We start from the raw sequence: 72089 nt of genomic DNA on the forward strand, positions 1-72089 counted from the left end.
GCTACTGTAACTTGTAAATCATGGATTATCTCGTCATTACTCTCAGCTTGTCACATTTCAAAGGACTGGAGGCATGTGCCGTCACCTCATCTGTAAACACAGACCGGTGACCTCCGGCTGACCCAGGGCAATCAAAATTGAGGCACACTTGTCACTTGACTGCATTCACACCTAAAAATGAAGGATGTCAAATGTTTTCACTCATTCAGCTTCTCTTGATCCAGATAAGATGTGGGTGTCTGCTTGGAGTTCTTAGAATAATTCAAATTAATATTTTTTTTTTTTTGTTCATATTGTTTCCACCTCTTTGAATGTTGTTTATTTTTGCATTTAGGGCCTAAAATGTTGCATAAATGCAGCTGATGAAACCGGTCGGTATGATCAACATTTTGATTAAACCAAACTATGCTGAACTAATCTCTTTCTCATTATAAAATGAAAACAATTTAAAATTCATGTATAAACTACTATCTAAACGCATTAATATAATACAGACACAGCCTCACTTTTAAAGGTTTATATATCTGCATTTGGTGTGAACCATAATAACGTAAAGACACAAATCACTGGAGACAAAATTTGTGATGTAGGCATTGATTTATAACTCTCCTTACATTGGTCTCAAAGTGGGAGGACATTTGAGGGCAAATTAAGAGCTGCCAGGGCTCATCATGAAGCTGAGAAAAGCAGCACTTCTTACAATCACTTGTGCTATTCCTCACGTCTCACCTTGGGCAATCTACGCAAGTCTTTGTTAGGTAATAGCTAAAGATTCTTCCCCCCTGCCAATACACAAAATGAGTGACCATAGGAACACCCCCCCCCCCCCCCCCCCCCCCCCCCCTCACACACACACCCTAACAAGATGTCACCCACCACTGCCCCTCCTTGTGCAGTTATCTTAAAAGACAAGGGAGAGTCGTTAGTGTGGGTCTCACATAGCCTAATTGTTTAAGTCCCAGCAGGGGTTTAGCTGCAGGGTGGGGAAGATGGGGCCTGCAGAAACAGGGAGACTATCTGGAAAGCAAGTACTTTACCTTATTCCTTGTTCAGAAAGCCACTGTACCTGATGTCATTCTAGTACTTCTATATTAGAATACACATTGCACATTTGCATTTACAAGATTCTTTTCTTGATTATAATTTTCTGTCTAATGTGTGTGTGCTTGTCAGACCCATGTCCAATGACTGACAGCGAGTTCTTGCCTGTGCACAGCAGGGTTGACAAGGCCAATCATGGTCCACAGCTGTTCCTGTGGAGACCAATTGCTTGTAAGACGTTAAGAAATTGTTCCAACTTTCAGATGCCTCCATCCTCCAATTAAACTGTTTTCAGCTGATGCAACTGCAGGTATGGACTGTTTTTACGAGCAGAGAAGACTGTTTTTACCAACTCTGTAATCCTCCATCTTATCTATCTCTACATCCATTGTTCTCAGTGAAGGAATCCTCACCCGACCCTTTTTGGTTTGGTTTTTTTTTTTGGCTCCATAATTCTTAAACCAAAAGAGGATGATGATTTAAAACATTGATTATCCACATATTTCAATAAATGTACAATACATGTTGAAAGATCTCTATGAAACATGTAAATGGACAAGTATTGTAAAGTGAAGAGTTTATGCTTATTTTCTGCAGCAGGAATAAGAAACTCCTAAACAAACAAGGAAAAGGAAAAAAAAAACATTAATTTAAAAATATCCAAGTTTTAACCAGTTTTTGTTTGTTTGTTTTAGTAGTTAAGTTGATACGATTTTACTAAACAACGATATTCCATCTGAAGCAAGGAATCACTGTGAGCTGCATGTTGTGGTTTCGGGCATGGAGCAGAGGATGACCCCTGCTGGTGGAGCATGATGACCTACAATGCAGCCTTCTTCCACTGACTGAATAGAGCAAACCTGCAATTTTGTTCATTTACAGTCATAGAGAAGTATAAGGTATTCACATCAGTTTGTTAATTATTAAGTAGTTATAAAGCAGTAATAATGTCATTCCCTGACAGGCTTTGGTTATATTCTCGTACTACTGTGATCTCTTCTCAGTTTCCTACACTGCGAGCTATATATTTGGACTGAAAAATTATTTTTGTTCGGTATTACCCATTACAAGGGCTGGACGATATGACCAAAATCTCATATCCCGATGTAGCTCATTTTATATCCCCATAACAATATACATAACGATATGAAATTGTATAATTTTTGTGTCAGTCATCAGTTATGTGTCAGATGTGCTTGGGAACGCCAGCAGTGATCTCCTTCCATCTGCGGGAGCTATGGCTGCATGGCGTTTCACGAGGAAAGGCCTGTTGAAGCGTTTGCGTCTGGAGTTTATTATGAGCGCTTTCGCCACCACTTGACGCTGCTTTTGCTCGTTGACTCTATTCTTTATTCTCTATTCTTTCTCCTGATTCTTGCGCAGGCGCTAAAATGAGTTACTGATAGTTTTGTCAGAATCCATTGTTGGGACGGTGAGTTAGTCTGTTGTCGGTTCCACGTCGATCTTTTTATATCCAAACCACATGCATGCGACAGAAATCTCCCCTCTTTTATGAACAAGCTCATCAGTTTTGGTTGGCTAGTCATCTTTTAGTGAATTATCCTGCTCTCTAACATGTCTGCTACCGTCTTTCCCCATGTTTGTTTTTATATTGGAGCGTGCATGCCGTAAAGCGCATCTTGGCATAAAATACTGCAGTAAAACACCTCATTGTGGGGTAAACAATAAAGCCTCATATGATACGGTAGACATTTTTTATCATCCAAACGATATCGTCATATCGCCCAGCCCTACCCATTACAAATCAAAGCAAGCTCACAAACAGCTTAGTATCTCGGTGCATGTTCTGCTTATTCAGACTCCTGAATGAATCCAACGTGTCGGTCACAGACATACAAACTTGAAGTAACCATCTGACCTAGCAACTCCATAAGCTTTACATTATTCTTCCTCAGCCATTTCTTGATCTGAGTTTAATTTAAAGGCAAATTCCATCATGTTGTCTGTCGTACTTTTTGATGTGGTGTAGAATTCATCAAGCTTTCCAGTCGTTGGCCAATTTAAGCAATCTGACCACTGGGCATTATAGTAGGCATTATGTTATTCCTCTGGAAGAATATTTTCTGTCTGACTGAATCCCAGGAAATGAAATTATTCCAGAAAGCTTGGGTCTGGATTGATAAATTAATATTTCAAAAAATGAGGTGAGGTTGTGTATAGTACACACACATTAAGACAAAGTGGAAGTGAAAAATTAAGATAGAATTTTACATAAAAATGAACAGCTTAAATTCCTCGTGATCTAAACTTTCTTTTACTACAACTATTGTCTTTCTTTCATTTTCTTTTTTAGTTTATTTTTAAGTGGGCCTTGAGTCTTATTAGAATCATTGATTATGGCAGTAGCTTCTTTCATTCATGGCAAAAACTGAAATTTATAAAAGAACAATTAGAAATGGAAACTGCACAGTCCTTTATGCTTCTCATCTGGACTTTGTCTGGTAAAGTTTTGCTTCAATATTCTTCTTGCAGCATATATTTTTCCTGGCACTCCACCTGTGCAGGTCAGATTTGTGCGTTTGCCTTCTAAATGCAGATGCATCCACATTGACACAGTTCTCAGACATTTCTTTTTGCATCTGCACTGGAAGTGGCACATAGCTGTTCTTCTACTAGACATATGATTTGTGTCTGTTTAAAGGCAAAAAAAAAAGAGATGCAGAACTCCATGTGCAGACAGCTGGCACTTAGCATTTGTTACTGTGGTTGTCATGTCACACAACAGCGGCCTTGAATGGTTTCTAAACAATATTATGATTCACCATCCTCCTACAGGTGGCCCTTGGATTCACCCCACATGTCTGCCAACTGTCCCAGTACACTGTGCTGTGGCAGTCAGAATACATCAATCTGCTTGTTTGTCCAGGCAACAGTCAGTAATGCTAAAATAAAAACGACTGGCTTGAGAAGTTCTATACACTCATCACTAGAGAAACTAGTTGAGGAAGAATTCTTCTTCTTCAAATGTAATTACTGTCACAGCGAAACAATAAATTAAGATTAAACCATGATGTCGCCAAAATGCAGTCATGATGTATTCACACAGACTGTTATCTTTAAATGAACACACCGCTTTATGTTTAAGTTCAGCATTTTGTAATATTTAATATTTTATAAATAGAGCACAGGTTTCATTTTCTCTGTAATAAACCATTGTTACACAATACATCATCATCCTTGTATGATTTTAAAGGGTTTTTTAAAAGAGATTTTTAACTCTATAATTCCTTTAAGTCATTGCAGTTGCACAGAATGAGTCACTATTATTCTCATTTTAATTTAAAAATGTGTTAAAATGATTATGGTCCATTATTTGCAAAGATCTGTACAAAACAAGTGTCTTTTTCTGTCTGCGCAATATAATGTGAACCTCAAGAAATCACCCCAGTATGCCATATAATGACCTTAATTCAATCTCATTTGAATTTTGCCCAAATCACAACTATGACTGCTAACACTCACCTTTTTCTCCTCATGTTGCAGCATCTCGTCTCTCTGAACAGCCTAGCAGCTCTGATTTTGTCACCCGGCAAAATAAATCACTGATGCATGCTAAGGAAACAAGTTTATTGGGTTAGTTATAATAATTGTGATTATTATTAGCATAGATAATTCAATATAGGTGGAAAATTATGTCTTTGTACCTTAAACTTTTATGTTGACTCTAAAATACTTCCTGAAGTCCACTTTTCTTTTCTTTGCCCCTGAAGTTCTGACTTGAGACACAATCACCATTACCCCACCCTCCACAACAGAGCTAGCTAGAAGCGTTAGCGCTGAACACATTGAGCGACAGGGGGAAAGCCAATCATATGAGCAAGAAACAAAAGGGAGCAAAATAGAAGAGCCAATCAGAACAATTTAAATTATTTAAAAGGTGGGACTTACAGTGTGTTGCATAGAGAGAGAAGGGATCTTCAAACTGTTTATACTACAGAAAATGATGGAAAACTCAGGTTTGCTGGATACTGGTAGGCACATGTTCCTACCCAGATCTACACCCATTTTGTTGTTAGTTACTTTCTCTACTTTGTGGGTGAAAGTGGGCTAAAAATGTAACCATTTTTACTGTACAATAAGCAGCTGATGAAAATGTGCTGAAAGATATTGTTGAGGGACTCATCCTGCACAAAACCACAAACATAAGGAGAAGCAAACACATGTAAGTCTCAGAGAGATTGTTTATTTGAGATGAGTGAAGGACAGAAATTTATATTTTACAAAATGACTTTCATGGTTTATTCAACGCTGTTTTCCAAGCCTCTTTATGCTAAATAATCCACTCTTTTTTTTAAAAAAATTAATGTAATTTATTTCTTTTTTATGCTCTCTGCACTCTGCAGTAACACTTTTGATGTTTTTATGTGAAGCACTTTGAGTTGTTTTTTACAGTAAATGTGCTATAAAAATGAACTTGCCTTGTATTTCCTTACTTTTTAGTCACTCTGGAATAATGTGACACCACAGCTGGCCAGAAGCAGGAACTACCTACCTCTGGTTTATCTAAGCACTGGCAGCTGAGATGACCTTTATAGCACAGACATGAAATCAGCTATTTGCAACCTTGTGTCCTGGTTTGGCTTGATGAGCCCCCACTGCAACCACCTTTCTACTTCATTGCCTGTTCTATCAAACCCTTTCTACCTCAAAGTAGTGCCACACTAAAAAGCCTAAACCTGACAGGGCATAAAAACTATCACAACTGAATGCGATTCTACATCTTTGCTCAAGAACATGTTTAGCACTTTAGACAAAGTCCTTTTCTACTCAGGGTGATCCAATACAGCATAAAGGTAATTAAGGTGATGTTTTATCTGTGCAAGGATGTTGCATAGATTGTAGCATAAGAGCTTTGCTTGCACACGTCTCTTCTGCAGCACATCACTGATTGTGGGAAGTCCTTGTTTGTGACCTTGTTCTTCCTCTCTGCCCAACAGGAGAGGTTGACAATCAATGTCAGCTGGGTGTGGGCTGCAGAGGATGACAGCATATGGATAAGCCCGATTTACATTCAGACTCCAGCTCTCCCTGGTGTACTTGTATCTTTTCCCTCACAAACATACAAACAAGAATCAAACTCTGCAGACCTGCAGATCAAATTTAAATGTTCTGTAAAATTGTACATTTTCAAAATGATCATTATACCTAAATTTAGTTTTAAGCTTATTTCAGTATACTTCACGAGTATAATTAATCATAATTACATGAATGATGCTGATAAAGAGTGATCATTTTTGTAACTTAATAAATTTTTCATTTTTAAAATCTTTAGTTTTGGAGCCATTACTTCATAATTCTGAATGTGCTGAAATTATTTCAGAATGATAGAGAACTTTCTTTTGGTGGAACCTCCATCCTGAAAACCAAGAGGATTTAAAAGAAGTGGCTTCTGATAGGTTGAAATAAGGGCATAGAAGCGAAAGTGATCACGCTCACTCTTGTGGTCCCAATTCAGGTGTCCACATTCATTGGTTGACTTATGAACACGCACAACCAATCTGAAAGTTACTGAAGCCTGTTTGCAAAGGAAATACTTTAGAAAGACATGCTACGTTTTCAAGAATGGCATCACCTTCTATCCAGTCATACATGTTCCAGTCAGTCAGATGTGGAACACGAAGATGAACAGTACAACCAGCCACAACAGAGATTACCCTTGGCAAATGCAAAATACTGTGGCTTGTACTGAATATGCTTATTAGCAACTGTAGAATCATTAACTTTACTCCTGCACATTCTCCCACAAATCCCTGCAAGACAAAACAATAACACTGGAGACAAGAACAAATACACCCTGCAAACAAAGGACACCATTACAATACTTCAAAATAGTATTGGTTGCCCAGGGAATAAAAGATAGTGTAAGCTTTTGTAATGGTACCAAGGTACTATTGGCTCATTAGCACCCCATGTACCCTAATGGTCACTCTTTCTGTTTGGCCAGTAGTTCAGGGCATTACCCAGCCCTTTCCAGCTGGATGGCAGTTAGCAACTGCTCTCTTAACAGGACCCAATTCTAGCCATTTATGATTTCTTTATTTTTGCAGGACAAACATGGCAAGACATGGCTGAGGTGACAAAGAAAGTAACAGAATCCAGTGGAGTGTGATTTCAGTGTGAAAACTGCATTGTGTGAATGTGACCAACAACAGACCAAATAATCAATAAGGTTGGGAAAATGAAGAAAGAGTACAGTGAAAAGACTTGGGCAAGGTTGAAGCTGGACACAGCAGTACATGTCCCTTTTTTGAGCACTTGGACAGCATGATGGATCATCAACGAGCAAACCAAGGAAAAGGCACGGAATTGAGCCACCACAACTGATAAAAAAATTAACCAATTAGGACTTTCCACCCCAAGGTCTAACACAAAAGAGGTTTAGTAGTTGACCACATACTGGACAAATTTTGCAGATAATCAGCTGGATCCAGCATTTTACTTCGAGAGAGTAAAGTCTGTGGTCAGATGTAGTTCCATTTAAACTGGTGTGAAAGTGGGCTTAATTCACATAGATTCATAGAACTGTAGAATGAAGCTAGAGGCTGAACCAGAACTGGAATGGTGTCTATCTGAAAGCACTAAAGACCCATGTAAGTTCAGTGCAGAAGAAAAGTATGCAGTTTTGTCCATCAGATGCGTTACCTGTGTAATTGGTTCACTTTTAAGGGTCATAATTGTCTGTTATTTGACACAGAAAATAGATCAATACCACCAGAAATCACAGTTGAGTTGTATCACTGGCATGCAACCATCGAAAGATTCAAACTGAAGAAAAAAAGTAGACCAAAGACAACTCAGAAACTGCCAAATAAAAAGCACCTGAAGAAGATGCAGAACAAATTGAGAACAGCTGAATTCTTGGTGATTTTATGCTTTTACTACTTCTGGTGTTTTCAGATTGTTGGACACGTGAACAGCCGTGTCGTGTGTGAATCGTTAAGAACACGATTCACACACGGCCTCCACTCCCATCCAGATGTGACTTAGCATGCTGCAGTAGGTAGATAGATAGATAGATAGATAGATAGATAGATAGATAGATAGATAGATAGATAGATAGATAGATAGATAGATAGATAGATAGATAGATAGATAGAGAGCCATATTCTTATTACAGCCTCTTAAATCCTGCACAGTAGAACATGTACTAGTCATCTGAAATTGACCAAAATACTGTAATAATAAACAACAATGTTATTAAAATCTTTACATTATTTTCTTATTCTCGTTCAATTGAAATATTTTTTTCTAAGAAGCAATGATGAAATAATATATGGCACATCACTCATAAAATATTTTGTTGAACAATCCTTTGATGTTTCCACTGAAGTCAGGTGTTTTCTGTTCCTCTCAGTCAGACTTCTGCACTTGTTGGCAGGTATTTTGTCCCACTGTTCATCAGAAAAGTGCTGTAATTTGTCCAGGACCGATTTGTTTAGTTTTTCTTCTTCAACTCAATTAAATTAGAAAACAGAATCTAAAATATAATTTTGCAAATTTTTAGTTATTGATTGTTTTTTTGTTGTTGTTGTTGTTTTGGAAGTGAAAATTTAAGATAGAATTTTACATAAAAATGAACAGCTTAAATTCCTCGTGATCTAAACTTTCTTTTACTACAACTATTGTCTTTCTTTCATTTTCTTTTTTAGTTTATTTTTAAGTGGGCCTTGAGTCTTATTAGAATCATTGATTATGGCAGTAGCTTCTTTCATTCATGGCAAAAACTGAAATTTATAAAAGAACAATTAGAAATGGAAACTGCACAGTCCTTTATGCTTCTCATCTGGACTTTGTCTGGTAAAGTTTTGCTTCAATATTCTTCTTGCAGCATATATTTTTCCTGGCACTCCACCTGTGCAGGTCAGATTTGTGCGTTTGCCTTCTAAATGCAGATGCATCCACATTGACACAGTTCTCGGACATTTCTTTTTGCATCTGCACTGGAAGTGGCACATAGCTGTTCTTCTACTAGACATATGATTTGTGTCTGTTTAAAGGCAAAAAAAAAAGAGATGCAGAACTCCATGTGCAGACAGCTGGCACTTAGCATTTGTTACTGTGGTTGTCATGTCACACAACAGCGGCCTTGAATGGTTTCTAAACAATATTATGATTCACCATCCTCCTACAGGTGGCCCTTGGATTCACCCCACATGTCTGCCAACTGTCCCAGTACACTGTGCTGTGGCAGTCAGAATACATCAATCTGCTCAACTCATTTCCATTGAGAACTTCACCGTAATAATATTTTTATTCTCAGAGACATCGCCTAAATGATTCCTTTTGCTAATGTGATGAGCCAAGCCATACCTAAGGCAACAGCACTGGTCTCATTAGTGTTTCCAGTCGTAAGCATGGAGAATAAGGAAAAGTAGCAAACAGGGTCATTAAATGCATCATCAAAGAGGTGTGTCTCTGCACTCGCAAAAAAACCTCCTTGGTTATGGGAGAAGGGAGGAAAATTATATGCAGGGAAAAGTCAGTTAGTGTTTGAGCTTGTTTCTGTTTTTGTATTTAGTTACTGATCCAGCGGGAATTGTCCAAATTCCAGGTGGCAATTTTTATATGCCTGAAACTTATAAGACTATTGTCATAGGTTGGATATTTTCCAGTGAATACATCAAACATCAAATATATTATTTCCAGTTATGTTTATTCTTTATTTTATATAGCTATCCATATCATCTTCCTCCAAATCTATAAAACGTTTTCTTTTTTCATTTTTCCATCTCAAAATCAAAGTAACTCTAATCAGACTCATTTACAACGGTGATACATTTGATGAACAATGTATTTCTTAAGCACTTTTATTCATTATATTGTTAACCATCTTTTGACTGTATTTGGCTTTTTCTTTTTTCTTTTTAAATCCCAAAATGTGCTTCTTTGCAAAGGTATGCAACTAGAATTCATCCTTAACAAAAAACCAACCATAAATGATAAATATAAATATTTAATCAACACTGTACTAAAAATTGTTGTTAAATTCCACCTTGGATTTTGAATGTCAGTGGAAATGTGAGCCACGTCTGTCTGTCACTGTGATATACATTATTACATACATTACATTTCCACTAGAGGGCAATGTGTCCAATGCATTCGGTCTGATGTCACAGGTTTCATAAGTGCCACAACCACACAAAGAGAAATGACAAAGAGTCAGGTCCAACATCCCATGTGCAGACTGGAAGAGTGAGGCACCACAAAATCTGATCATTACCTTGTCACAAAGCCTGCGTGTTTCCCTCCCACCTCTTCCCTGAGTACGAATGAAAAACAAGGAATGTTATCGTTGCCATCTTTGCATCAGATTTGTTTAGCGTCCACTTTACAATGTGAGAATAGGTTTCATCTAGTATTAGATGAATGATCATTAATCACCAAAATTAAGAGAAAAAAAAAAAGAGAAAAAACTTAAGTGGCAAATTAACATCCTTCCTGTGATGAAATCTATTCTTAAAAGGCAAACAAAGTATTCAAATGTATAAATGTTTATACTAACAATGAATTATGAAAATGTCACTAATCATTCATGTGTTGTCTTTTTTTCTCCATCTAACAAAGAGGAAACTGCCTGCCTCCTCATTCAGTACGTTCATTCTTCTCTCTCTCTCTCTGCGTCCCCTGCATCCCCCCCCCTCCTTCTATCTGCTTCCCCCTCCTGTGGGATCATGGGAATTGTGCAAGTAGCGTGGCGTTCCACGCTCTGCCCGCGGCGCTCCAGGAGGAGGCGTGCAGTAATGACCTGCTCCTCAGCTCGCTCGCCACCATCGCCCTCACAATTAATTCCCGCCTCGCGTTCCACGGCGGTGGCGGGGGGGTGGGTGAGAGTGTGGGCTCCCTCATTAGAGCTCCTTGTAATGTGTCTGGCAGCCGTTCCCATCCTGCCACTTCTGCCCTTCCACTGCTGTTGCCGTGTTTGTATTATGGATGCCTCCCTCTATGCTTTTCTGCCTCACAGAATGACTGACACAGAGTGGGAAAACGCACCTGCTCTGTGCTTCTATCCGCCGGGGATCGAGGAAACACATGAATGCACCTCACATGCGTAACATGGAGGGATATATTTTGAGCAGGTTATTTCAAGACCATCCGGCTGCAATCAGAACCCCTTTACCGCAATGTCCAATGCACCATCACATTGAAGCTATAAACAGGTGGTGACATTTTGAATGGCTTGAAGAACTTTTGAACTTCTCAACCAAGTGTAGCAAAGTGTGACCTTGCTTACAAGTCTAAATCTGACCAGGGGATTCCAGTTTCATCAATTGGGGCTATTTTTTTCATTTGCAGTTGCTGTATTTGTTGTTTTATTCACAGGATGTGCATCGATGACAGTCACATATTTCTGTCTGAAGACACACAGACACCCATTGCAAGCCAAAAACAAAAGAGCCCAACAAAGAAGTTCCAGTTTAACTATTTATCATCAAATGATCATATCAAATGTGAAAAGCCTTCTCATACCAATGAATAATGAAGAATTTTGGTTTGAAAAAAAAGAGGAAAAACCAGTCGGAGTCAGACTTAAAAGGTGAGGCATTAATGATTTCAGCAGAAAAGTGCTTTCAAGCAGACAGTGGCTTGCACAAAAGTTCCTGCTCTTTCCTGAATGTCAACTGAGAAATAAAAGAAAATCAATTTTGAAGAAATAATGTGATCAACAAAATCTTTCAACTGAAAGTTGGCAAAAAAAAAAAAAAAACTATTACTAACTCAAGTCTAGATGCTGACCATATTTTCATTGTAACTCCCAATGGGGACACACACGTCATATAATGCCAGCCGAAGCCGCATGCCGCTTAGCCTGTCGGTACCTATCAGCTGCTTCCAGAGTCCCGCAGGCTAATAAGGCCCGATAGGACTCCTTCAACTTGACGGTATCCCTCACTGCTGGTGTCCACCAACGAGTTCTGGCATTACCGCCACGACAGGCACCAACGACCTTATAGCCACAGCTCCAGTGGGCCGCCTCAACAATAGAGGCATGGAACACAACCAATTCGGACTGAATGTCCCCCTGCCTCACTCGGGATATGGTTGAAGCTCTGCTGAAGGTGGGAGTTGAAGCTCGCTCTGACAGTGAAGTATGAGCGTCAGGTGTACAAATGGACACTCTTACATTTGAACATGGTGTTCGTTATGGACAATTTATGATGAGCACAGAAGTCCAACAACAAAACACCATTTGGGTTCAGAATGGGGGGGGGCATGCCTCCCAATCACTTCCCTCCAGATCTCACTGTCATTGTCCACCGGGATAAACCCCAACTTACAGGCAACAAGCCGGGGGCTAATAAGAATGCCCACACCTGCTTGGTGCTTCTCACCATGAGTAACTCTAGAGTGGAAGAAGGTCCAGCCCCTCTCGAGCCCAAGCCATGCATCGAGGTGAGTCCAACTATATCTAGCCAGAACCGCTCAACCTTGCGCACATGGTCAGGCTCCTTCCCCACCAGAGAGGTGACATTCCACATCCCTATGGCCAGTTTTTGCTGCCAAGGATCGGGCCCTGCCTCTTGCTGCTGCCCAGCTCACATTGCACCTGACTCATACAGCTCCTCCCGCAGATGGTGAGCCCACGGAAGGTGGGGCCCATGTAACCCTTTCTGGTTGAGCCTGACCGGGACCCACAGGCAAAGGTCACCAGACGCTTACTCTTGAGTGTCACCCCCAGGCCTGGCTCCAGAGGGGGGCCCCGGTGACCTGCATCTGGGCAAGGGAGCATTTCCACCTATGGTCGTTGTCATCATAGGGGCCTTTGAGCTGCACTTAGTCTGGTTCCTCCCCAAGACACCTGTTTACCATGGGTGACCCTACCAGGGGCATATAGCCCCCGACAATATAGCTGCTAGGATCTTCAGGACACACAAACCCCTCCACCACAATAAGGTGGCAGCTCATGGAGAAGCCCAAGAAAAGTTGCTCAGGTGGTTCTCCTTGGTGGCAAGTCCCCGGGGGTGGATGAGATCTGCCCAGAATTCCTTAAGGCTCTGGATGCTGTGGGGCTGCTCTGGCTGACACGCCTCTGCAGCATCGAGTGGACATCGGAGACAGTGCCTCAGGACTGTGAGACTGGGGTGGTGGTCCCATTTTTTAAGATGGGGGACCAGGTGGGTGTTCCAATTACAAGGGAATCACACTCCCCAGCTTCCCTGGTAAGGTCTATTCAGGGGTCCTGGAGAGGAGGGTCCATTGGAAGTCAAATCTCGGATTGAGGAGGAGCAGTGTGGTTTTCGTTCTGGTCACTGAACAATGGACAAGCTCTATACCCTCTTTGGGGTCATGGAGGGGGCATGGGAGTTTGCCCAACTAGTCTACATGTGCTTTGTGAACCTGGAAAAGGCATTTGATCATGTCCCCTGGGGACTCCTGTGGGGGGTACTCCGGGAATATGGGGTACTGGACTCCCTTGTATGAGCTGCCTGGTCCCTGTATGACAAGTGTCAGAGCTTGGTTCGCATTGCCGGCGTCGGATTCGTTTCCAGTGAGAGTTGGACTCCGCCAAGGCTGCCCTTTATTCCCTATTCTGTTCATAACTTATATGGACAGAATTTCTAGGCAATTCCAATTGTGCAAAGATCCTTTATGGCAAAATTCAGATTCAGCAGGAAATTAACATTTGACAGACAATCTATAAATCTCCGTTATGTGTTTAACCGTGCTTGTTTACATTTAAAACATGTTGTTAAAATGTTGTGTTTGATTGTTGGAAGTTTGCACCATGAGTGCAGCTGGATGGAGCAAAACCACCATGTCATCTCATATAAAAGGTGGAAACAATATGAAAGTATGTCGCAATGATACCTGCAACAGAATTACTACTGTTTCCAAATTCCACTCATTAAAATGAGAAGAGCTCAGAGAGGAAAGACTTCCGTCAAGCCATAGTAATTCTTTTTGCCAATAATTGTGGGCATTGTTTTTTTAGTTAGAAGCTCTAATGGCAAAATTGTCCCTTTACACCCATAATAACTAATCTTTTAAAAAATTCTTGGATCCTGGATTCAAATCACCCCCAAATTCTAATTACTTGTTCTTTTTCCATTTCTGGGATTTTCTGAAAATTTCTTCAAAATCCATCCATAACTTTTTGACTTGTGTTGCTAACAAACAGACAAATAAACCAAAGCTGCCAAATGACATCTGCCTCAGCGTTCTTAATATGAAGCTACTTAAAACATAAATATATTATACATTAATTATTTTAGGTTGAGTCAGTGTTACATCTTTCTTCTGAAAATGATCAAATAAAGAAAAATGAAAACAACTGACTGTATAAAGGCACGTTAATGCTCTGTCATGGTTTTCTTTCACAATTCAAAATATTAAGGTTAAGTAGGCATTTTTAAAGACAAAATCTAATATGAGTTAAAAAGTAAAGAAAAGCTTTTAAAGAATGCCGATAAGAAGGAATTGAATGATCAGGTGTTTTTTTTGTATTTGCTTTTTCCAAAACATTTATGCCTGTACAAGCTGACAATGTCGTGACTTGACAACAAGTAATATCTAGTGAAATATAAAACTCTGCACCCATACCAAGCTAAGTTATATACCAAGCGAGTTATACTGTGGAGTGCTTTTCAATATAAACAAAATAATGTAAGTTAACTAGAAAAACAAGTACCTAGTGTTCTAACAGTTTTATGAGAGATTTCTATTTACTTCTATTTACTAACAGAGATCCAATACCTTAATTTGCCTTTAATAATTATCAAGATGAGCACACTGGTGCAAGACAAAACAAGGCAAATACACTACAGATGGTTCAGCCACATCTTATGTAAACCTGCCCTGAGCATTGTGGCCTATGTTGGTAACACACAAATAAAAAGAATAGAGGGGACACCAAAAATAGCTGGTACTATGACCCAAAGGAAGGTGTGAAGAAGACCGCTAACACCTGAGGACAAGAAGACAGACGGCGCAAAGAGCAGAATGCCTGAAAGCTGTGATCTACAGCCTATGTCCTGCATGAGGCATAGAGATTAATTCACAAGAAATCTTTCATAAGCTTCACACCAGCTTAATTTATACCATGATACCTGACAGGAAGTCTCTAACATAAGGCTCTCAAACAATAAATCTTATTTCATGAATGCATGCAGTAGTTAGGAATCTATCGCATGCACACTTTTCTGAAAACACGGAAAGACAATGATTTCTTCAACTTAACTCATAGATGCTTTAATAAGCCTTGTTCCATGCTCCTGCATCACAGAGCACGCTCACTGTCATGGTTTTTTAAGGCTGTTTTGCTTTGTTACATTGATTTTTTGTGCTGCTATTGTGTTGCTTTTTCTGATTCAGCATCTGTCGCCGTGGACAGGTCAGGTATTGCCTCAGCGGGTGAGTCAGGGTGCTGATAAATACAGGCCACCAACACTGTTGTGAAGGAAGTTTAAGAAATTGAAAAAGAGAATAATCGAATATTGATCAAATAACATTGATTTCCAGCATTGACAAGTGGGTTAAACAGTGTCAGAAATGCATAAGAGTGTGAGAGAGGCTGGCTGCTGCCTTTCACAGAGGTGTTTGGACCTATTACTTCCATATCCAACACACACACTCCAAGAACAGACTGTTCACATGTTGCATGCTCTGTTTCAGTTGAAGTTATCAGCTTTATTTACATCATTTTTTTAATGTTTTACTTTGTTGGTGAACAAACATTTGTGTTCAAACTCAGCAAAAAAAACACAAGGCTTAGAGGTCACACAGCGTTCTTTTTAAAAGAAAAATGACTGTAATCTTTCTGCTTACTGAAAACTGTTTCCAGTGAGAGCTGGCGTGGCTTACAAAGGACATCTCACACATTTGCATGTTAAATACATTTAATTGATGCACAATTAACATTTCATTGAGAATTAGACTTTCCAACAGATCCATTAGTTGTTCTTTCTTAGTTATTTATGAGTTTGAGGGCTTCCTATACACAAAAACAGGATAGTCTGTCAGGCAAGCTGGGTGCATTGATGTACATCTGTCTCTTGTATATTCAGTGTACGCATCCCATGAACATTTTTAAACTCACTAGGTTTCTTTTTTTGTGTGATTCCACTTGCTGAATTGGCATCGTATCGTTTGGTTTGAGAGCTAACCAGTGGCTGCTTGTTAACGGGGAACACTGAGACACTACCCCCATCAGAACTGCTACCTTAATGTTCAACATAAATTCATTAGATAATTGAAAATTATTATGAAATTAAAATCAGTTACTCATACTTTGTGTCTGATAGGTAGTTTTTATTGTAAATTGGTTGGATTTTATTAATTATTTCATGGGCACCCAACACATAGAAAATATGTTTCTCAGCTTCTGGCTATGGGACCTGTGGCTGCTCACTCCTTAGTTTAGTCAAGATTCTACCCAGGATGTAGCTGTGAGCACCCTGTAGTTTTATATTTATCACAGGAGATGGATTCTTGACACCGGTCATTTCAAGTCACACCCCTTTCGTCTAAATGCGAAGGCACAAATGTTATGACACTAACCAATGATGAGCGATAATCTAAGGCAAGATGAAGAAGAGGAAATAATGGCTCCTTTAGTGAAAATTAAAGACAATTCTCATCTTAACACAAAAAATTCCTGAAAATCTAAACAAAATCCTTCAATAACTTTTGGAGCTATGCTGTTAACAGACATACAACCAAATGCCATCGAATACATTAACTCTGTCTTGGAACAGGTAGATATTATACACTACCAGTCAAACGTCTGGACACATTTTCCAACTGGATTGTATTGAAAAGTGTGTCCAAACCTTTGACTGGTACTGTATATTTTAGTCTAAGTCTTATTCTTATTGTGGTCTGTTTGCTGATCGTATTTGTGAGTTGCCTCATTGGAGTTGAGTGGCTTGCGATGAGGTGCCAGTCAGAGATGGGGGCAGACAGAATCACCTGGATTAGCAGAGGGAGGAGGGAAAGAGAGTTCTAGTCATAGTGACAGAGAAGGGAGGACAGCAAACAACAGAGGAGAGGATGCAGGTCCTGGACATCACCTAATGGGCAGCGGAAAGAGAGGTACAACAAGACAACAGAGAGATATGGGACAGAGTGCAGGTCTAAGTCGAGGTTCTGCTGTCAAGAAAAGAAGACGGCATTGTGGAGGATGTAGAGGTTCACCTGTCAGAGATGCTGGAGGGGAAAGAAGAATCCCGGACCTCCAAAATGCAAGAAGGGTTCACAATGAGATTTAGAAACATTTGATCATTTCATGCTTAACATCTGATGATCAATAACAGCAAACACAAAACACAAAGTACAAGCTGCTGTTTATTTAAATGAAAAAATTATTTAAATTATTTCTCCACCTGTGCTTTCTGTACAACGTATGCTTCAATTTGCACTTCTGCACTTTGTTCCTTTTTCAGATTGGATAGATAGATAGATAGATAGATAGATAGATAGATAGATAGATAGATAGATAGATAGATAGATAGATAGATAGATAGATAGATAGATAGATAGATAGATAGATAGATAGATAGATAGATAGCCATATTCTTATTACAGCCTCTTAAATCCTGCACAGTAGAACATGTACCGTCATCCTCAAATGTATTCATACCATCCCATTAAAGAAGAAAAAGAAACAGCTGAAATTGACCAAAATACAGTAATAATACACAAAAATTTTATTAAAATCTTTACATTATTTTCTTCTCGTTCAATTGAAATATTTTTTCTAAGAAGCAATGATGAAATAATATATGGCACATCACTCATAAAATATTTTGTTGAACAATCCTTTGATGTTTCCACTGAAGTCAGGTGTTTTCTGTTCCTCTCAGTCAGACTTCTGCACTTGTTGGCAGGTATTTTGTCCCACTGTTCATCAGAAAAGTGCTGTAATTTGTCCAGGACCGATTTGTTTAGTTTTTCTTCTTCAACTCAATTAAATTAGAAAACAGAATCTAAAATATAATTTTGCAAATTTTTAGTTATTGATTGTTTATTTTTGTTTGTTTAGTTTCAAGTTATTTGTGTGACTGTTGGAAATTCAGTCTTTTCTTTAATGAAACAGTATGAATACATTAGAGGACGACTGTAGTTATACACTTTTAAAAGGAAGTTCCAGCTATATTGATGTTCATCATACTTCTCTTGCAGGGTCTTCATCTGGGTCCAACTTCAGAATATAAATGTTTCTATCAGAAATAGAACCATCTGTCATGTAACTGAATGATGACTGGCCCAGACAATGGAACTTCATAGTTATTTTAACGTTACTGGTCTAGTTTACTGGTCTAGTGTACTGTGATGGGTTAATGTAGAAGGACAACACTAAAAATGAACAAGCAAAATCTTGTAAATCTTAGTTAAATTTCTGCTAGTTGAAGTGACATTTTCAATGTAAACCTTTAAATTTCAAACAAAAAACACATATTGACAGAAAGTGGAGGAATTACAGCATAGTTTTAATTCATGTACAAGTTGGCTGACCATGGCGTCACAAGTGTTATCATCTGCTGTAGGCTATGCCATCAGAATAACAATCCCACAAAGGTAGGTAGTCTTTTGTGGAGCTCAGTGCTCTCTATAACCCTCAGTCAGACCAAATCCACTGATGGAGCGATGGACCATTCAAAGAAGAGACATCTGCTGTTGCGCAATATGCTTGGGAATACTGAATATAACAAACTACAAACACTAGTGATTATAAATTTGGGAACATTTTCCATTGGATTTAATGGGAGATTGTCCCACATCTTATGGCCAGGGATGTATTGTTGCATATCCAATATAAAAGCAGAAACATCTTACCAACTTTCAGCCATGCTACCCACATGAAGGATTGTCTATCTACAGGTTACTTCTGTGGGAGCATCTGCGTGTAGATGCTGTCATCTGCAGCACACAGTGTGCCAGGAATTGGATCTCTTTTAGCAAAGCAACTAACAAGATAATTAAGGGTGCTCTCCACACTCCAATTAGCAGGCAATAGCAAAAGGAGGGGTGGAGGTGGTGGGGGTAAAGAGAATCACTCAACACATCCAAGGCAACCATAGTGGGTGACACACGTCAAATCACAGCAAAAGGCTAATGCAGGCAAGGTGAGGGCGTCATAGATTACAGGCATCAGGAGGAAATGAGACTGTTTTTTTTTTTTTAAAGAAATGCTGCCAAGGCTGCTTCTAAAAGGTGGTACATCGCTGCCAAACCCATAATCTCATAGTGTTTATTTTCCCAAGCTCTCCCCTCTGTTTCCCTACGATCTCTTTCTGTCTGTTTCTTCCTCTTCATGCTTTAAAGGCCTTAGAGGAATGTTGTTTACCACAACGGTGTGTGTGAACTGATCAAAAACACCCTGAGCAAACTCTTGGTAGACTGCTTCCTATTTCTGGTCATTTTAAAAAAAAAAAAAAACTCCCCTGACATCCTGCAAGTTTTTGAAGGAATCCACAAAATGACAGATATACATAATACCTTTGACTTAACAAACTGAAACCCTAGTCAAATCTATCAGTTGGATTTCTATTGGCATGTAGAAAACATCAGACTCTGTGTCATAATGAGTTCTCTATCTTCACTGTCTTGTCTAATGGATGTGAGAAGACTTCAAATGGAGACAGATGAAGCCATGGATTCACAGCATCAGTCGTTAGAGATCCGCGTCTTGTGACTTCACTCCTCTGTGATTTTGTTCTTATCGACCAAATCCAAACTAGATTTTAAAAAAGCAGTTTATGGTTATTAATTACTCCTCTGAGTTTGGTTGAAAGCCCCCTGGAGACAAGGAAGAAGTAGCTGCACGGGGAGCGACACTGGAGCACACAGATAGGAACAAAGACCTGCCACAAAGGTTCCTGCCTCCTACTGTGAGAGACCCACACACTGCAGTGGCTTTGCAGACAGAGGTTAGGACCACCTTGGCAGATTTCCCCTGGGGGCTATTATCACCCAGAAGATAAAATGGTTTTCAGACGGCGGAGCTGCCACATGCAGACGCATGGGGTCTGATTACTGGTACACTGATTAAAATAAAGATCAAAGGTGTTCTTTTGTTGTTTTGTTTTGGATTTTTTCATATATATGGCTGTCAATCAGGTCTCATGCCTAAAAATAAATGTTCTGAGTGATCCTTAATTTGGTGAAATGCCTCAGTAAAACAATTCATAGCCAAATTTTTACCAAAGAACATATTCTGCTGTGCTTTTTTTTTTTTTTGTCAAACTTGTATTTAAAATGTGACAGTCTGACACACGCCTTATGTCAGCGCAACACACTTGCATTAAGGCTGATGCACCCTAGATTCAGCCTAAATGCAAATGTAGTTAATAAAGTTTTTGCTATATTTTGAAACCACTTGTTGAGACACAAGGATGTTTGTCTTGTTTAGGATGGGACAGAAAATCAAATCTACTGCCAAAAAGTGTAATTATATGAGCCATTTGTGTAGAAAAACATTAGCTGACGGTGGTTTTTAGGGGTGGGGGGTGGAGGGGTGTTTTAGATCCATCGCAATGTGGATGTGGATTTTTCAGAATGGATGCATAAATGTAAAAAAAATGATTTTGTTCAACTGTTAATTTATAACATGATGAGGACAGGCTTAAAATTGCAGAAGTGCATCTCCTGAATGTGCAACTAAACTCTGATGCAGATCAAAGAAACAAACTCCAGTTTTTCTACAAAGAAGCTTCCAGTGATCCAAATACAGGAAGTTGACTACGATGCAGGGCAGCGTGGGTAAACACAACCTAAATGTATGTGCGAGTTGGACAATAAGTGGCTTTGACTGGCAGAAAACAATTGCTGTTAAATGTGGAATGAAAACACAGTAAAGGTTCTGACAGAAATGATCAACCCAGAGGTACAGCGTCTCCTTTAGTCGCTCTTATGTGGTGGAAACAGAACCTGTCCTAAATTAACCAACAAATGAGTGAATTTTCCTCTTCACGCAAATATGAAAAAGCTGTGTTACAAATTTCTATCGGAAAGCAACAAAGACGCACACTTCTGCTGATGTACCAGCCAGTTTTTCCTTTCTATAAGCAACTGCTTCTGATGGTTGGTGTCCCTTTTCCACGTTCACTTCCAGTTTTCATCAACCAGCAGTCATTGTTCCTTCAGTCCTGCTTTACATCACTTCCACCTCAGCGTTGCACTGCAACCCCGATTTCCCTTCACTCGTGCTGATAGTTTTTTTTTATCCTCAACCTTTCATAGCTATTTGCATCGTGCCAGTAAACTTACCGTATTACTCATTAAGCCTTTCTGTTACCGTTTCCTGATTTAAAAAAAAAAAATATATATATATATATCACACTCCGTCAGGTGTTTTAAGCACAATAAGTCAGCATATTGTCATGCACATGACTGGCAGCCACTGAAGGAGTGATGATCTCATACATATTTTTGGGTTCAGCGTCAGTCTGTTCAACTTTTATTGGCATGAACAAGTTGTGTGTGATCGGCTTCATAAATTCAAGTGATTGTGAAATGTACATTTGTCAGAAGAACATTTAAAGTAAAGGTCTCTGTAGCTTTTTTGTATATGCAATTTTTTTTTTAACAGGACAGAGAGCGAATATTAAAAAGATTGTTAAACCTGAAGGAAAATTTGATCCATTATTCAAAACAAAGTTAAAATTAAAAGCTAGTTACAACTATTTTTACATCATTTTGCATGGAAGTTATTTTGATTTCTCTATCATATCTGTTGTCAAACTCTAAATAGAGTCATCAAAGTGAAGCCTTTAGCAGCCTTCAGGCCTTTGTCACACAACTTACCTGGAAGGGTTGTATAGCTCAGAAATCTCTTTGTAAATCTGTCAGTTTGTTGTCTCACATATAAGCTTGTCTTATAGTAAACACAGTTTATTCCTTTGTGTTACCACTATAAGGGAAATCTCACATAGAACTTATAGTACGTGCTCAGCTCATTCAGTTAATTTACAGAATAGTGATTTTGATGGGTATTTGTTTTCACAAAAAAAATGTGCTTGTTTTATTGTGTTTATTTATTGTATTTATTACCATTATTTAACCAGGAAATAGAAACTCTCAAAGCTTTAAAATTTCTGTATTTCAGAAATATTAAGCAGCAGCTTTGGTCAGCAGCAGCCCATAACAGTGCATGTACACTCAACACATTTTATTAAATACATGTAAATGTCAATAAAAAAGGCAAATATAAAATATCATATAATAAAATATCAAGAGCCCAAAACAAACAAAATCTCAAAAAAATAAAACATTTGATGAAGATTTATCATGAGCCAGGAGGGAGCCGAATGGTTATTTGTAGCGATTATAAAAAGATGGGTCTGCTTCTTTATATAGAATTTAATCAAATTCATGTAATGAAAACATCTTCTTATTCAGATGATTATAGTACATAAACATAGAAAAACAGATCAATGCTGTGCATTGATGAGTGTTACTAAAGTTAATTAATGATGCCTTTAAGTCACTTGTGGTGTGGTCACAGCATTACCAATCTGAAACAGATCAGGAATATGACTTAAATGAATCATATACTGCTTGTAATCAGTTCCAGTTTAAGTTTCTAATAACTACTTTTTAAAATCCTGGCAGAAAAAAAGCTTCATTAAAATTGGTCTAGCATTTCTGGTGAAGGAGCCGTCAGCTGTGTGACATTCAAGTGAATAGGAGAATTTTGGAAATCTCAAGATTGTGTGTTACTTTGTGGGCAACAGCTCTGGTGATGACAAAAAAGCAACAGACAGTTGACTGGTAGAGATCTATTTTGTGATTGGTTAGGTTGTGATTGCATTTTTCTGGATTTCTGGAACTTTTTGCTAAGTTTTTGTTGTTGACGTGGAAGAGAAACTGCTACGTTGGAGTACATCAGCTGCACCAGCTCTACCGTACGCAGACATGTATAAATCCAGCTTTACCTGTCTGCAACTTGACACAGAAAACAGAGCAATACCATTGGATATAGCAGACGCAGTGTTGAGTTGTACACAACATACAGCCAGCAAAAGGAACAAACCACAGAATAAGATGAATAGAAAGAAAATGAAAAAGAAAATAAAAAGCATAGAAGTGGAAAGGCAAGATTATTTGTATAGCACCTTTCATGAACAAGACAATTCAAAGTGCTTTACATTAAAACGTCAAAAGCATTACAGATGGTGTAAAAACAGACAAAAAAGCATAAAAGAAAACACAAATTGAAAAATCACAATAAAATCATAAATATTAAAATAATTAAAAGCAGAAGACAGAAAAATTTAGGAGGACAGCAACTAACTTGGTGGTTTTATTCTACTACTTCTGATGTTTTCGGGCAGTTGTAATAATGATGTATTACAGCTACCAACCAGTGTCAAATTATGGAAGTGAACTCTGAACTCAGTATGAGGACAGCAACAAATGGCAACATGTAACACGGACATTTATGTTCATACCTCAATACATTCCCCAAAACCTCAAGCAGGTGCAAGGAACAGAGAGTCAAGATTCCTCCACAAAGACATGAGACTGATAACATCACACTGAAAACACTACTAAAAGCTGGTTCTTCACTCTATTTTTCAGATTTGGCTTAGTCTCAACAGATAATGGCAGATGTTACAGTATGTTTTGTTCGTCTCATGTTGTGTTCGCTTCCATTTAAGACATTTTTAAAATATTCCTTCATTTACTTACTTATTTTATTTTTTAAACAAGTGCATTTTATGGGTCGGTCCTGATTTAGATATCTCTGTCACATCTTTTTTTTTTTTTTTTTTTCTTTTTTTTTAAACATTTTGATAACTTCTTTACTGTCTTTTGATTTTCATACTTTGATGCTAAACTTAAATCGTATGTGGAAAAACTATAGATGTTAAGCGTTATATGAACAGTTTTTTTCAGAATTACAAAACTAAAGCGTCAGGTTAAAACTCATGTAAATAATTAATAGTCAGTCCAGAAAAAAAAAAAAAAAAAAAAAAAAAAAAAACCCAGACAGTTCTCTTTGCTTTAATTCTCCAAACTGCACACTGTGGGTCTGGATAAATGCTGAGTGGGGGGGAAATCGAGGATGCTGATTGGAGTCATGATTTAACCCAAAGCTAATAAGCATCAACATAAGGCAACGTGCGGTGTCTCACAGGGGAACTCGAGGAATAAATGCGCCTCGCGAGTCCCTGTTGTCAGCTGGAGCTGAAGGCATGGGTGGCCAGCAGGCGGGATTTATAACGTGATAAATCCCGGAGGTCTTAGTAATTATGGCTGTCGCTGGACGGAGATGGGAGGGGGGAACCCGGCGGAGGCATTTTATCTTAATCACAGCTCAGCTCCATTCAAATTAATTTGACAAGTTTTCCCAATCCTTATTAAAATGCGCGTCTGGTAAATGACAGACCCCCCCCCCCCCCCCCCCCTCTCTCTCTAAATGTCTCATCCTGGAACAAATATGTTAAAAAATATTTCATCAACGACTCTGAGAGAGGCAAATGTAAGGGTGCAAGACGCAGATATTTCCTGTACATATTTTTCTCCCAGGGCGCCCTGAGCCATCCATCCCCTCCCACCTCTCGAGTGTTTCTATAGTAATTTCCAGCCAATGATCAGTAGGTGTCCACATCCCTGCTTCCTCACCTCAGCACCAATCAGCCACACACAGCGACAGGAGACGCGGACTGAGCAGAGACCAGGCAGAGAAGACACACAATACAGCCCCCCGGATCAAGAGGAGAGGAAACACCTAACCACCTCCACCATTTCCCTCATCTGTTTTCAGTTTCTTCCCCCCTCCTTTATTTTTTTTTCTTTTATCTCTACGACACATTTTGGCTTATAAATGCACTTTCCAATCTTTTTTCTCGCGTGGCAGGAAACTCGATAACATGATCCTTTTGTTTTTAGCGCTCTGAGCACACACACACACACACACACACACACACACACACAAACACACACAAACACACACACACACACACAAACACGGTCGCCCTGCTCTCCCCAGGCAGCTCGTCTGTGCGTCTTCGCGCATCTTTGAATTTTATCCCCCTCCGTATCGCTGCGCCGTAATGTGCCGTTTCATGGTCGCAGGCTGGTAGCATCTTGGGAGCTCTTCTCAACAGGAACCTGGTAGGTGATGCTCTCTCTCCTGCTCTCTATGTGTGTGCCCTCTCGTTCTGTGTGCGTGTGCGCTTGTGTCCATCCATAATTTGGCGTCCAGTTGCGTTTTTACCCCGTTTTTTTCTTCTTCTGTCCTGATTTGTGCTGCTGCCAGATTAATTTTAATGGGGTTTATGTGCACTGTTGCACCGCTCCTCGGATTATCTATGCATGACCTTTGATCTGAATATCTACCACAGAACAGACTAAGTGTAATTAATGGCATCGTTGTGCAGCAGCCGCACAATGGTTCCTAATTGGACGTGGATTCTTTTTTTTTTTCTTTTTACTTTCCTTTCTTTCAGTTTCCTTCTTCACACTCTCAACCTTTACAGCCTCTTTTCCCTCCTCTTTTCCCACCTCTGTCTGTCTCCCTCCAGCTTCAAGTATTGAACATTTCTGTCTCTCTAAACTTTGTTTACAGGCTGAAAAATCAATGTCCGTGACTTGATTGCCTTTGGGCTGCGTATTTCGCTCCAGGGGTGAATTGATTAAGTAATAATGATCCTGAGGAGGGCTGATCATTAAGCCAAGGAGGTTTTGTTTACTGGTGGCTGCTGGTTGTTTTGGTTGTCACATCGACATTGAACCTCCAAAACTGGAAGGGGGTGGAGGGGCTCCTGGTTTCACATTGTTCCAAAGAAGTCCTTTTGCAATATGTTCTTGCCTTTAACTTTGGGTAAATACTGTAGATAAGTGCAGTAATTGTGAAGGTCTGAAGAACACAGCCTGTAGTCAGAGAAACTTGAAAGTTTGAATGTAAAGGGGATTCACTGAGGATTTTAATAATTCCACCCAGGGGGAAGCTTTCCAGTTCAACGTATGCACGTATTTATAGTTGGCTTTTTTCGAACACGGATGTGATTTGAAATGCTTTAGTGTTGCAGCAGTGGGTCGGCTATGGCAATTAAGAGAGAAAGCCCAGAAAAAGGTAATGGAAGCAGGGAGAGATGTGTCTAATGGGCTTTTATCTGTGGAAACCAAATCCAGACACACTGGTGGAGAGACAGAGAGAGGAAATGGAGCCCCCTCCACCTCCCCTCCAACACATGCACACACATGGACGCACGCACACAAGTCCTATCCCAAGGCAGCTGACACTGTGGTTGGTCTGGTCCATGATCTGGTTGTAAATTCACCGGTGGCCATCACTGAGTGCTGTCACTGTAATAGGGGCCATGAATGAATACCAGGTGCTCTTAAGAGGCAGAACAGTGTTGTTTACATGGAAGGACCACCGCTGCCTATTGCTTTGGTAGATAAAATCAATAAATTGGAACCATCTAACTTCTTAAAGCACCTATATTCAGGAATAAGAAAAAAAAAAGTTGTGTTTGGGGCCTCTGGATTTATTTGCTGATTAGATTGACAAGCTTCTTTTTGATAATGCATGGGAATACCTTAAATTCATGCGAATTGATCTATTTTATAAGCATGCTAAGTCATTTTCCATTGTGACAAAACCAAGTTAGTCTGTCACAATTAGGATCTTGCCACAGGATATAATGACCAGTTATGATTGTTACTGGTAGCTTATAAAATGATAAATTGGTGGTAGTGAAATGACAATGCCTAAACAATCTTCACATGTTCAGCAGTTACCTTCACAGGAAAGTTAAGGTTGATCTGAGTGAAGACATTGGACATGTTTATATATATATTTATAACTGTCTTTGTTTTCTTTTCTTGTTTTTTTCTGCTTGTAGCACTGGAGAAGATAAACCAGGATGGTAACACATTGTTCATAACCTTCGCTTTGACAAAGGCCACTGCAACCTCACACTCTTCTCCTTAACACTGACGACCATTCCGCAGCCATGTCTAACATAAACAATGCGCTTTGCATTGAAAATGGACAGAACGCAGACGTGTCTCTCTTACAAAAGGATAACCTTCAGGATGGTGGATTAAGCCAGCTTTTGGATTATAATGCAGAAATGGAAAGGTACAGGTCTTTTGCAAACTTTTACAAAACCAATGGGGCATTTCCACAGACTGCTAAAATTGCCCGTATCACAACGCCCATTTTTCCCAGTGCCAGAATTGGTATGTCCCCTTGGAACTGTGATAACGCCATGCTCTGGGGAAGGAAATCAGCGGCAATAAACCCTAATAGGACCAGCATGCATAGAAATGACTCCCAGAGGCCGGGGAAGCCTGGCGTGCCGCCAGAGACGCTGCAAATGGCAAATAATAATTTCCTCTCTACCTTATCCCCCGAACACTGCAGACCTTTAGCAGGAGAATGCATGAACAAGCTGAAATGCGGCGCTGCTGAAGCAGAGATAATGAATCTCCCAGAACGCGTTGGAACTTTTTCCGCTATTCCGGCTTTAGGGGGCATCTCATTACCTCCCGGGGTCATCGTCATGACAGCCCTTCACTCCCCCGCAGCCTCAGCAGCCGTTACAGACAGTGCGTTTCAAATTGCCAATCTGGCAGACTGCCCACAGAATAATTCCTCAGCATCCAGTGGAAACCCAGCAAAGAAGAAAAGGAAAAGGTGTGGGGTGTGTGCACCCTGCAGGCGGCTAATCAACTGTGGTGTGTGCAGCAGTTGTCGGAACCGCAAAACAGGCCACCAGATCTGCAAATTTAGGAAATGTGAAGAGCTGAAGAAGAAGCCAGGCTCGTCGCTGGAGGTGAGAAACAGAGCTTTGCTTCTCCTTCTTTTGTTATTATCCCCTTGCACTCCAAAGCATTAACCTTTTCATCCAGTCACGTTCTAAGCCCTTGAAAATTGTTTCCATGCCCACCCATGCCTGAACATCCCCCCGGTTTCTCAAATCTGCCTACCCGCCTAGCCTAATTGGCAGTAATTAGGGGTGTTTGTGCGGAGAGCAAGCTGAGCTTGGCTCAGACACCCCTAATTGCTGCCAGTCAGGCTGGGGCTGGAAGGCATCCGAACAACCCCGAGCTTGGCTCCGCTCCAAGCGGGGCTGGGAAATGGTTTTCAGCAGAGAGCCATCTCTCTCTGCACCCGGTCATTTTAACCAATTATGGAAACCGTCTCTGGATGGGGAGAATCAATATCCCACAAAGCCTCAGCCTCCGACCACCAAGAGACGGTGAGAGTTATGGCAGAGCTGCTGTCGGCGTTTTTTTTTTTTTAAACACCCCCAAGTTTTGTGTGTGTAAGCCAGTTCAGCACACAAACTGATCTCTTCCCACAGACTGTGTAACAAGTGATAATGCTTATTGGGGAAATAAAGTCATTTCGCATTATATTTCTGTTGTTATGGATCAGTTTGGAGCATGAGGCATACAGGAGGGATAAGAAGGAAAAAAAAAAAAGTTTGCATCTCATAGGAAAAAACAAACATTGAGCCGTGGCTTTGCCTTAAAATTGTCAAGAGGCTTCTTGAAGACACAATCAGAGGGAGGGAATTCTTTATAAGGTTCATTTTAATTGACTTATTTACCAGTTTACATGTTATTATCAAGGGCAAAGGCTAAATCTAAATGTTCATGTAGAAATATGGCTCTCTCTTCCATTAGATTTTGTACTTTCTCCCTGGTTAACATGAGGCTGGAAGGATGTGTTTCCAGCAAATGCAACCTGAGGCCCAGATAATTTGCTCATTAATTAAAAGATTACACAGAGAGGAAAACTGGGTTAATTATAAAGTATTACCTAATCTACTTCTGGATAAACTCCGTGTGTGGATTTATTTGTTAACTATAAATTAAATATGTCCGCTTGCTTGATTCATATTTGCATCTGTGCTCAGATTGAGTTTTCCTAAATGTTCTCTTGTGAAGACAAATTTTTATAAGGGATTTTTTTGTTTGCAGCTTTATGGACTGCCTACTGCTCCAACCTCTATTCAGACATCAGGTTGCAAAGTGAAGATTCAAGCTAAACCTAAAAGCCAATTTCCTTTAGTTTTGTGTGATGTAGTATGACGTAACGTTACTATTATTTAGTTACGTCATTCTCATAATTTACATCCTTAAGCTACTACATACTTCAACTGGTGTGGGGTGGTGGGGTTGGGTTTGTTGGGCTGTATATATCTGTGCTAGCTGAACAGCATGCCAGTCATTTTTAAGGTTTTTAATTTCCATTTATTAAGTTTTAATGATGTTTTTTTTTAAATCTTTTTTTGAATGGTAAACTATAAAAAGCTATTCTACTTTAAATCTGAAACACAATTCAGAAACAACATTTGAGCCATTATTACTCACCTGAGCACTTAAAGTTAGCAAATCATTCGAAACAGAGGTTTTGTAAACAAACCCACACAGCTTTGCTTAAATCCAAGTAAAGAAATCGAAATTTCTTTCAGAATGTATTAATTTGTTTTGATGAATTGCTTTTTTTATATTGTCTGTGTTCATTCCAATATCGTCCTATTAGAACCAACGGTGGAAATAAAGGGATTCGGTTATGACACTGAGCCATTCCACACCTATTTGAGGGACAAACAATCAAAGATCAAGCATTTGTGCAAGAACAAGCATGATTTTATTTTTAAAAATGAAGATACAATCACAACACATTGTTGGTGTCACTTTTTTAAAAGGAATATTACTAACAGAAATGACTAACTAAAGTAAAAATGAAATTTACTTTATCACCATACAATCAAAATACACAGAGTGCGAACATTTCATTTACAACCTGCTGTAGCTGACAGTGAGTATTGGAACTAATCACATGTCACTTGTGAACGTTGTGGAAAAACACTGCTGTTGGTTTCACAGCTTGATATAAGGCATTTTGGAGGCTTTATTAGTTGTGAACCGAAAGCGAACACTGCAGATGTGTCCATTTCATGTCCCAACAGGTGTCTCAAACAGGTGTCCAGGAAGCTGGACGGACATTTATAATCTGTAGATTGGATGTTTTCCAAAAGTGAGCCTTTTACAAAGAAGGGTAGAATTAGCAAGGGTGTGCAGCCCCCCGAAACAAATCCACACTTGTTTTTAAAAGCTCTTTTACTGACTTCAGCAGTTCGTAGTATGGAGTTCTTCTGCCGTAATAGTTATTTTTGACTCTGCATCTGTAATTATAGTTGCACCATGTGCTGCAAAAAAGCATTCAAGTTTAAATGTTTGTTAGAGGTGCGAAGTTTCTGTGTAGACTTTGGGAGACTATTCATGTGTTCATTAGTCTGGAGTTAATGTGCATATGTCTCTGTCACTGGGACGATGGTGCTAGCTGTGCCTTAATTGTCATGTATGAGGGATCAGGTGCTGCAGGAAATGTGGAAGTAATAGTTACTGAACCATCATCGTGTTTAGACGTAAAAATGATGGCATATGTGCAGATTCACATGTGAACAGTCTTGCATACTGTCTGCTACCTTTCCCACTCCCACACACAGAGACGTAGACAAACACACCGTCATAAACAGCTGCACACAAGAGCCGAGCGTACCTTTCGTCTTGGAGGAAATGATAAGCTTCTGGCAGCCAGTGAGATTTGGCTGTCAGTGTTTTCCACATGGGAATCACCCTGAACTAATTATATCTTAAGCAGCGGTGGAAAATGCAAATCAGAATTTTACTCACACCCCTGAAATCGGAGAGCCAATTTAATCTAATACCCCCTTTAATTTAGTGCGTTAATGCAAGGCCCTCGAGAATTGCCCCGTGTCACTGCTGTGCTGTTGTGCAGCAGCTTCAGCTCTGTCGCCGAGCTGCTCTCAGGCTCCAGGATGGATTAGTCTGGCAGAGGAATCTCATCTAACCTAACATTTCCTGAGCAGTTACCTCTGCATAGCTTGAGCTTGAATGGCTCAAAGGTCCTCCATTAACATTCAAATGCAGCACCCGCACGAGGACAAGGTGTGTGTTTTCTTCTTTGTTTACTTCATGTGCTTACGACAAATGAAGCTGAATTTAGGCAAAAAGACTCAAAGAAAGGGATTATGGATAAAGAAAACTTTAGAAATAAAGTCAGTTAAAAAAATACAGGTAATTTTTGTGTACAGTTTGTGTTTTTTATATATGGAAAGGAAAGAAAGTTACCGACATACCGAACAGACTTTTTCTAATATTTTCTACAGTGTTTTTGGACTGATTATCAGTCATGATTATTATATAACTAGAGAAAATATTTTAGGTATGTCTTGTTCTTGTGTTTTGGTTTTTATTTTGGTTTATTATTTACTTTTTTTTCCTTTCTGAGGAATAATTTCAGTATCAAACAAGTGACTGATTCTTAGTTTTGCCGCAGATGTTTTTTCAGCTGAATTTAGGTCTTTAGGATATCCAGTATAGCATTTTTATTATTTACTTTTTGCTTTTGCTTTTTGCTGTGCTCAAGCTGTGGACAGTTTGAAGGAGAAACCATAAACATCTGAGCACCACTGTCATTGCAGGTACCAGTGAAAATCATTCATAGTATGGATTTTAAACATGATTAAAACAAAATAATCATGCAAAGATTCTTATATAAGGAATATATACGTGTGCCAAAGTGGTAAAAACCTTATTAGCAAATAGTATTTAACTTCATACACTGGTCAGAGCAGGGAGGGAAGTTGAGAGTATCATTTGTAATTGCGCTGCTGTACATTTCCTAAAAAATTAATGCAACAAAAACAAAGGTGGAATTTAGTTTTTTTATTTATTTTTTTCTAGAACATGCTTGTGAATGACTCAGCAGTGGAAATCTTTGCATCAGGAATCTAATGCTAACAGACAGATGTCGAAAACAACATCCTCCTCTATCACGCTGCTGAATAAGAACATGGCATCTCCATGATTTCAAGTGCTTGTTCACTGAGTTAGTGAGTATATTGATGGGAACTTGAACATCGTTTCTTATATTGCACTCAGAATGCTGCAAAGACAAAGTAAATTATTTGAAAAAAAAAAAAAAGAAAAACATCAAATGAAGCTTCGGTTTGCGCGTCATATGAAGATTGCACAGAAAGCAGGAAAAGGGCAAAGGAAGATCCAGCTGAACAGATTCCTCTTTCAATTAACAAATGTCAAAGGCCAGCTTCAAGTCATGAGTAGAAAATCACCATCCTAATGTAGGGGTGGCGTGTTCTTTCTCTGTCGCTTTCTACTCTTTGTTCAGTGTTAATATGACTACATGAAATGGTTGTGATTAAAAGGTGGCGTGGCTGTCTAGAAACCTTTGCTATCGTGATAAAAAAAAAACAAAAAACAAAAAAAACAAGGCCCCAAGTGGTAGAGACGCAGGACCTTGAGGAAAATAGCCTGGATTCAGTCCCTCTAATGAGAGTGGGGGAGCCAAATAAGCAACGGCAGCCAGGTCTAATTTGTTTTAGGTGTGCTCAGAATAGATAAGGACAAATCTGTGGCCTTCACCCCCTCCCCCAAACCTTTGCCTCCCTGGAGATAACACTGAGTGCTCCCAGTCAATCTGCAGGCTAAGGAGAGGGGGTAAAGAATAAATACAGAAAATAGAGAAGAAAAGCCTGAGGGACATGTGGCCTTTAGATCTGCAGATCTCTAACTTTCTGGATTTATTCAAGCTTAAAAATTGCAGATTAATTTGCTCGCAGAGGTCTGGGGGAGCGTAGAAAAAAAAAAAAAAAAAAGAAGGAAAAATTAAGGCATACACTGCCGCACATCTCAACCTAAAGGGCAACGGTAAGCTCCTGTCAAGACAATGGGATTTTGCCATCTGAACCACAATGCAGACCGCTTAATTATACACATCCTCCCTGCAAGCTGCCCTCAGATACTTAAGAGCCGAGGCCCCCTTAGTCAGTGTCATGCCCTTTTTCCCCTAGACTGGTCGTGCCATGTAGATTTTCTGTCAGCTTCCATTTGCGCTGAATAGCTGTCCTCCTTAGGCTGCTGCTGTGCTCAGGAAGGCACAGCTGCACGCCACTGTTAAAGAATTCATCGTCTTTGCCACCGCCGCCAATTAAGGCCAAAGCGTAATTGGAGGCGTCTGGACGATGCCCTTACATTATGTGGTCTGTCGCCTCCTCTGCCCCTGTTTGATTTAACATCCGTGGTTCAGTGGTAAGAGAGAACTCATTGTCAGTGTCTTCATTGTAGCACAAAGAGAGCCAGGGATGGGGCGTAGAAAGCAGCCCAGTGGAAGGTGGACAGCGTAAAAGAGCAGGTGCGGCAGGACGTTAATGTGTGGCACTTTAAATTTTAAAGAGATGAGAATAAATTATTGATGCTGACTCTGGCTGAGAACTTAAAAGGTATCTCGTCATTACCGAGATCCTGGATGAAAAAGCGTGAGAGTAAAGTCCTTGGTATTTGTGACAAGGTGTTGTTCAAGTCTGATGGTGATTTCCAGTTATTTTCCTTCTGTGATTTTTAAAAATCTTTTTCAATGATTGAGGTAACTTAAAACAAGTCGATGTTCTTGAGATGTTCCTCTCCTCTTCATACCTTCTTTTTTGGAAGTTTTGGACTTTCCTTTTGGATGGTCAGATTATCGGTACCACGACTAAAAAGGGTCCCTCTACCTGTTTTAGCAGAATTTGGACTGGGCACAAACACATCTGTTTAAAGTATTTATGTAGTATGCAAAAATGTTGACTAGTCTCTTGCCTTAATCTTTGCATAAATGTAAAGAGTTGCATCATTGTCAGTATGTTAGTAAAAATGTCGATTCACGCATCTGTTGTGTGAGAGATTAGTTATTAGAGGAGCTAATGGAGCGGGAAGCATACAGATAATATATATATATATATATATATATATATATATATATATATATATATATATATATATATATATATATAGATAGATAGATAGATAGATAGATAGATAGATAGATAGATAGATAGATAGATAGATAGATAGATAGATACTCATTTTAAGTGTGCTTACTACAAAGAGTGGTTTCTTATTGGAGGCCTCTGGATAATGCCTGCATGTGGATGGTCTGTCTGAGAAGTTTCTAAGAAGGGAAAATCAGAAGTGTCCAACTAAAAAAAACCAAACAAATATACAACAAGGCATGATAAGATGTAGATTCAAAGGGAATGGGGAAATGATGAACTGGCAGGAAAAAAAGGAAAGTAAATAGAAGATGCAGGATACAAGAGTGGATAATGAACTGATTAAACGCAGGTGTGGAGGAATTAGACAACTGAACACAGGTGTGAGCCAGAAGCAGACAGTAATCCTCGCAAAACTGCACAAAGCTGGAAGAATTCCATGTCAACCAGGAAGTAAACTGAGATGCAATGCATTTAAATAAGCCCAGAAACCAGAGAATAAAGTCCAGATAAGAGAAAGAAACAAACACACAACCATGCTGGGTGACATTAGCTGAAAACTTTCAGGAAATCCGCATTACGCACAAATATGTGCTTGTTAGAACTACTGGTTTTAATGACAGCTGTGGGATTTTCATAGGACAAAGCATGATGTGTAGATACTTTCTGTCATTTGAAGACATGTTTCTACAGAAGATGCATCTAGCTGAAGATAAGCTGCACCGATGTTCTGCCTGTTTCTACTTTTATTTATCAGATCTTCTACCATCCAAAAGTGGAACATTGTTTTGAATATCATTTTTCATTTAACACACCTGTCAGTCAAACATCTCTGCAAAATGAAAGAGGACAGTGGGGACAGCAACAAAATACACAAATGCTCTGAACATGCGACTTTGATTTCAGTACATCCACAGCTGTGGCAACAACTTTCGCTTTGTTTTTGCTCTGCAGCCAAATCTCAAAGAAAAGAAAGAATTGGTGTAACGGCTACTGTTGTCCATATGTCTGATAAATGGTAGTGGCACAATCCCTGGTTGGAAATTGTAAGGTGGCAACTCATTTGTCACTTTTTTTTCTCTAAGTAAGTGTTTGCACCCAGCTGAAAACCAGTGAGATGTAAAAGTACATAGGAACTTGCAGGGAACACCTGAGTGTCAGATGTTTAGAACAAAACTTTAACAGCACGTTTCCAGTGAACAAGGTAAAGAAAGGATTCTTGCAGCACAACTTTTCACACTTTATTGTAAAATGTAATATTCTGCTGACTATACTAATCAGTAAAACTGAAAAAAGTTGTGTGAACATCCCATTCTGTGATGATAGAGTCCTTCTACGTCTATCAATAATGTAACGTATCATTTGGTTATAACAGTGAAACCAAACAGGAAGAAATTAAATGACAACTACAAGGCAGCTAACATGAAAATTAAGGTAGGATCGGAGATGTTTTCCAGGAGCATTTTATTATATTGTTAAAAATCCCATTCACACCTTGATTGCAGCCTATTAATTAAATGCTCCGACACAAAAGTGAAAAAAGTCACCTGTGGAATGGACAGGGCTGAAAAAACACCGACCTGTTCCAAATGATTCAATGTCAAACTCAACTACCCCCCATACACACACACACACACACACACTTGCCCAACCCCTCTCTGAATGCCTCTCTTTATAGTCAAATGGCTCTCTCAGAGGCTTGTCGCACTTGTAAATGCAAAGAAGTGAGAACGAGAGCTCAGCTAGCTACCTTAGCATGCTGCATTGAAATACAGTGAACTATTGGGAACAAGCGTCACACGTTTCTGTGCTTGGAGCCATGGCTTCAGGGTGAAGTCTGAAGAAAGGGGTTTGGACTTTTAAATTGGGTATTTTCAAAATGTAGCTTGCTCAAACCTTTTTTTCTAGGATCTCCACACCTTTATCATGGAAAAGAATGGCATATAACTTTATCTCATTTATATCTATTATTTCATTCATCCTTCCCTGTTCTATACCTGTTTAGTCAAAGCCAGGGTTGCTGAGGGTCCTGAGTCCCAACTGCTATCAGGTTTATAACACAATACACCCTGAACAGGTTGTCAGTCCCACATGTGCACCATGAGTCTGATATATATTAAATGAAAAGCAAACTGTGCTGACCTTTACTGCACTAAAACTAAAAGAATTCTTTTGTAACATGCTCGCTCAATGCTGTTTAGGGGAAAATTTCATGGTGTTGAAGACAAAGTCATCGCAACTCACTTTCAGTTGGATAGATAGATAATGTCTATGGGTTTAAATCCAGAAAATGACGGGTGGCTTTTGTGCCATTCAGCCAAGGAATGGTGATGTGAAAGTGAATTTGTGACTGACAATTTGTGAGAGAAATCGGTCAATGTGGTTTAAGCATCTCAGTTTCTGCAAGTCAAATCCTCACTTGCTGCCACCCCCTCTATTGTGGCTCTGCTCACGGATACATGAATATTTCATGGCGAGCATCTGACACCATGCCCAAAAAGATATTTTAATTTTTTTTTTTTTTTTCTGTCAGAGACCGTTGGGTTAGAGAGTGTCACAGAGGTGTGAAGTCAGCCTGTGGTCTCGAGGCAGTGGATGGGATTCATAATGCATCAGCTGATGACATCAGGTGGATTTTTTTCACAGCTCCTTTGTCCCCTTCAACCGATAAACCATTGAGCTTTTCAGTTTGTTGTCATTCCTTGAAAGATCCGTCTGAGGCATCCTGTTCTGGAAAAGAATAATTTTAACCTGTTCAGAGCAAAAGCTGTGTTTTGAGAGAAAAATCCTAGTTTCTTCATTTGATCATTGTAGAGCTGGAATTACTTAGCAAGGGAGAAGTCTGCTGGGATGAATTCTGTTTTAAATGCTACCCTTAACAGGTACCGTTTCACATTAGAGGTGGGTGATACTGCGAGATTTAGTATTGATAAAAAAGCAAATAAAAAAAGGGCAGGTATCGCCAATACAAATAACCGTATCCATACTTTTAAAGAGGCAAGGCATGTTTATTTGTATAGCACAGTTCAAAGACAGGGTAATTCAAAGTACTTTGCAGAGATACTAAAACATTAGAAAATTATGTTGTATCCCTTTCGGCTTGTCCCTCTGAAGGCGTCGCCATAGCAAATCATCGATTGGGTGAATTGGGACATATTTTATGCCGGATGCCCTTCCTGAAGCAAAACATTAGAAACTAAGAAAGATCATTTAAAATGAAAAATGAGTGAAAAAGGAAACAAAAATAAAACTGAATATGAATATCAAAATGCAAAGGGATTAATCTGTAATATTAATGCATTAATTTTTTAACACATGAACAACAAAGTTTTGACATATACCTTAAAAGCCCAAATTTGGCCTTATTTCAGCAAGAAAAGCTTATTTAGGGTATTTAGGTGTGTTGTCACAGCTGTAAATATACCATAATCCACCAAAAACAACTGTGTCTTCCCTAATTATGAAGTTTCCGACAGTTTTCTATATATATTCAATAGTATTTGTTGAGATCAATACCAACATTGGTGTCACTGTTTGGACACCAATGTTGGTGATTAATGATTAATATTGCATCAGTACCTTGCTGGCTAATAATTTAGCCAATAAAGCAGTTTTAATTGGGATATTCGTACATTTCTGTTTCCAGAAAACAGCTTCACATTTAAAGTGCAGTAGATATAAATCCTCTTTGAAATCTAAACCATCTTACCTGCATGTTTAATGGTCAGTTGAACTGAGATCAGAAGCAAAGTTTGAAAAAGAGAAGAAAACTGATATAAATGGCCTGAAACAAACACAACATGCTGTAGGCTTCATGCTGGGTTAAACCCCTTTTTAAATCTTAAACATTCTTTAAATGTCAGTTTTCTAGATTTAAGCTTGAAACACAAATAATTTTTGTTACATAAAAACTCCAAACTGCAACACTCACTTTGTTTGACAGCTACACACAGCAGGGATGGTATTTAATTTGATATATGGTCAGAGAATTCAAAAAGGTTGTATCATTAAATAAATAAATAACAGCATTGTCTCAACTTTCCTCCTCCACAGTTTTACCGATACAATAATTAACAGTAGCACCAACTCAGTTTTTTCTTAGTGTCTGAGCCATGTGAATGAAAGAAAATGCAAACATTTAACAATGCAGCTTTTGTATTTTTTCAATATTATTTAGAATTTCCTCAATTTTCACCCAATTTGTGCTTTGCATAACACAATGCAGCCATTAAAATAACTGAATGTTATTAGTAAAGGTTTTTTTTTTTTTTTTTTTTTTTTTTGTTAGCTTTTTATGGACAAAAAGACATTTAACAAAAAAAAAACCCTGCAGCCTAAGTCTCTAGTTTGTCCTTCCCAGATATAGTTAAAGGTTATGACATGTTCTCCAGGAGCATTTTTTTTACTATATTGCTTAAAATTCCCTTCACACCTCAATAGCAGCTAATTAATTAAATGCTCTAAAAAAATAACACCTGAGAATGAGACAGGACTTAAAAAACATCACATGATTTTTTAACCACCCCGTTCTAAATGTTGGTATAGTGATATCAAACTCATCAGCTATTTGTCCCTCCCCACCCCCCACATGCACTCTTAGGCTTGGAGCAGGAGTTGAAAAGCTATGAAGCAAGAGCAATAAATTGGCTAGCTTGGCTCATCCTTCTCTAAATGTAAAGCTGCAAATTTGTAATGATCTTCATAAAAAAGGAGGATAAAGTTATTTGGGTGGATCATTTTCACAGTTGTGACAAAGCATTCACATGGCAAAAATCAGCTTCTCTCACTGAGATATTGATTTGAAATGTACAAAATTTTTTTAACAATGATCTGGACCCCTGAAATTATTTCGGGACCCCTGTGGGGATCAGGAACACCCCAGTTTGGGAAAGGCTGTTTTAATCTGACACCCAGTATACGATTGTGCTGATCAGTAGGGCTGTGACTATATGCTTCTGTCCCAATTCAATTCGATTCTGATTTTTTGGGTGCCAATTGGATATAAATTGCGATTCTCACAATATCTTCTTTGATATTGCTAACATTTGTAGATTAAAAACAAAAAAAAAGTATCAAACTTTTTTTTAACGTCATTTTCCTTGATTTCAGTTAGAAAAAAAACACACAATAAGCCAGACCATCATTCTGCTGCTATAATGCCCAAGAAGACAAATGAAAAGATCAATAAAAACAATATAAATGACAAAAATTTTAATAATGGATTATATTTATTTGTTTGAAGAAAAAAAAAAAAAAGATTTTTTTTTAAACAAAAAATCAATTTTAAAATTGTGAAGCAAAAAAATCCCAATTTTTGATTTTTGATTTTCGATTTTCGATTTTTCGATTCGATTTTCCCACCCCTACTGATCAGAGCTCCCTCCACCCAGTAGCTTTGCTCCAAATGAGTGGAAGTGTGTGTGTGGTTGAAGCAGCAACAAGCAACAAGAAGCAGCGATCAGAGCAACCTAAGGAAAAGGTGGCAGGTAACTTATTTAGTCTCTGATGTTATCAGACACTTACTGGGTGTAAATAAAATATTATAGACATATGAACTATGAACAGTAGCAGGTTACAGTTTTGGCTACCCGATTAGACTTAAAACATTCAGGGCTGAAATCATGCGTATGGTGAAAAATGGATAAGCCTCCTTGTGTGGCTGATAGATTATCTGCACATTCAAATCTTGATCAGGACAGCAGACTGAAGGAAAAATACTTTATTTGTTGACCCACATAAACTCTCCCACGAGCCACTCATGCGTCAGGACCCTGTCTTTAGGAATTTGTGCTTTGGAGGCATGGTAATGGGGGTGTGGTGTGAAGAAAGAGATTTGGACTTTTGAATTGTGGATTTTCATACAGTTTGAACTGTTTATCCTGGATCTTCTACGGCATATCAACTTGTTTTATTAATGTTCTAGAGCTTCTTGTACAACTCAGAGGTTACAAAAGACCGTCTCCTGACATTAAGAAAAGCTATTCTCACTGTGGTAACTATATTTACTACTATATGTACAACTGAAACCTCACTAAGACTAAGGAGTTCTTCAAATCACTGATGGTTTAAGCTTCTTCCATACACCAGCAGTCTGTTTCACACAATTAAAGTAGGAGCCTGTGGAGTGCTTTGATACGTACAGTATATTGCAGCTGTAGCTTCCATTCTCAAAGGGAAATATCCCCCACATGGTTGCTCCCTCCGTCACCGTCACAGGTGTGTCTGAAGGAAGCAACAAGGAACATTAGGTAACATTAGTCTGAATGACTGAATGCCTTTAACAGACTGATGAAGTCATTAATGTTATGTCTGCGAAGGGCTGTAGTGTTTTTTTTTTTTAATGTTTTTTACACACACTCTAATTCACATCAGTGTCATGGGTTTTGTGGTCAGCTGATGGTGTTGGGCTGCTCCTGAGTTCGGCCTGCTGGCCTCGTCCAACTGGCATAGTCAGCATCAGCACGTTTTATTTAAAGATGCAGACATTGGGACAGGTTCACAATCACAGCATATTTATTTTTTACTATGTTACAAACTTTTGTCAGACTTATTGTGTTTTATATTTCGCCTACAGATCATTTATAATTAGGGATAAAAGAGTGCATTTCATTGGTTTTGAATGTAAATAAGACATGGTGGCATGTTGGCACCATAACCGTGTAACAACAGACAATTAAAAACTTCACCTTTACACAATTTCTATTCTTTTATTGTGACTGTATATCCATTGCAAGTGTTTTTGTTTTTGTCTTTCTTGTAAGACTAGGTCATCATAACAAACTGAAACGCATGCACCTCCTCTGCCTGCCTTGCTTGCTGTTCTTTATAAAATTGCCACAGCTAATAAATTGTGCATACTAATAAGGACGTGTTGGGAATGAAACAAGACACAAATTTTAAATAATAATTTTTGAGGTTGAGATCAGGGAAAGAATCTCTAACAGTTTTGAAATTGTGGCCAGGCAAATTTTTTAGCCCACAAAAAGAGGACATTTCACAATAAAAGAGAATGTATGGTCGCCCTACTTGATTAGTGTCAAATGGTAATGATTACAATTTCCCACCATGACCTTGATCATGTCAGAGAAGGTCAAAGGTGCAGTTATAGATTAAAAGAATGATATATTACTAATGGAAACAGGTTTATCTATACATTCATAGTCTTCTTTTCTCAGGCAAAGTTCTTTGTCACTCACTGAATTTTAAAAGCAGATTGGTTGGACTCCCAGTTACCTGAGTAAAATCAAACATTCAGTTTCAGCCATGTGTTGTTTTTTTCTAATCCTAACCTAAATATTATGTTGATTTACTGTGAATATGCAGAGCTTTGTGTATGGACCTCCTAAGTTTAAGGGCTCCCACACAGATGCTGAGAAATCTGTTCAATATAAGATGGCCCACTCCTGCTTTGCATTTCAATTTAACATTTCAGAGGACTGGCAGCATGTTTCCTTGCGTAGCCGTCACTTCGTTACACCCACATGGCTTCTCGTTGTGCTAGCTGGTGCCTTTTGCTGTTCAAACGGCTGCAACTTGGCTGAGAAATTTGGGATTTCCATACCAGATCCCTCAGGTATCTCACACTCAAATGCATGTCCTGTCCCCACTACCCTCCTCCTCCTTGTGCTACCCATCCTGAAACACCTGCTCTTCTCCCTGCACACGCCCAATTTCATAACAGCTTCATAACTACGAGGTTGAACTGAACAATCATAGACTATATGAATAAGGGACATTTTGGAGGATATCTAAAACAATAATTCTTCATATTTGATAAAAGAACCGGATTCGGTAAGAGAAAAAAGATCATATAGAAAGAATCAGAAATTTTATCCAACACAGACACCGTTTGCCTGTGTGCTTAAATATGGACTGTGTGATGACAGTGACACAAGATTATGGAAGTATTTCTTTATTTTTTTATGCTTTTTTTTTTAGTTGCATGACCTGTTTAACCAAAATGTCATGACCACAAGCATTATTTAAAAACTTTTTAAATAAAGTTTTAACTATTTTTAAAGTGTCCTCAGTGAGACAAAACATAGTATACTACCAAGTAACTTTATTAGCTACATTTGCATATTGTAATGTTGTCTAGATGGCAATCTAAAAAGGTATTCTGGTTTTGCACAGAAACAATGGGAAACGGTCAGAAGTCTGCAACTAAATTATATATATATATATATATATATATATATATATATATATATATATAGAGAGAGAGAGAGAGAGAGAGAGAGAGAGAGATAGATATATATAGATATATGTTTATATTTTATACAACACAGGTTAGGGTTTGCATGCTGCCTCTCATGGTTTTAGAATTAAAATTTGTCTCCGCAGACGCTATAGCGTCTAGAAGAACATTAGCAGACACCTACTTTTTTGAAGCCAGAAAGAGATTGAAATTTTTTTGGTTAAATATTGAGAGATAACACATCCCATCTGTTGTTTTGCTGTTGACTGGCAGGAGTAGATTTTAAAGGGAAAACAACCAAAATATATTGGAAGTGAAGATTTTACTAATATGAATTGTAATAAGATTCTGCGATGGAAATGAATGGTGAGCATTATTTACCTTTAAGTAAGTACCTTTAAGTACCTTTAGGTATAAATAAATCACAGCTAACAGAGTTAATTTAATCCAATTCAGCTTTATTTGTGTAGCGCCACTTAACAACAATGTTATCTCAGGACACTTTAAGGGAAAATCTGTTTTAGCCAATTCATAATTAATAGCCTAGTTAAGGAAAACCAACTAACTGGATTGAAGTCAAGATTTGATGAAATTATAAGCCTTATCCTGTCCACGCTCAAGAAGGCAGTGGAAAGGACAAAATATCCCTTTTAAGAGATCTGTTATCCTATTTACTTTATCATTAGGAGACATGAATCAAGTAAATAAAAATATGTAAGATTACCTTACATGTAACATTTGTGATAGACCTTTTATTTATATAATGTAACGCCTGTTGTAAATGCTAAAGGGTGACATAAATGATAGCAAAGCACAACATTGTGCAAAAGTTTTAAGCCATCTTTTTTTTACCACCTGTATTTTGTTTCCAATCGGCCAGACCTTCATGTAGAGTTTTTGTATTAATTCTCTCGGCTTTTAGTAGGTCGGACATAGTTTTTCTTCCTTCTTAAAGCTGTGTAATCATTATTTTCCACTAGCAAGATCCTTCACAAATAGCTATTGGCTGAAAACTTGGAGGATCTTGACATGGTGTGCTGTTTGTCCTAAAAAGAATAAGTCCGGTAATATCTGGACATGAGGTGAACAACAGTAAAAGTCACATCCCTGAAGAACAAACTTCATATTAACGACAAACTTGTGTTCTTTAATGATGTATTACATAACTTTCTGACCTTAAATCTATGCCTTTCAGACTTGTTTGATGGACTGACATTAACCACGTGCATTTCTGCAGTCATACAGAAAATCAGTGGCTACAGGTCTACTGGAGTAAAGTGTCCTCTTCAGAGCTCGGACCTGAATAGTACTGAGGCAGGGAGGGATCATCTTGGAAGACAATGAAGCAAACAGGCAGCAACATCCAAAGATGAGCTTTAAACATCCTTTAAGAAGCCCAGAGAATTCATTCATTCATTATCCTAACCGCTTAGTCTGATTAAAGCTTGTTACATACTCCACGAGAAGCGAGAACTTTTTTCTTGTTCTCGAGGCTCCGAGAAGAAAATGACGTCATTTTGTTCTCGCGGACGTGTTTGAGGACAGTTCTTGACACACTGGGCTGGCAGAACTTTTTTCTTGAAGGGCTGCGAGAAGTATCGTGTGATTGGTTGGACATTGGAGGTGGGCGTCGTTAACACAGAGAAAGCATGAAGCGGAGTTGCTGCTTCCGCGTTTTTACTGTTGCCGGCAAATCGGATTGTTTTGATAAAACAGCTGATCGAGGTGGTGAGAAAGTACGAACATTTTTACATGTAGCATTAAAACACTCGGACCCAGCCGCGTGCACAACCCGCCCTGCCGCGGACGAAGTTCCTCATTAAATATGAAACTAGAAAAACAGAGCGGAGAGCGGAAACCTCCGCCAAGCACAATGTTAAAGAATCCTTTTTAAAAAATCCTGGATCCAAACGGTGATCCGGATCATCACCAAAATTTAATCAGTTCTTCATTCTTACATTCGCAGAAACTCTTGAAATATTTAAAAAAATCCATCCGTAACCTTTTAAGTTATCTTGAGCAAAAAGACGCCGGGGAAAACAACCTCCTCGGCGGAGGTAACAACCGGGTTCATCGCGCATAAAAGCAGACATCGCCCCCCGCAGTGATCCCTCCCCGCTGCAGACCTGCTTCTCGTGGAGTATGTATGGACCTGCCGAACAAGACGTTTTTTCTTGTTCTTGCAGCCTCAAGGACAAGAACTCAGTTCTTGCGTCTCGTGTAGTATGTAACAGGCTTAAGGGTCTCGGGGAAGCTGGAGCCTATCCCAGCAGTCTTTTGGGCGAAGGGCAGGGTACACCCTGGACAGCTTGCCAGTCCATCGCAGGGCCACACAGAGACAAACAACCGCTCATGCTCACTCCTATGGGCAATTTCAGAGTACCCAATTAACCTAACATGCATGTTGGACGGTGGGAGGAAACCGGAGTACCCGGAGAGAACCCACGCATACACGGTGAGAACATGCAAACTCCACACAGAAAGGCCATTGCCCAAACCTCGCCCCAGCTGAGGATCAAACCAGCGACCTTCTTGCTGTGAGGCAAGCCCAGAGAATGATTCCTGAAAAAGAAATTACAAAGAAAAGTAATCAACTACTGACTTTTGGGTTAGTTAGAACAGCACACACTCCTTTCTTGCCTTATACAGAGAGGGGTTTGGGGGCTGTAGCTCGAGAGGAAGAGGGGTCCTCTGCCAATTGGAAGGTCAGTGGTTCAATCGCTAGTTTCCCCAGTGCAAATAAAAGTGGCTTTGGCAAGATACTTAACCCCATTTTTATTCTAATGCATTCACCAGTGTGTGTCTCTGTGTGTGTGTGTGTGTGTGTGTGTTGTGTGCCTGCCAGAGGAAAAGCACTGCACCGTCTGAAAGACTATGAATGGGGCAAATGTACTTTGTTGTGTAAGAATGGGCAACAAGACTAAATAACCCCAAATGCCATTGCCGCCCACTGATATCCATTCATTCATGATGCATTTATGTTTACACATCTTGTATGTTTATATCCATACAGCAGAAGGGTAAACCTGTGCATTGAAAAAAAACACCCCAACATTTGGGTTTATTAAACTTGATGTAGAACACAGAAAGAGCTCATTTTAAACAATTTGTACGTCCTTTTCCTCCCATGGTTTCCATCAATAAAGACAAGATACTATAAATGAAATGTGAAATAAAAAGTAGAACAAGGCAAGATCTTATGCAAACAGTTTCAGATAGTATCTGTTTACACTTTGCATTGATTTCTTGACTAAAAATAATTTTTTCTTATTCCTATAATATCTAAACATAAAAAGAAATTGTGTCACTTGAAGCAGAGATCTGATACTGGATTACATCGCTGGCTTGACATCTCCCCCCCATCGGTGACATCACTGACTCAGCAGGTGTTTGGCTGTTGGCAGCTGATGAAAAATATCTGTTGTGACATCAGTGACTGAGCTTCAGCAGCTTTGTTCAACATAAGATTCACAGTATTTAATTTTTCTGGCTAACTCTTTCAATTTCCACAGCGACTTGTTCATCAGACTCATAAAAAGGCACATTGCTCTGCAGTCTTCGGACCACTGGGCTCAATCCATTTCACTGTTTTTTGAAAGGCTTTCTGATTGTTTGATCGCGAGAAGATTTTTTTTTTCTTTTTTTTTGTGAAACAACAGACGCTTGGCCCACCTCCCTGTAAATCCACTCCTATGGAGGACTAGTGAAATATACGTCCTGCAGGAATACTGCACTGTAATTACATTCCCTCATTAGCATACTGAGGCTTGGAGTCACACCGCACTCAGCCTCCAGCAGCACTTTGCCATATGGTCCGTCTGTGCTTCTCGGGCGATATTTGGCAAGAGTCTTACTAAAGGTCAAATATCAAGTCAGAGGACTGTGCCAGAATTGCATCTATGCTAATTGCTCCCTCTTTCTCTGCTTCCTCATCCATCTCTGGCTCCACTGCTCCTCTCCGTCTCCCACTCCCTCTTTTTCTTTCTCTCTGTCCTCACTCTCCTCCTCTGCAGCTGAAGTAAGTAATCTGCTTTAGGATGTTTCTGAGATGGAGATGGATTTGGTTTTCCTCCACTGCCCCTCAGCCTAATCTCCCCCCTGTGACCACCCCTCCTCTTCCAGGCAAAGCTCTTGAACAGGCTATCATACCCCCCACCACACACACACGTACACACACACACACACACACACACACACATGCATGCCCCAACACTATCCAATACACGCCTTGTCAGCAAAAAACTCCCAAATTCCTCATTACTCACAAACATCCGCAATACACTTAGCTTGATTTGCCTGAATGTGGGGCTACCGCGAGGCTGGACCTTGGTAGATGGTGCTTTAGTAATAAAGGGCTATCTCCTCACCAGTGGGTTAAGGTTCTTTTCGGTACATTTGTACCATGAGGCAAGAGTTGGTGAATACATGTGGTATTTAGAGGAAAGATATGCTGAAAGAAACACTCACTTTGTTCACTGTTAGAATTAGTAAGTGTGTGGATTAACAAATAAACAGATGAGCATACACATTCAGTGTTAACTTTGCTCTGTATTTTACTCCTAAAAAATATCCATGGTAATGTGCAGGTTATCTTAATAATTAATCTGCATTGTATCAGCTCAAGCCAGGGGTGGGAATCCTGCAGGTTTTCCATGTATCCCTAGTCCAGCACACCTGATTCAAATCAAATGGATCCAACAGCTTATCAAGATCTGCACAGTGAGTCATTCATTTGGATCTGGTGTGTTGGAACAGGGAGACATAGAAAGCTGTCAGGACGAGGGCCAAGGTTCCCCACCCCTGGCTTAAGCTGTCAGTAATGGAGTTAAATGACTGTCACAGCCAAAAGAATTCATGATAACAAAACTGACAATATTTCTGTTGCAGTTGTTTACTTTCTTTCTTTATTCAGGTCCATTAAAAAATAAATAAATAAATAAATGAAAAGAAAAACAATACAGTTAGTATTTTTTTTTATTATATTGGCAAATGAATGACACAAAATAGATGTTCAGGAAGGTGGAAAGAAGTTCTGTCCATAACTGAATGGATAATGAAAAACACATCCTAAAGCCTGAACATCTGCCATGTCACTTGAAACAACACAAACTTATGATTTCATCACATTGATCAAATACAGTCTGAAACAGGCAGAATGTAAACAGTATACATTGTAAAACTGTGATGACAACAATATAAAACAGGAAGTTCATGCAAATTTTAAGGTTGACTTCATCATGGCTTTTTAGCTTCTGCATGCAAATGGCTCCGCTGTGGACGTAATTGTTCACACACTTCCTTGTGTATTACGCTTGCTACCTGAACATCCCACTAGGGGTATATCTTAGGGAACTCAGACTGGATAGAGTTGCCAAATTTGTAGATGGTATTTCATTCATTCCTTCATTTTCCTAACCGCTTCGTCCAGTTAAGGGTCGCGGGGAAGCCGTTTAAATTGAGGGCACTTTACCTTGTCTTCGAACCTTTCCATTGTTCTGTTGATCCTGTAACTTTGTATCTGATCCAGCTTTATCACATCCGTTAAAGCTTCTAAACATATAGCTTTAAATTTTCAGGATTTTGCTCAAGCGATGTCTTAAACAAACACAGAATACATGAGGCAGCAATAATATTTGTCTGCCTAAATATTATTTTGAACTAAAAAGCACAGATTTGTAACAGTAATGTGGTTATTTAATTTCTGTCTTATTATTATCTCTAAACCTGCCGCTTATGAAGATGACCATTTCATATAATGACATTTTTCAGCTGTTAGTGTGTGCTTGGATTGTGTCTTTTTGTGTTTTGTTGTGATGCAAGATTGTGTGCAGCAGTGTGTGGATGCTTAAATGAGGTGGTCCGTGATAGCGGCCTTGGAGAAGTATCTTTTATAAATGGCACCGAGCAGCTAGGATACCAGTTGCAAGCTTCAAGATGAGATTTCAGCCCCCACCCACCAACATGGGTAGCTCTGCAGGTGATGGATTGCGATACCTTCCACATTTGAGCTTGGCAACGCCCCAATATTTCTGCAGAATAAAGTGACAGGCAATATATAACATATCAGTTAAGGCTGACTGCACCCCTGAAACCGCCCCATCCCCCACCATGGCCCACGCGTCACCACTGGAGTTTGGTTTTAAATGTTTAGCGTGCCATCAAATGTCATCCCTTCATCATGTCACAATGTATGTCTTCGCTTTTCGTAGTTTGCTTGTTTTAAGACCAAGTTGAAAACATTAAGTGCCATTGGCATTTTTTATTTAAATGTCTGTAAAGAAAAGTCAGAGGCATCGAATGGTTTGTGTTTGACAGTGATGATATATATTTATTTTGTTTACAGTTTGTCAGTCTAACTTGCTGTATGTTCTGATCATAAGGAGTGGCTTGGTTTCTGGTCTAACTAAATAAATAATGGGTATTGTCAGAGCAACATAGAGGGCATGTGTTATAATGAGCATTTTGAAACGCATCAACACTCCTACGGGCTGCTGTTGAACATGTATAGTCGCTTCCTGAAATTTCTGCCCTTCCTTCAGCCATTTTTCTTTCCATCCATCACATTGGACCATTCCTTTTTTTCCTGCTACAACACACCTTTTTCCTGGATGCTATGTCATCTGTAACTGTTTTCTTGATCAGAATTTTCTTCTTCTTTTTATTATCATTTTAAGATTTCCTAGAGAAAAAAGAAAAGAAGGAGAAGGTGGAATCTGTATCTGTAGCCAGAGGGGAAAAAAACAAAAAATCCTCATACAATTATGGTGAATTAAAAGTTTCATGATGTTGTGCGTTGCCTATGTGTGAGCCTTGCGAGTCAGTAAAGGAGGGGAGGGAAGGGGCCTCTGTGACAAGGCTGGCTGGGAGCAGAGAGCTGAGGGTTAGTGCCAGACATGTCTCATGAGAAACCGGGGCACATTTGCAATCACCCCGAGTTCAAAAGGGTAATTTATTCACAGTCTGTGGTTAAAGTGGGGCTGCTCAGAATGCCAGTGGGATTGTGCTGGAAAGCCGAGCAGCAGAGAGACATTATTTTCTTTTTTCTGTTATCTGCTGCTTTTTTTTCCCCCTTTATTTTCCTTCTCTTGTTTTTTCCCCCTCGTCGTCCTCTTCATCTCCCGTTGTTGTTTCTGCGAGCCCTGTGTGGCGTCTTTTAACACACGCCAGCGAGCATATTTCACTTTTACACTCATCCGCATTGACGTCCGGGTGCTGATTGAATTTTGAGGCGCTGCGGCGTCTGCCATTATCATCCTCATCGTCTTGAGTGGTTTATCTCTGGCCCCAGCTCCGTGTGACGCCAAGGCTGCAGGGAATTGAAAGGGCAGGGGTGGGCTTGGGGGGGGGGTTTGAAGACTTTTCATGCTTTTTTTTATTATTTCCGTGGCAAATATGGGGAGGATTGGACTTAACCTGGATCTTAAAGATTGCAGTTGGAGGTTTAAGTTGGCTGTGTATGAGCCTGGAGTCCTTTCGCTTTGATTATGATTCGCCCTCCTACTCTAGCTGATGCCGTCTTTCTACCACCTCTTCTCAATCAGCTGACAACGTGGCTTCAACATTAACTGCACCTGCCAGGCTCTGTTAGGATCACAGGGTGTCTTGGCAGCCCTAAGACCTCACACTGCTTCACCAGAATCAGCAGAGAATTATTCCACCACATGTCAGTTTTACTGTGCCGTTATCACAGAAGGAGACCGGCAGACACTTAGAATATCCTGCCTACTGTGGCGGTGTGTTGGGGTTAATTTGAGGTCTAGCGAAATTCTTCCTCCGACATTCAGTTCAGTACTCCGCTGGTGTGCATTCGTTGCCAGTGCAGGAAATGTTTTTTTCCTTGTGTGTCTTTGGAGCCGGGTTGTTATGTATGCTCTGCTGCAGAAGCACAGACGTTAATGCGAGGTTGAGCCGCTGCTACAGAGTCTTGACTTGAGGTAAAACCTTGGCATTGCTCCCGTGTCCCTGGTGTAATACTGTCAGCACTCGCCGTCTCCCTCTCGCTCTCTTTTTCCTCTTTGTTTCTCTGCCCTTGTTTCTTCTCCCCTCCCCACACCCTTTCACAGTCCTCCTGCCAGATGATGGAGTGATTTTGAAGCCGCATGCAGGTGGGGAAGTAGACAACGCAAAGCTGGCGCTAATTGAGCCGCCTTTGTGCTTGGTCACTGCTGTGTGCTGAGGCTATAGGACCCGGGAGTGAATCCAAGCAGCACTCAAGAGCCCCAGTGGATCGATAACGTGGGAACTTAACAAAACAGACATGCCAAGTGCCCTGATCAGGGTCATTATTGTCTCTGGTGAGCCACACTTCCACCAGGGATTGATCAATGGAGGAATATGGATCAAGATAAACATTCTCAACTCTACTTTTTCTCCTCCTTGCTTCAGCTCCCTGAGCATTGCGTTAGACAGACAGAGAGCTGGGCTTAAAGCCTGACGGTGTCCCAATGGATGTGCCATGTCCAAGTGCTGATGTGCATCCACAACATTAGACACACACACATTCTTTGCTCTTTATGTCTTAGTAGAAATAGTTGTTATGAAACTGACATACAGGGGTCTTTTTTAAGGAATGTATTGAGACTACCGCTCTCATTTTTTCTTATCTTTACATTTTTAGCACTTATTTTAACTTCTGCCACATGACCTTGTCCTTTTGTGCTTTCTGTTTACCGTCCACAACGATTCCAAATACCAAAATCACAGTTATTCTTGTTCAAATTAAATCAGCAGAGTGATTACCTCACTCAACCAATAAGTAGATCAGAGGCAATGGGGTTTTCAATGTCTTGCCCAAGGACATTTTGGCATGGGCACTAGAAAAGTCTCAAACCTCTGAGTCTGCATTCGGAAAACCTTTTTTTTTTCTCCTGGGCTTCAGATAGTAACAGATCATTTTTGCACTGTGGGTTGTGGGGTGGGAGTTTGAAAGGTTAGGTAAGCAACTGAGACCCTTTGTTATGTTCTTCATAGGACCCACTGCTACCCAGCTGCAAGAGGATGCTACTATGAGGGAGAGTTGTTGCCACATTGGATGACAATACAAAACTGAGGTTTAAAAAGGTGTCATGTGACAAATTAACATTCAGAAGAATGACCAAATGCAGGTATATCCAGCAGAAGCTTGCATTATAAGAGTATGAGCAGAGCTAATTACTTTTGTGGCAGCACAGTATACACTTTAACCCTTTAGTGTTAACAAATATGTACAAAAAAACTGCATTAAGAGAAGCAAAGTGGTGATCTGTTTGCATCTCTATGAGGTTCTTCGTTGTAATGTTGTAGGAGCCAGTGGTTTCAAAGAAATTTTCCCTCATGTAAATGACAAAAAAAAAAAAAAAAAAGTGTGTAGGACCAGTTCATATGGAGAATTCAAACTATTTGGACAGTTCACTTATCGACTTATTATCCAGTCCACATGCCTAATTGCACGCAAAATTAGCTCAAAGCATTGCATACGTTCAACTTCTTTTTGATAAAGACAAGACTCGCAGAAAGAAAGAAAGAAAAAGACAAAATCAGATGTGTGAGGACGTCTTGACATTTTAAGGCAGGATAGTATTTCATTTCATCCATGGTTTTAAATTGGTGATGATGGTATCCTGCTGCTCTGGACTCCTCCATTACTCACATGGAAGGATAATGGTAATTGCTTAATGTGGTGTGAAAATATGGTAAATGGTTCTTACAGACACAGAAAGAATGTATGCATCCAAAATAGGTGTGAGGATAATCCTGAGCCTGTGTATGTGCAGCTGACAGCTTCAGACTGTGTTTAGGAAGGCTAACTTAAAGCCACAGTGACCGTGCTATGCAGTAAACCAGTAATACATTTCCTCTTAACCTTACAAGTCATGCATCTTGGGGCTCAGGATGACTTGCTGTTCTTCATTGGATGTTATCAGCTTATTAAACTCAGTCAGATCTGGTTGATATAGGTTACTTGTTCCAAAGCAGGTTTTTTGCATTACAAAAACAAGTCAAACAATGTCTCATATATTCGCTGTATGGGTGGCACATTTACAGATCTGATGTGGTACACTTCTCTAATGACGTTTTTCTAATTATAACATTAAGATCATGTTAATGCTTTATCAATGTATGTTTGGTTTAAAAGCACATCATATACTATTCTATTATATAAAAGTAGATGTGTAATAGCTATAACTACGTGACTAACATAAATGAACAAGACATGAACAAATAATACATCTTTGCAACTCAGGAAAACCAATGCAGATTCATTTCATTTAACTATTTTCCGTTTTTTAAACATATATTTACAAATGCTTGGTAACTTTTAAATGATATTGTCAAAAAAAGATGCAAGGTACAACCACTACTACTAATACTACTACTACTACTGCTACTACTACTACTAGAAAAGCCGCTACTATGACTAATAATAATAATAAACAGAAAAAAAATCTACAATTTCATTTAAAAACCTGTTTGAACTATAACTTGAAAATAATCTTTATGTGAGGTCAACTATCTTTTCATCAGGTCAACAGCCTGCATAAGCTTGGTGAGCCGTTCTGGTGTTAAATCACTTATTAGCATGATTGTAAAGCGCTAACGGTGACGGTATTAAAATGTCAAATTACCCTCCACTGATTTTAGTTGTGATTATGCACCATTTCACCTCTGTCAACAGCTAACACAAAGAAAAAGGAGAAAAAATGTGCTAATTGGTCATGGGGATTGGTGGGAGACTCCAATATTTAATGTTTCTGACTTCCAAATGAGTTTCGGATCGAACAGGCTGTCACTTGCATGGAGGTTTTGGGGAGAAAGAGGAGGAGCAGCTGCTGGCGCAGGCTCAAATTGAAATGATGTACTGTTCCCCCTCACTGCAGCTCCAGCTCACAGTAATTAAATGCCTCATTGTTGCTTCTTGGGAATTTGTATTGAATATTTCATCCGGCGTAATGATTATTTGGGTGTGGGTGGGACATGGATGTAATCACCTTGGCTGGCTTTTTAATGAAATACTTGGTTTCGGGCCTGTACTTTACAGATTCTTTAAGTGCCCTTCTAGGTTTTTACTTAATTTCCATTCACTTTATAACTACTGTCATCCACCAGTCCACACATTATTAATTCTTCCAAATACACTTGTCTTTTTACTGAATAAAAATGTTTTGTTTTTTTTGTTTTTTTTTGGGGGGGGGTGGGAATTTCTTTGAGAGCACAGCATTACAATGACATGGACTTGAAACATAACCTTATTCAAATATATGTATATTTTTTGTCTCCTGCAGAGGACACCGGTCAACAACGGCGAGGCTTTTCGATGGTTCTTTTAGAAAGCTGAGCCATCTCCATCCATCCAGCAGTCAGAGAGCAGGTGGGACTCTTGACTTTGTGTTTGGAGCATTTTAACAGCTCACGGAAACTAAAGAGCCCAACCTTTTTTGGAGACGACGCAAGAAGAAAAAGTGGACAGTCCAAAATATAAAGAAAAAAACATAATAGTGTTGTTTTAACTCTGTAATTTTCTTTTTTCTGTGTAATTATTGTAACTTTTGACAGTATCATTATGTATATTTTTGGTGTCTATGAATGTGTTTTTAGTGTTTGTGGCTGTATGTTTACAGCCATTCCTGTGTAAAGGACCCCAACAGACAATCATACAATCACACTGAACCCGTAAAACAGGAGGCCACAAGGATCAATGATTTAACCAACAGCGTCACTGGAGCAATAATCTATTCTGCTGATTATTCTTCAAACTTTGTTTCTGTTAACTTCTGTCATTTCTTTCTCAGTTATATGATATTCTTGTCTCCTAGCTCTTGTAAAAGCTACATGCCCGATTTACAACTGTCGCTGACAGTGTGATGCACCCCATTGAAGGATGGTGGCACTGCGTCTCTCATGGGCTTGTCGATGTGTTTCCTTATTTGAGCATACTCACAGTAGAACAGGGCACATTGTCTTGTATGGTGAGCTGCACTTCTCTAAACTCTAATTGGGCTTCATTTGACAATGCCAGTAGCAGATGTTTACATGCTGCCCGGATGTCAGACCCACAGATGATCCAACTACACCTTAACAAAACGACACTGGTCATTATACCTTAAGATTTTATTTTTTTTGTATTTTATTTTTATGTTTTTTTTTTTATTCTGTTTGCGTCACTAAAGATTGTCTAAAAGGCAAAAATAATGCCACTGAAGAATTTTATGCTGCACTGGAAACATTTATTGCTGAATACTGGACATATTTTTAAGTCAGATGTTGTTCTGAAGCTGAAGGATAGTCTGGACTTCTCTTTAGGAGAGTAACAGCAGTCTTTTCTCCTGTCAAGTAACAATACATTCCAAAAACAAAATTATTCAATTAGTTACTCATTGTCTTAACCCTATTGTTGCATGTGTAAATGTGTTTTGGTTTCAAAGATTATTAAGAATTTGTAAATTGTTGTTGTGATGCTTTTATGTGTTAAATAAAAAAAAAAAAAGTGACTTCAGTAAAGGATATCTGGACCGAAAGTTTTTCATCTAAAAGTGTCAAGGGTTGAAACATGAAAACAAACAAATAAAATAAATCAATTAATAAGTTCCGACTCTGACACAATGTCAAGCTACTGTCGCTGCATAGTACAGACAAATCAATGTGCATGTGAGTTAGTATTTTTATTTTTTCTGCTGGAAAGCATCAACAGAAATAACAACCAGGAGGAGACAGCAGAGATATAACAGCATTGGTTGCCTCCCCAGTCACGTATTCCCTCGAATACTAAAATGTTGCATGAAGCAGAGTTCCCAGAGGCAGCAGACTTTAAAGGACTTGTGAAATCCCATGTGGTTTGTCATGCTGGAATGCACTTGGGGGGTTCGGGTGCAGGATGGGTGGGGGTCTGGGATAGAGGGATGTGCAGAAGCAAAAGAGAGGAGCATGACTAGTGAGGTGGGAAGGGGTGGGGTGGGTGAAGCAAGACAGGCTCCTGAGATAACGTGAGCAACTGAGTGATTGCCGTCTGAGTTATAGAGGAAGAGGGCGGGTGTAATAATGCTAAGGGGGGAATTGGGAGTGGGAGGGGAGTGCAGCAGTGGGGGGGGGAGAGGGAGGACAGAAGCATATTTGGACGATGGCTGAGGTTCAGGAGAGTGTCGAAGCTGAGGAGTGCAAGCAGAGAAGCAGGAAATCATCCAGGACCGACTTCTCCCCTGAATGAGCACGCTTGCCATCAGCCAAATTGAGCTGCTGACTGCTTAGGGCTGGGTGGGAAGATGGCTTAAAGAGCTCTGCAGCGGCAGTATTGGCAGCAATGTGGCATCTGATGCACCCAATCCCCCTCGCTGGTCATCAGAGGTTGATAATGTAGATCATGAGTGCACTGGTTGGCTCAGTCCCTGGCCGGTGAGATTAAATAACATCACAGACAGCTCCTCTCTAATCCTTCCCCACCTCCCACTTCTTGCTCTGGAACTGAGATTTTCAAGTCCTCAGGCCTCAGTGGTAATGTTCAGTTTTCAGCTTTGACAGGGAGAGGATGAGATTCAAAGGGTAGTAGGAGCGTGTTAGCAAGCTGGCAGGAATGTAAGATCATAAAATAAGCCCCTCGGTCCTCTGAGCTGTTCTGGCTAATTGTCTAATGTTTAATTATCATGTAATAAACATCACATAGAGGTGACCGTCCTCCAAACCTAGTTTTGACTAAATCCAGTCTCCTGTAATAAAATCCTGACCTTCATATTATTTAAATCATTTACAAAGAAAATCTCCATGTTTAAAAAAAATTAAAGTAGGTTACATGAGTCACTTACTTGACAGCTCTCACGTGGTTACTTAAGGCAGATCACTGTTCATACATTCTGGACCCAATTTGGATGCAATGCACCAAATAGTAGAAAATAATGTTGTCTAAATATGCTTTTATAGAATTTCAAATGTCCACAGTGAATTGAACTTACCCGGGCCAACCAGTCAGGCATATTATATATATATATATATATATATATATATATATATATATATATATATATATATATATATATATATATATATATATATATAAAGCTAATTCAAAACAACAAGTATATATAGATAGATAGATACATATCTATATATATATATATATATATATATATATATATATATATATATATATATATATATATATATATATATATATATATATATATATATATATATATATATACACACACACACACACACAGTGGCGCAGTGGTTAGCACTGTGGCCTCACAGCAAGAAGGTGTGGATCCTTGGCTGGTTTTGGTCAGTGGCCTTTCTGTGTGGAGTTTGCATGTTCTCCCCATGTATGCATGGGTTCTCTCCAGGTACTCTGGCTTCCTCCCACCATCCAAAGACATGCATGTTAGGTTAATTGGTTACTCTAAATTGCCCCTAGGAGTGAGTGTGGTTGTTCATCTCTCTGTGTGGCCCTGCGATGGACTGGCAAGCTGTCCAGGGTGTACCCTGCCTGTCACCCAAAGCCAGCTGGGATAGGCTCCAGCTTCCCCGCAACCCTGAATTGGAATAAGCGGTTCAGAAAATGAATGAATATATTCACATTTACATCTGATACAGGAGATAGGGAGATACTTAAAGACTGTTTGCTTTCACCAGCTATTCTCAACAGTTTTGAAGAACCAGTTAGCTTACATACTTTCCATACTGTTAGCACTCCTCCTGTCATGTTACAAAAGAAATAAGCTGCAATATGGTTTACATTTATTTATAGTGTGTACAGTTTTGAAATTCACTACATTTGGCATGATTCATGATTTTCTGATGAGCACATAAGCAACCATGTTCCATCCAACTCTAGGGTCAACATTCCAGTGCCCCATTAGGATGACAAAGGTCTTTTTAGATGCATGGGTTAAAGATGTCACTATGGTTTAAATTAACTGGCTACACTGGGGCAAACAGTTTTAGCTGCCAGACCATTAAATAATTTTGCTGCTGGTGAAAGTAGTTGTACACAAATATGACTTTCTTTCTGCATAGAGTTGTCGGATGGCTCTGGAAAGATTAAATCCTATATAAATTTAAGTCATATGTGAGCTTCTTTATTATTATTACTTGTTGTTTAGTAAGGTTAAGGTTTTAGGATCTTCACTGGGAAGAAGTATGTGATGCAATGTAAATTAGACAGGTCTCCCAAACTCAATGTAGTTAATGCACAGATTTACAGACATAAATCTTTAATATTAGAAAGAGTTGAAAATATAATATTCACTTGTAAAAGTATGTTTTATGACCCATTAAACTGAAATAATCACAGGTGATATTTTATCTTATTGAAAGATGTGTTAATGATCTAAAATTGATTCAGACATTTATCAGATCCTGCTGCAGATGTGAGTTTGCATTAAAGTTCTACATCAGTTATTGACCAGATACAGAAAACATTGCAGTGCACCGCGCTACATCATCTAAAACTGCTGAAAGTTATAAAGCAATGCTAGTGAACATATTTCAAGGTAACTAAATACTGCAAGTCTGAATATAGAGACAAAGAGTATATGTCTCAAAAAACATACTTCTTTAAAAAAAAAAAAAAAAAAAAAAAAAAAAACTGGAATTCGGGAAAACACGTTTTTTGCAACAAAGACATGAAAAGAAAACAAAATAATACACACTGACCACAACAAGACATAAATCTTTTGAAAAATAAATAAAAACTAAAGAAAAAGAACATTTCTAAGTTAGAGCTTTTTCAACTGACTTACAGATGTTATTTGCAGTGCAGTTAATGGCAGACTTTTGCACTGCCAGAGATTAGTTTTTATACCAGAAAAGGAGAGGCGGGGGGGTCTATGGGGGGGGTCAAGGGTGGTAACTGCCCATCATTTAAAAATTTTGTCTTCCCAGCTGCCCCCCAGTTTTTATGTCCTTAAAGGGGCTCTATTATACAGAGTTATAGTGTTGAATACTCATCAAACATATGAGCGGCATACTTTTTCTTTAATCACCTAAATGCATGCTTGAGTTTTCCAGCACTCTCAACGTTCGGTTTCCATGGCAATGGAAACAATTGGTTTTAGGGAGTTTTTTTCTGCTTCGAAATTTTAGTGACTCCAGGAGGAGAGACTCAGTGATTGGTCATCTTCTCTTGGTTGTGCACAAGTGGCAACCTCCGGCGGTTAAAAGTGAAGCCTATGCGGAAGTCTATAAAACTGCTGTCCCCCCTTCATCCACTAGGCTGGCTGGCTGCAAAACAGAGCAAATCCCCATAGACTCCCATGTTAAAAAGGTCAACTTCACAGCAGAATTAAACGTGTTTACAGCCTGGTTCAAAAATCCATTTTCGGTTTATAGTTCAGGTTTACCTTCATGACAACTGTGGGGGGAGTCAATTTTTTTCTAACTCACCCATTTTAAAGTAATTTAATCTCGAAGTTCGGCAAATTTAGGGGCGTGTCCTTTTGATTGACAGGTACCAATCTCTGTCTTCAAGTAAGAAGAACATAGAACAACCGCGGTTTTTAACCGGTTAACAACGTGGCTTAGCTTTAGCGCGATTACCTCCGTTAGCTGGGTAGCTCACGTTATCTCGGGGTTAGCTCGGTGAGCTTTTAGCTACAGAAGCTCGGAGTTCGCTCAATGTCAATCATCCACCATGGCTTCCCTCTCAGCCCCACCTCTTTGCCCATATTTGTATTTACCAGGCAAGACGACGCGCACGCCGCTGCCAACATGGCGACGGTAGGAACCGCCCACCGAGCTTCAATTCAGCTCTTCAGAAACCTATGGGTGACGTCACGGAGACTCCGTCCATCTCTTTATATACAGTCTATGGTTGTGCACCTTCATGAGAAAAAAGCCACACCCACTCCCACTTCTCAGTATAACTACTCCTGGCAGTTGACCAATCAGACGCAGCCCACAGGCAGGACATAAGGCGGAGCTTTCTCTGTTCGCTTGTTTCTGGCAGAGGCTGATCTGAGAGGATCATTACAAAATGAATGAAAGGGTTTGTAAACAAAATGCTTTATTATTTCTTGCCCTTCTGGACTTGCATATTAAAATAAATTAGAGTAAATTGTGCATAACAAACCCACTTTAAATGATATTTTAAAAATATCTTGTATGTCCTCATAGCAATGAAATAAAGTTGGATTCACCAAAAAAAAAAAAAAAAAAAAAAAGAATTTCATCTTGGCCCCTCAAAAATATTAAAAAAATATATATATATCAAAAGTTGCTGCCCTGGATTTAACACTGTCTGCCCACTGCCAGATGTGTAGGAGACAACCTGTCTGCAACCTGCCATGCTCCACAGATAGCAGAATAAAATGTTCACCTGAAGATGACCAAGATCCAACATAACCTGTAAAGCAGGATTATCTACAGCTGGACTTCAAGAGCCACTTTCTGCAGGTTTTTAATGCATCCCTGCTCCAACACACCTGGCTTACACTAAGTGGTTCCAACAGCCTAAGAAATTTTGCACAATGTTAATTTAATTTGAATTAGGTGGGATGGAGCAGGAATAAAAGGAAAAACTGCAGGATTGTGGTCCTCAAGGACTGAAGCTGAGCACCCCTGCCCGAAAGAAACAACAGTCATTGATGAAGAAGTTGTTGGCTAAAAAAAGGGGCAGAACCTGGATCAACATTGGCCTTGCATTTATTAGGTGGTGAGCACTGTAAGAAAAGGGCTAAAATGTGTCTGAGAGCTAGTTTTTTTTTCTCATGGACTGGTAAGTAACAACATAAATATTAGTTATTAACTTCCTAACTCAACATGGTCCACATAATGGTGACCTTGCTTTACTCATTGTGCTTATACTTTGCAGACATCTGTCCGCAGACAAGGTGAGTGTGGGGTAGAAGAAGAGAAGTGTGACTCAGGACTCACATTGTTTTGGTCTACAGGCAGCACACAACAGCGAACCTTACAGTGATAGGATTTCGCTTTTTGCCCCTTTAAAGTCAAACTAAATTAGTAATGAGTAAAATGTCTGAACATGACAGAAAGTCATGGCTCGAAACATTCATTAATTGCTTGCTATAAGTGACTCAGTCATGTGTCATTTGTTGGAGCATCTTTCCCTCGTCTAGACCTCTTGTCATTTGTTTGACCCCCCTGCCTTTGTGTAAAAATTAGACCTACCACTGCAAAAGAAAAAGCCTGTAGTATAAATGAATAGAAGAGGGGTAAAAACTTCATATCAAACTTTTTAGATTTTATCAATAATTACTGCATGTAAGGTCTATGCAAAACATGAACCTTTTATCCATTCCATCAGACGTTATTATATGTATTTCTGTTCATTTGACAATGTTCAATATTTATTTATTTACAACTCTGAAAAAAAAACATGTCAGTAGGTCTTTACGTTCATTCATTCATTCATTTACTGAATTTCCAATTAAGGCTTGGAGCCTATCCCAGCAATTTTTGGGCAAGAGGCGGGGTACACCCTGAACAGGTCGCCAGTCAAACTTGGAGCAATTTTTCTCACAGTCTACATCATTCTTCTATCTTTTCTTTGTGTAATATCCTTTTTACTCACTTCAGCTTACTCACAGCCTTCTCCAGCGACGAGAGTGAGAAACACAATGCATACTGAAGCTTATTGCCACTCCACCTATGTCGTCAGGTCAATATATATGTATATATATATATATGTATATATATATATATATATGTATATATATATATATATATATATATATATATATATATATATATATATATATATATATATATATATATATATATACATACATATATATATATATGGACAGTTGCGGTTATCTAATTAATACGGGCTTAATGTGCAAACGCTCATCATTAATTTGATGGAATTATGTCCAAATTGGGGGTAAAGTTTAGTAATTACAGCTCTTTTATTTGTAGCTGCCTCTTTTTCAAGGGACCAGAAGTAATTAGAAAGTCAACTCTGAAGTTATCTTATGAGCTTCATGGACCATTCCCTCATTAATCCACCATCAGTTACGCAGGTAAAAGGTCTGGAGTTGATTCCAGGTGTAACATTTGCATTTGGAAGCCTGTGCTGTGAACCCGCAGCATGCAGTGAAAGGAGTTCTCAGTGGATGTGAAACAGACCATGCTTACGCTGGAAAAGAGCCATAAGAGAGATAGTAGAAATGTTAAAGGGTGATTAAATCAACATTTGGGTGCATTTGAGAGAAAACGGCATAGTGGTAAGCTTGGGAACTCACAGGCCTGGATGTACAAGAAAAACAAAGGTGGATGTTTGCAGGATCCTTGCCATAGTGATGAAAAACCCCTCTATAGCATCTTTATCCATGTGAAGATGACAGCAGAAGAGGTCATAAAGTAGATGTATCATGTCTAAATATATCATAGAGACAAGACTTCACTACACAAGGTGCAACCAATGGAACAGCGAAAGGAAATAAACACTCCCATATCAGACTTTACCAAAAACCACAGAAAAGAAACCAGCTCAGTTTTGTAACTACGTTAGTTGGATACTGAAACTAAGATCAATCTGTACCTGAATGACAGGAAGAGGAAAGTATGGAGAAGACAGAACAACTCATGGTCAAAAGTACAGCGTGTCTTCTGTAAAACATTGTGTAGCTAGTTAGATGTTATGCATGGCTTCCAACAGCTCTGGATCACTGGTGTATATGTGACAAAAGGCAGAAGCAGCCAGATGAAATCTAAAGGGGGAATTACTTTCAGTGTACATTCAGCAAAGTACAAATGAGCAAATGACCCAAAACATAATATGAAAGCAACCCAGGACGTTTTCAAGTAAAAAAGTGGGAGTAGCTAGTGGAAGTGCAGTAGCTGAGTCAATCATCAAATCTCAATATAACTGATCATGAATTTCACTTGCTTAAGACAAAAAAATAAGTCAGAAGATCTACAAACAGGCAACAACTGCAGACCATTGCAGTAAAAGTCAGTTCATGGATCACAACAGAGAGGTGTTTGCTCATGTGCTCAGGACTTCACAAAGAATTTTACAAAGAATTCTCAAAAAAGTATTGAAATTGAGAATTTTATTCACAATAATGTGAATTGTCCAATTTATTCTGAACCCCTGAAATGAGAGTTTACATAAGAATAATTGCATTCCTTCATAGATTTTCTTTTTCAACCATTAAACCTCAAATTCTGCACTGCAATTACATCTCAACTGTTTCATATCAGTCCCAGTGTGGTAACACGCAGAGCCCAGATCATAAAAATTGTTTTACTGTCCACATTTTTCTATATATATTAGTGTCACCAAAAAGTATGAAGATTCAAAATACTTTTACATATTATCTAGAACTGTGCTGCTCAAAGAAACCCATATCTTGTAGCATTCATTTGAATCAAACTTCATACAAATACAGAAACCTTTCATGCAAAAGCACATACACACAAACTGCCACCAAAGTACAAGCAAATGAAACGTGACGGCATTCCTGGAGATTAAATCAGGTGAAAAACTGAATGAAATTCTTGTGACTTTGCCGAAAATCTAAACAGATATTATTATGTGTTACAACACCATCAACAGGACAGTAATAAATATTAACTTGCTCCCATGGCTTAAAGATGGAAGATTTCACCAGAGCCTGAGAGATAATAGATTTTTTAACACCACAACATTCATCTGAACATCCTGACTTCTGACAGACTAGTGGTTAAATGTAGCCGTGACACAGATAAATACTAAAATGAATACAGGTTATTTCTGATGGGTTAGAAAGAACTTGTATTGCTTCTGAGTTTCTAGGGTTAGTAGGCCAATCAGATGGGCTTACCCTCTCTGTCTGCTACAGAACTACAGAGTCTCTGTAATAATCCCTTTAGGGATTTTAATTGAAAAAGATAACTCTGTATTGTCAATGTACACAGCTAAAAAAAAATAAAGGGAACACCTAAACAACACAATGTAACTCCAAGTCAACCACACCTCTGTGAAATAGAACTGTCCACTAAGGGAGCAACACTGACTGACAATCAATTTCACATGCTGTTGTGCAAATGGAATAGACAACAGGTGGAAATTATAAGCAATTGGCAAGACACACCCAATAAAGGACCAATTCTGCAGGTGGTGACCACAGACCACTTCTCAGTTCCGATGCTTTCTGGCTGATGTTTTGGTCACTTTTGAATGCTGGCGGTGCTTTCACTCTAGTGGTAGCATGAGACGGAGTCTACAACCCACACAAGTGGCTCAGGTAGTGCAGCTCATCCAGGATGGCACATCAATGCCAGCTGTGGCAAGAAGGTTTGCTGTCTGTCAGTATAGTGTCCAGAACATGGAGGCACTACCAGGAGACAGGCCAGTACATCAGGAGACATGGAGGAGGCTGTGGGAGGGCAACAACCCAGCAGCAGGACCGCTACCTCCTTCTTTGTGCAGGGAGGAACAGGAGGAGCACTGCCAGAGCCCTGCAAAATGAGCTCCAGCAGGCCACAAATGTGCATGTGTCTGCTCAAACAGTCAGAAACAGACTCCATGAGGGTGGTATGAGGGCCCGAAGTCCACAAGTTGGGGTTGTGCTTACAGCCCAACACCGTGCAGGACGTTTGGCATTTGCCAGAGAACACCAAGATTGGCAAATTCACCACTGTCGCCCTGTGCTCTTTACAGATGAAAGCAGGTTCACACTGAACACGTGACAGACGTGGCAGAGTCTGGAGATGCCGTGGAGAACGTTCTGCTGCCTGCAACATCCTCCAGCATAACCAGTTTGACAGTGGGTTAGTAATGGTGTGGGGTGGCATTTCTTTGGAGGACCGCACAGCCCTCCACGTGCTCGCCAGAGGTAGCCTGACTGCCATTAGGTACCGAGATGAGATCCTCAGACCCCTTGTGGGACCATATGCTGGTGCGGTTGGCCCTGGGTTCCTCCTAATGCAAGACAATGCTAGACCTCATGTGGCTGGAGTGTGTCAGCAGTTCCTGCAACCTGAAGGCATTGATGTTATGGACAGGCCCACCCGTTCCCCAGACCTGAATCCAACTGAGCACATCTGGGACATCATGTCTCGCTCCATTCACCAACGTCAAGTTGCACCACAGACTGTCCAGGAGTTGGCGGATGCTTTAGTCCAGGTTTGAGGAGAGTCCTCAGGAGAACATCCGCCGCCTCATCTGAAGCATGCCCAGGCATTTTAGGGAGGTCAAACAGGCATGTGGAGGCCACACACACTACCGATCCTCATTTTGACTTGTTTAAAGGACATCAAAGTTGGATCAGCCTGTAGTGTGTTTTTCCACTTTCATTTTGAGTAAAACTCTAAATCCAGACCTCCATGGGTTGATACATTTGATTTTCATTGATATTTTTTGTGCGATTTCGTTGTCAGCACATTAAACTATGGAAAAAAACAAAGTATTTAATAAAAATATTTAATTCATTTAGATCTACAACGTGTTACTTTAGTGTTCCCTTTATTTTTTTGAGCAGTGTACTTGTTACCCCTAAGCAGAGAGAAGAACCACACACCATAAACTCTAAAGACCAAAAAATAAAGGGTTCTTTCAATAGAAACTCAAAGAAACGTTCAAAGATTTTGAATAACAGATTTAAAAAGTTTTGACCTGCCATGACAATGAAAGCAAAATCAGTCTATATTACATTCCAGTATCACACTTAACTCCACATTAAAAAGAATCACGTCATTTTTATCAACACATACATTCAAGAAGGATTTATTCCAACTGTTAGGAAGCAGATACTTGCATGCACACACAAGCACACTGGTAAACATAACACTTTCCCACAATGAGTCTCTCACACATACAGAGGACAGAGGAAGAGAGAAAGAAAATACCACATGGAGCCTCCACCCCTCATCCTCTTCCTCCCTACCTCATCTTTCATTATTTATTTACTGTCTGCAGTTTTTCCATCGCACGCATATTGATGCGGAGAAAGCTGGGTGTGAGTGCGTGTCAGAATCATTTCCTGACGAGGGAGACAAGGTGGAAGTAATCAGCAGAGCGCTGATGCAATATGACAGCCTCTCAAACCGCTGGCACACAGTTTAGAGCAGGAGGGAGAAGAAAAAGCGAAATCTCCGCCACTGAAGAAAGCAGCAAGATTTGCACCAGAAACATGTGAGCAGGGAGTAGATTTGCAAAGTTCTAAAAGTTCACGGCTCATTTTTGAAAATGATGAAAAAAATTTTTGCACTTACAGTGTGTAGTTTCCTTTTTAAAAAAAAAAAAAAATAAATAAATAAATAAATAAAAATGATATAATTCATCAGGCTAAGTAATTCGCCCACTTTAGAAGATGTAAAGCGCTTTCCTTTCAGTGCACTTTTGTTGTTACATAATATTTAGGTAATTTGTGGGGTTTCACAGTTTACAATGAGTTCCAGGTTTCATAGATGTAACTCTCTCTGTACATCTCCAATAAAGCAGACTGTTATTTACTTCTTCTCTTTAAAATAAAATAAAAAATTCAACCAAATAAAGTCAAATTTTTCCACAGGCATGTCAGATTTTTTCTGACTGAGTAAAGGCAACATTAAAAGGATGCAGACTAACAGGATCTGCAGAAAACAGCAGTGCGCCTATCTGACATGATCTCTCTCTCCACTAATCTTGTCTGACTGTTTCTCTCCTTTTCTCAGAGGCAGGTATAGATTGATTAGTTATCCTGGAGCCATCACCAAATGCAGTGAGACGGCCGAGCTCCTTCCTCAGCTTCTCCCTGTGTCGCACACCTGTACATATCTTCCTCGCACATCTGTACATCTCTATCTTATACATTTCTATCTCTGTCTCTGTCATCACCTTTCTCTGTTTCTGACAAACACCTTCACCCTGTCTTACTCACACATACAGACAGACACACACAGACACACACACATGCGCCATCTGCTCCTCCTGACAGACACAACCTTCCTAGGTGCAGTAATTGATGAATGTGGAAGACGATGCTTTTAGGGTCTCCCTGTCTGTCCTCTTCACATGCCGACCTGGGAGACACACACACACACACACACACACACACACACAAACACATTCAAACACATACAGAGCCGAGCGAGAAGTCTGATTGATTGATTGGGGCGGTCAGTTTCATGACGGCTGGCGACATTTCTCCTCATCATGTCAATGCCTGTGGCAGCCGGAATCTCAGAGTAATCTCTAAGGAATTAGGTAATCAAAGTTAGAGGGGTTGGAATTCAGGGTGGTGTCCATGCGAGAGTCTAAACATATAGAAAGTAACAGAAAATATCTGCTGCTCAAGGCAGTAAATAAACGAGCTCACAGTTGTGGCCTAAAATCTTTTCATTTACCAGAAACAAAGACTTTTGAAATAACCAATTCATATAAAGAAACATTTTAACTATGTTCCACTCATTTCTTTTTCCAAAGGGATCATTTTAATCTCATTCATGCTACATGTCAAACCATCCGATCTGGGTGGTATTTTTAAGCCGCACACTTCCTCCCATGTTGTTTTCTTCATACTTTCTCCATGAGATAGGATATTTACTGTTTTGTAAAGAGGAAGGACACAGTTCAGGACGAAGAAGACCTCAGCCCCAGTCAACAGCTGCGACAGCTAGCAACACGCAGCTAGCCACACAAAGCATTGTGGTCCGACACAACAAACCAGTTTATCACTGCCGCCACCAGACAGATTTCTACTTTCCAATCCAGATTATTCATGGAAAGATCTTTTATTTCAGATGTCTGAAATAAAATGAATGAAGTGTGATTTCTTTTTATTCATCCCAGATGGAAATTGCAATGTTTAGAATAAATAAAAAAAATAACAAAAAGAACAACAATTCATTAAATTGTCTTGATTTAAAACAACTTACAAAGTTTGAAATAATAACTTAATAGTTTAAAATACAATTAAAATCAAATTGTATTGATAAAATTTAATGGATTCAAATTAAATTAAAAGTATCATACTCTGTTATATTTGTGGAAATTATTGGAGATTTCAACATCTTTCTCTGCTACACGTCCAATATTCCAACAATTTGTCACCAGCTCTGCCAGAGAAAATAGCTTAAGATTTATGCTAATTTAAGAAGTGTGTAGAGCTCCTCTGCCCTGTCCACCAGCAGAAGATTATATCATATTATGGTTCTTTTACCAAAACCAACAATTAAAATTTGGTTTAATAATGCCAAAGAAACTCTGCAAGGACGCTTTCATACCACAGACTGGAATGTCCTTTGTCCTACAGAGATGACATCAGTAACTTGACAATTTGGTTGTGAAACATCATATCAACTGATGTCAGGGTTCTCTGTGGAAAAACCACCATGTTGGTTCCTACTGCAGACAGAAGAGAGTTACTGTGCTGTGGAAGACATCATGCTCTCTTCCAGTACCAAAAAAATGTGATCCATCTTCCCTAAATTACCACAGAGCAGTTTCACAAACATCTTCCAACATGCAAGTTCTTGAGAGACTGTTATTGGCTTACCCCAAAAGGCAAGTCAACATCTTTTAGTGTCTGTTCTAGTTTGCTAAATCTTACAGACTTGGGTTGAAGTTATAAAAAGTTAGAAAATAAGGCACTCTGGATATTTGCAACATTTACCCACTTGAGGATGAAAGACTTCCAATACATGCATGAACATGCATGGAAGTACACATACTTTCTGTCATACCACTTTTTACAGCCTCTCCATATAGACACAACCATACTGTAAAAAAGACTGGGCTTAAAATGGATTGATTGATTTTAATCAATTCAAATTTAATTAATTCAATATTGATTCGTAAAAGTTTGGGACTGATTGTTTTATATGTCCAATTCTCCAAGTATTTTCTGCAATTCCATGACTTTCCAAGATGCAGTGAAATCTTAGCATACATAACTGGTTACCTGTGGCACTTCCATCCAAAACCAGCTTCTCTTGCCAGTATGCTAAATTCAGATGTTTCCATCCACCATTGTGGATTTGATTTACCTGGGAACTATTTAGCAGCATATTGCTGCTCATGTTAGCAGCAATGCTAACACTGTGGCTGCAGCCATGATCAAAAACAGGAAGTGATGTCACCATGCTCAAACATGCTCTGAAATAAATCTAACATGGGCAGCCCATAAAGTCACAACAAAAGTTTTTACATGACTTAGTCATAGTTGCTCTCTGTGTCCACCATGGTGAGCAGACACACGTGTGCATGACCCCACCAGACAGAAAAATGCATCAACCAGCTAAAAATCAGACAAAAACATACGTTTTTTCTTTTTGTTTGTTTTTTTTGTTTTTTTCTTATAGAAACATCATCACTCCAGTGAGGAGCAACTGGGGTGTTTTTCCTTCTCCAAGGTTACTAGCATCTTGTCTATCCTTGGAATGCACACAGCTAAACAAGTCAAATCTACCATCACTGTAGAAATTTCTGAGTTGTATTACGACTTAAAATGAATGTAATATTCTTTGTATTTTCTCATGAACACCAACACGTTATCCAAGATCTGAATTTTTAGGACTATTTTAGTAAACTTCACAAGAAAATGAAACCGTCTTTACGGTAAAAAGTTTAACTTTTTATCTCTCTTGAATGTTTTTTTTTCCCTTGTGACATAATTTCTGCATGTGAGTAAAAAGAAACACTGCTTGGTGATGGTATTTCAGAAGTGCATGTAGATGTGTCATATTAGATGATTACAAGTATCTGATTATTCTCAGATAACTGATTTTAGTTGTGTTTTATAAAAAACAAGTTGTCCAATGATGTCTTTAACATTACAGAAGAATGAGTATTGTTATACAAGTAGCTGTAACTGAATCAATATTGATTAAAATCTATTCATTTTTCTTCATGGCTCAGTCATAGTCAGGGTCACGTGGAAGCTGGAGCCCATCCCAACATTTAGCAGGGGATAGGCAGCTTACACCCTGGACTGGTCACCAGTCCATTGCAGGACCAACACAGAGATACAAACAAGGTTTATCACTCACATTCACTTCTAGGGAGGATTTAGAGTGACCATTTAACCTAACATGCATGTCTTTGGACGGTGGAAGGAAGGGGAGTACCCAGAGATAACCTATGCATACATAGGGTGAACATGCAAACTTTGCTGAGAAGCATGCAGCCCAATCAAATCTCATTGGATTTAATCAAAATCTAATTGAAACAGGCTGTTGTGAATCGAATTGATTCAGAAAATTAGTGGTGATACCCAGTCCTACCGATAAACAGGGATAAGCAATTTGCAGTGCTGCTATCCAGCTTCTTTAGTTCGTCCAGATCAGCTGCTGAAAGGTTTGCTTTTTGTAGAATTATCAAGACGTCTCTGCTAAAACACAGCTCAGACCATCTTCAGAGGAGGAGGAGAACTCTGAATCAGCAGTGTGCTGCACAGCAGGATTGGATTTTTTAATGACAGAATAAATGGCACAGATCTGTTTTTTTTTTAAATCTGATCCAGGCGACTTTCTTATGTGGTCATAATCTGGATACGGATGATATCTGTGTCAAGGCAACCTAAGTGTGAACCGTCATGCCACCTTTCACCCACTTTAACCTCACAGAAATGAGACAAACATCACTATTCTTCGCTGGGTTTCTTTGCAGGTATAGTTTACTCTTTTCTGTGAAGCATTGTGAGCCCCTTTGCGGCATTCAGCTTCAAGCTGAGATGATGCCTTCCGCTCCAGACCGGACTGAAAGTGAAATCCACAAAGTTGCCACTCACTGATCCTACACCTGATTTACCATCAGATATTAATATCTACTAATAAAGAGTGTGGAAGAAAACATTTAATAAGTTGTAAGTACTGTAACATGTTGAAGACTCTTACAAGACATTACAAGAACTTAAGCTTACAGTTTTAATGTCTGTCTATCAAATTTGATTCAAACATTTGAGAAAATTCCCCAACTTGTCTGGATTTAGTTTCTGTAAAAGAGATGCAATTAAGAAAAATTGTCTCTTGGTTAAAAATAAAAACAAACAAATTTAAGCTCTAAATAACAAGGCAGCTATGTCTAAAAATAAAAGACTTGTCCAACATTCATAGTCTATATTCTTGGTGATATTTTTGAATAGGGCTGGCTGATGCATCATATTAATCAAATTAGCACATGTAGTCACTGTTGACAATGCGACAGCATGCCATGGCGAAGCTGAGATCAGTGATTCATCCACTGTCGCTCAAATACCAGCTGCAGCAGCTCTTTGCGGTTACCAGTGTAACGTAATCTATTGGCTTTTCTTTGAAGATGCATTTACCTTTACCTTGACCTTTACCTGTCAACAACAAGCTTGAGCTATGGCAGCTGCAGCTCAAGAAAATGATCAAATAATGCTAAAGAAAAGTGGCAATCTTACCTGAGCCATCTTGAAACAGCTGAACACTGAACAGACCAGTGTGTAAAGTTTGTACACTGTATGTGCCTTATAAGGGGAGACAGGGTGTCAGTGGATCAAAATTACTGAATGTTTGCATTTAGTATTAGAAAAGAAAAGGAACTCCTGGTTTATTTGGATATAGAAGATTATTAATGTAAAGTATGAACCACCAAGCCTCAAGTATTTAGTGCAGGCAGCGCTTCTTTTATTATAAACATGAATTTCTCGAGGCTGTATTAAAACCACACTCCTGGCTCCTATGTAAAGTAACGTACTTGGTTATCCTTGAACTGCCAGGAAAAGCTTTTAGCAGTGCAACACAAGTGGCTGTAAGTCAAACAGCTGCTGCTATGAATGGACATGTCAGGCAAGCCTGATGTCAACAGTTAGTTGGTCATATTTTACGCAGCCATCAAGTTTCAGTGTGGAAAAACATAGAAAGCAAGTATGAACACGACTTCACTTGTTTTTGCACTCATTTAGAGTTCCACAATCTTTTTTAAAACAATGCATCACCTGACTGTTGTGTATCCTTTGCAATTAAAAAGCTACAACCAAGACTTTTTAATGCTTTATTGCAAACCAAAATCACAGCCATTCATTTGTCCATAAAAAAGCCTGACTTTCAAAGTACATCCGTCCTCTCTGGATTATCTATGAAGTTATTGAAACAAAAAAAAAAAAAAAGATAAAAGAGCAAAAAAGTAAATTATTAACACACTTTATCTCCAAAAGAATTGTATTCACTTAATGATTATCTGGTTTCAATCACTTATCTATCAGTGTATCTACCTAACCTGTTCACTCCTCTATTCATTATCTGTTCACCCATCATTCACCTGTAGCACCGCTTCATCCACACATCCTCCCACCAATCCAAACCCGAAGATCCAATGGACACTCTTGAGGAAAGAAAAAAACACCAACAACTTCTGACAGCAGCCTTAGATTGTGCAAACACCATAAACATGTTGGTGAAAGAGCTGAGTCTTGGGAAGAGGAGAAGAGTGGTGAGAAGAAAGGACAGGGAGGATCCAAATGTCATGTCCCATTGGGGTCAGACGATGGCGGCTACATTTACCAAAGCAAACAGCCAAGACCTGTCGCTGTCGCTGTGGATCTGTCGCTGTGGATTATCCCATTATCACATCCTCTAGTGTCACAGTAGCACATTCCAACCACTCACTATTCAAGATTTATACAACATGGAGAATGGTGAGTGCTATGAAATGTTAAATTGTAGAAATGTTCAAAATTTTAACCAGGAACTGAACCATTTACTATTATAGTGTAACTGTATTTCTGAGCTCTTTTATGTGAGTATGATTTAAAAAGAATGGCATTTTGAGGTAGTCATAAATTAGACATTATATTCATAATAACATGAAAAGCTACAGATCATTTCCTATATAGTTGTTCCTTATGTAAAGAGCTTTAGAAGACTTTGACATGATTTTAGATGTAAATAAATAAATCTGCTATGCTAAAACGGTTCCCCACACAGATATCTTAAACTGTTTCAGCGGGAAACACATGACTGGGTGACGATATACAGCGTACTGATATAAAAACATATTTAACTTACAATATAACTGATGGTCTGGATTCCCTTACTGAAAGGACATGAAAAGAATTCTAACAAACAAAACAGGTCAAGAGCTTCATTAACAACATGTAGAAAGTACTTTTCTCTTTTTCTTGTATTTTACTGAAAGGCAGGTAAAAACAGTGAGCCAAAATGTTTTTGAAACACATTATTTTTGCATGCAACAATTAGTTTCATGGTAA

The 72089-nt window shown here is 39.2% G+C and overlaps 1 protein-coding gene across 1 annotated transcript; it reads left to right on the top strand.

The window, feature by feature from the left end:
- Positions 1-26966: 26966 nt before the first annotated feature.
- Positions 26967-53327, top strand: cxxc4 (CXXC finger 4; the record flags this gene model as incomplete). The annotated part of the gene is made up of 2 exons (XM_079261948.1): positions 26967-27791; positions 53283-53327. The coding sequence occupies 2 exons, from the start codon at positions 26967-26969 to the stop codon at positions 53325-53327; spliced, it is 870 nt and encodes a 289-aa protein (XP_079118074.1).
- Between the last annotated feature and the right edge of the window lie 18762 nt (positions 53328-72089).

Source organism: Telmatherina bonti, assembly GCF_933228915.1.
Source record: "Telmatherina bonti genome assembly, chromosome: 3".
NCBI classification, from domain to species: Eukaryota; Metazoa; Chordata; class Actinopteri; order Atheriniformes; family Telmatherinidae; genus Telmatherina; species Telmatherina bonti.